Source organism: Lissotriton vulgaris, chromosome 5 (assembly GCF_964263255.1).
Source record: "Lissotriton vulgaris chromosome 5, aLisVul1.2, whole genome shotgun sequence".
NCBI lineage: Eukaryota > Metazoa > Chordata > Amphibia > Caudata > Salamandridae > Lissotriton > Lissotriton vulgaris.
The window spans coordinates 292,304,289-292,376,377 of record NC_141693.1 but is presented as its reverse complement, the minus strand read 5'-3'; the positions used below and the strand labels follow the sequence as shown (position 1 = coordinate 292,376,377).

Sequence of the window (72,089 nt, the reverse complement as noted above, 5' to 3'; positions counted from 1 at the left end):
AAAGATTATTGATATGGATTGTCCCTAAAGCTAGGCATCCCACAGGACTAATTAGTCACACAGAATGTTTGCTGTATCTTTAGCAGTGCGTCCCTGGAGTGGGATGTAGTGGAGAGTAAGAGGCGCAGGCCGCACACAGATCTGAACATTAGCATGCTTAGCCTCGCTCAGGGGCTGTCAGACTCGAGTGCAGACCCCGAGGTGTCAGGCGGATTTAGGAGCACACACGCTTCCTAATCCTAAAAGGGACATTTGGCATCAGCTTCTGTTTGTTTTGTTTCATGTTGTGTGACTCTGTGATGCTGTCTCTTTAATATTTTGTGTTCATTTTGTTGGTGGGCATGTGCTCAAAACTTGAAAGTAAAAAAGAACAAGCACTGGCATAGCCAATAAGTCTCACCTGTTGCTTTGTCATTGTGTTTTAGCCATGTTGTACTTTGCGAATGTATAATCCCACAATTCAAATGGCTCTGCTAATGGTGCAGAAAACATTGTAGGGAATTGGTGAACCCCTGGGACCCTTTATTCCCAGGTAATATTCATGTGTTAGACCTAACCAGTTAATGACACAAGATCACACAGTGAGATCAATTGTAGCAAAGCTCACTGCCCAAAAAAGATGCAGACTGTCAATAATGATTGTGAGAGAGGCAGGTAGCGGAGAGCCTTGGATAGGGCATGGAGTGCTACAGTACAGAAGCAATAGAAGCAAGCCAAGGGGGTAGAGTAAATGGGGTGGGCTATGTGGATAATATGTGAATAGGACAAGGACTTGAGAGAAGGGCATGGGAGAGGGGAATGGGGCAGAGCAAAATAGGAAGGAGAAGCAAATCAAACACATGCAGGGGCAGTGATGTATACAAAACCCCAGTTGAAATGTAATGTTGTAAAGAGGCTTTTTTAACGGGAACCAATAGCCAGGAATAAGAATACATTTTAAAGGGAAAGGGTGCCTCAAGGTACGCACAGTGTTGTCTTTAAAGCAGCAGAACACTGAATGACCTCTTCCACTCTCCTCTCCCAGAATTCTGTGAACAGGGCACAAAAGAGAGCTAATTTTCTAACAGTCAGAGCATATTTCATACACTTCAAACAGCACTAAAACTCCAGTTAGCTGAAGCACTCCAATAATACACACACGAGCATTGGCAAAGCCAATTGGTCTTGGTAGTCCCAGAGGTATTGAAATAGACATTGTCTTTGTCAATGTTATTTAAACATGTTTAGCTTGCACAGAAACTGGGAGAATATGCGCAATAAGTGCTAAAGTGACTTAAAAAATAATGATGCAGATAGGTGGATAGATGATAGATATATAAAAGCTAGATAGATAGACAGACAACAGACAGATAAAATAGAGATAGATAAGAGAGCTAGAAAGGTTTGTAGGCAGATAGATAAAAGATAGATAGGTAAGATGAATAGAAAGGTAGATAGATAACATCTCTAGGATGGGCTCTTTTTTAAGGAAAGGGACTCTAAAGGCCCGTTATAACGGTCACCTTATGATCGCAGGAGATTTTAATATTCACGTATGTGGGAATCTAACGGCAGGAATTTTATCTGACATAGGATGCCAGCGTATGTCTGGCATGCATACAGAACATGCCTTGCAGGGAGACACTCTTAATTCCCTAATTGATGAGTTTGATCCAAATTGGACCATGAATATGTTGATCCAAGGTATGAAACCCATCAATCTAACCTTCACAGGGAGGCCGAGTGCAACGTTCATAGATTTCATCTTTGTTTCCAGCCCCTTCTACCAATTTTTCCTGGACTTTTCCATTGAAGATAGCATCTTTAGTAATCACAACCCGCTGTGTACCTAGACTAGAAGGCCCCAACTTGGGAAATCTCAAATGACAGTAGCTAGGGGGACACTGAGGGTAACAGATCAGGGGAGAAGGCTAATGTGGGTACAGATAACCCCAGATACTTTATATGAGTCCCTTCTAGCTAAGTGTAAGAGGGAAATTGATATCTGTACAACTGGGCGGGAAGAGGTGGGGGCTGTCCTATAGGCATTTTCAGCCGTTTTATGTACAATTGAACATCAACTTAAGGTGCTGCCCACGTATCCGATGGATCGAGTCATGAGATGGTTTGATTGTGACTGTTCCCAGGCGGCCAGGAATTTGAGGGGGCATTAGGCGCCAAACCGAGGGACTGTTCTTTGGTAAAGGAATGTAGAGGGATATACAATGCAGAACTAGCAAGGCACAAGGCCGAGCTAAGGGAGGAGGTATGGAGTAAGCTCATTGAAGCCTGTACCTTGAAAAATAGTAACCAGTTTTGGAGTATTGTCAACTGTCCTTTTCTGACAGGAGAAAACATACAGGTTCTGGACACACATATTACAGAAGAGGAATGGGTTAGTCATTTTGAGGAAATGTTCTGAAGCTTACTAGATGCCAATATAGCCATTGGCAGTGGTGGAGGGAAGTTGGCCCTTGTTATCACAGCCGATGAAGTCAGTAAGGTTATCTAGGACCCAACAGTATTCCCCCAGACCTTTATATATCTAGCTCACAGCTGTGGGTGCCAATCCTCACTACCGTTATTAATGTAGCAATAAGAGAGGACCAGCCTAGTACCTGGTCCATATCCACTATTATCCCAGTTTTTAAAAAAAGGAAATAGATAAAGAACCCTCTGCTACAGACCCATATCCCTATTGGACTTATCTGTCAAAGTGGTGGGATGTATCCCGTTGGATAGGTTGTCCACATAGGCAGGCGATAATAACATTTTAGCTGACATCCAATATGGTTTTCGTCCAGGAAGGTCGACAGTCGATCAGTGTTTGAATTTGTATATGATTGTCAAGGGAAACACCCTTTACAACGCAACTTTTACAACGCAGTACCATTACAACCCAACTTTTACAACGCAAGTGCTTTTACAACGCATGACTTTACAACGCATGCCATTACAACGCAGATGTCATTACAACGCAAGTCTTTACAATGTAAGTATGTATTATGGTATATTATTTAATTTTAATTTAAATTGTGGTAATTATTAAATTTAAAATATTACATTGTATTTTATAATTAATATACTCTTTATAAAGTATAAATGATACTTACATTTAATTTGATTAATGGTTTTTTAATTATTATCTGGATTAATTTTATAATTTATTTTATTAATAAAATTAATACTCAAGTAACACTGATAAAAATGAATTATGGGTAAATTTATTTAACAAAAATATTCATGTATTAAAAAATAGAAGGTTTATTAACATTAATACTCAAGTAACATTTTTATAAGATGAAAAGATTAATTAGATTATTTAATTGTTGGTTTGAAAAAATAATTTGATTAATTTTTCAATAAAATTAAAATGCAATTAATACTGGAGTATTGTTTAAAATTAATTAAACATGACTAATTTTTTTAAAAGATTAATTCATGTAAAAAAAATTAAAAAACGTATCATTAAAATTATTACATTTAAAATATTAATTTTTATTGTATAATTAATATAATTTTAATAAAGGATACATAATGCTTAAATTTAATTTATTAATTGAAGGTTTTTTAATGAATATCTGGATTAATTTTATTATTTATTTTATTATTAAAATTGATACTCAAGTAACACTTTGAAAGAAATGAATTATGAGTAAATTTATTTAATAAAAATACTCATGTATTTAAAAAAATAGAAGGTATATTAAAATTAATACTCAAGTAATATTTTTATAAGATGAAAAGATTAATTAGATTAATAATTGTAGGTTTTTAAAAAAAAAATTGATTAATTGTTCAATGAAATTAAAATGCAATTAATACTTGAGTATTATTTACAATTAGTTAAATATGACTAATTTTTATTTAAAAAAGTATTCATTTATGTATATTTTTTTACAAAAGTAGCTAAGTATTTAATAAAAGGTTTATTTTAATTAATTTGATTAGATTTGTTTTTTTAATTACATTATTTTAAGAAAAATTAAACAAGTAACTTTTAAAAAAATGACATTATGAGTAAAGTTATTATATTATTTTAAAATTAAAATATAAAATAATAAACCTGAGAAGTATTAACAAATAAATGATTAATTATTAATCACTAAATTATTAAATGAATTAAAAATTATAAATTACATTATTTTTATTTTTTATTTTATTTCACATTGTATTTTGAAAAGTACTGGAATGTTTGTATCAAATTTAATTTAAGGATTTTTAAAATATATTTCTTTAAACAACTTACATTTATAATATTGATTAAATATATTATTTACAAAACATTATTGAAATGTATCATCTAAATTAACATTAAAACTATTTGAAAAAAGATTAACACTTTGAAGATTTATCTACAAATGAAATAAAATACATAAATATTGTCTAAAATGTAAACATTATTTTAAATATTTGTTTTAACATTGAAGATAACGTTTTCCCACGTTTTTCAATTGAATTCAATAGAGAGTTTTGTCCTTCATTTATTTCTATAGTTGCAGATATGAATCCCGCGGTACTACTTTGCAAGCTGCTAAAAAGGTACATTTGAGAAGTTTTGGATGGAAATGGCATAAGAATAGAGGTAAGTAATATTTAACATAATTTTCTTACATATTACATATTAAAATAATTAACATTTAGATTAATTACATTAATAAAAACTGAGACACCATAGTTTTCATTTATTAATTTTTATTAAAAAAATTAGCATAAATTTAAAATATTTTATTAATTTATATATCATTTTTTTAAATTTTTTATTTGAAAGAAACATTATTAAATAAATGATGTTATACATTAAATAAAATAATATAAATAGTCCTTTTTTCATCTTTGTAGCTCCAGGTGTCGACACGTAAACGTGTATGCAAGCGGCCATTTTGAACAGCGGCGAAGGAGGAAGCAGCTGGAAGCAGATCTGCGCTTAGGTAGGAAACTCTTTAAACTTTATTTATAAACATAACTCTGTTAATTAGGATATATATATTGTAAAGAAAGGATAAGGAGACGTTGCATATGTTAATGTAATGTTTACGATGTAATTTCAGCATGTCGCCGATCATGATACTATAGTATGCCTTTGTCGGGTCGCTGTAAATAATAGGTTATTGTTAATTATAGATTAATTTTGTTTTAAAAAGTTGAATGTAAATGTTATTTTTGAACGTCAGACTTTTTATTGCATTAAAAAAGTTATAATGTCAAATGCATTGAAATTACTAATCTGAAAGTTCATGAAATACATGTCATCGTAAATAAAATGTACATCGTGTTTGACAGATAGCTGGTTTTTGGATTTTGGATTAATTTGGTGATGTAGTTGCTATACAGTTTGTTTACTGGAATTGTGTTTTGTTTAGCGTTTTCAAATTTTTTACATATTGCCATTCGGAAAGTTATAAAACCTTGAATGGTGAACATAGTTAAAATTAGGATTTCTAGTAATTAGTATTATTTTTAGGATAGAGTTAGAATGTTTTTGGATATTGTCCACGTTGTTTTACTTTCAGGACGCATCTGGAATTAGAAAAAGTTTCCAGATTGTTTTGGATTGAATGTGGATTTCGTGGACTTTAGAATACTATCAAGATGCACATGGACACTTAGGGCTCCATTAGTATGGCGGGCGGGCTTTGCCCGCCCGCCACCCTATTGGTAAACAGGACCGCCCGCCTTAAGGGCGGGGGTCCCGACGCCAGCATTAGGATGTGCCCGCCACAGTGGCGGGCACATCCTGCATTTCTAGCATGTGCTGGGCGGTGCTCTCAGCACCGCCCGCCACAATGCTAGAAATGCATTCCTGCATTTGCATTAACAAAGTGGCAGGCACCGCACGGTGCCTGCCGCTTTGTTAATGCAAATGAAGGGGGGTACCACAGTTACCCCCCATGTGCAATACCCCCCTCCTTCACTCTAGGGGCATGCAGGGGCCCGCCCAGAGTGAAGACCGCATGCCTTTTTTGTGTGATGGCATCGCCGCCACGAAAAGGCATCACCCTCAGCCCATCATAATATGGCTGGCAGTGTCTGCTTGACACCGCCACCATATTAATCATTTTCCGCCCCGGCCGCAATGCGACCGGGGCGGAAAAGTGGCGGGCGGTGTTTTGCTCCGCCGTGGTCCCCCCGCCATTCTAATATGGAGGGGGGGATACAGGGAAGGATGGCGGGCGGATTGCCCCCGCCAGGCTGGCAGTGGCTACTGCCAGCCTGGCGGGGGCAATCCGCCCGCCATCCTAATGGACCCCTTAAAGTCTTTAGAGTCGGATTTTGCGTAAAAATTGATTTTGTAATTTTTATTTCAGTTTTTGGATGTATTTCGACTTTGGAAAGCCTTTCAAATGGATAAAGAAAAAAAAGGATTTCGTGGACTTTGAATTCTTTTCAGGAGGGAGTTGGGAAGAACATGGATTTCTAGGACTTTGGATTACTTTCAGGATGCACTTCGATGATAGATGAATTCACAGATCGACTTGGGGAACAAAAGGATGTCTTGGAATTTTGATGATTTTCTGGATGTAAATTGACTTTGGGAACCTTACCAAATGGAATTGGAATGGACATGTATTTCGTGGAATTTGAATTGTTTTCATGATGGAGTTTGAAAAATCATGGATTTCGTGGACTTTGGATTACTATTAGGATGCACATGGACGTTAAAAACCTTTCGAGATGGATTTGGTAAAAAAAAGGATTTCGGGATTATGGATGACTTCCAGCATGTCTATGGACTTTGGAAACCTTACTAAATGGATTTGGAAAGAACATGGATTTCGTGGAGTTTGGATTACTATCAGGATGCACATGGACGTTACAAATCTTACCAGATGGACTTTGGAAAAACATGGATTTTGTGAATTATGGATGACTTTCAGGATGCACATGGACGTTCGAAACATTTGAAGATGGACTTGGGAAAAACAGGGATTTTGTGGAGTATGGATGACTTTCAGCATGTATATGGACTTTGGAAACCTTATCAAATAGATTTGGAAAGAACGAGTATTTCGTTGACTTTGCATTAGTTTATGGATGGAGTTTCAAAGAATATGGATTTCATGCACTTTGGATTTTTATCAGGATGCACATGGACGTTTAATACTTTTCCAGATTGACTTTCAAAAAATAAGGATTTCGTGGAATTTGGATGATTTCCTTTGATTGTTTGGGTTATTGGTGTTTGCCTCCAAATGGATTACTTTTTGAGAAGTAGATGTTGAAAATAAAAAAAAATAACAACTAAAGGTAAGCTGACCCGACGTTAAATTTAAAAAAAATAATTTAGAAAAATGTGAATGCCAATTGAATTGAAATGTTTTCAAAATTTAGGTAAAAGCAGGAAAGTAAGGTGTAAATTAAATTTAGAAATGTAGTATGTTAGCAACATTATCAAGGTAGTCTAAAGCCACACACAACGAAAACGGTTATAGAATAGCCAATAGTCTCTTAGACATTTCCTTTGATTTTCTGGAAATCCGTGGGTTTAGGCTACCAGTTAATGTTTGAGAAATTTTCATTTCTTGAAAACTTTGCTCCTTCTTCAAAGTTTCCAAAAATGAATAGAAATTATGGTGTGGTTTGCCAATTGTATGATTGAAGGAGTTATGCCATCCCTCTATGGCATTGTTTGTTTTGCCTTCTCCTTCTAAGCAGCTCATGTAGCAGTTCCACCACTCCACATGGAAACGTGGCTTCCTCCTGCAACCCGATCTGCTTAGATGTCCAATCCATGTGTCCTCAAAATAACTTAGTGAGGGTGCCAATTTTTCTTCATTTTCGTTATAGAAATCTGATTCGGTAATTGCAGTGTAGTACTCGTCTACACTTTCAGGAGGGACAAAACAAAGAGCTGTAAGTTTTTTAAATTCAAATTGTAGTTTGCTGTCAGTTGAGTACTCTGCAACCAGGGATGTTTTTTGTAGTTTACGCCAAAATGCCTGGGAAAAATGGAAAAAACATCCCTGAATTTGGGTATCCGTGTACGTTTTAGTGATCACATTGATCATAGCCAATTCAAAATCAACAATTCTTTTCCTAGGACTTTTATTGGATGTTTTGCTTTTAATCACTGATAAAAGTTCAATGTAGGTTGCAGATTGCTTATCAGGTAGCAAACTATATACTAAGGGAATTACATTGTGGTTAATCTTTGCGTGAATAGTGTAAATTTGGGTGAAAGGATGGGGTGTACTTTTAAACGTCCCATCCATCATCCAAATTTCACTGTTCTCTAACTTAACAAGGTTGCGGGGTGTACTAAAGATAAGAATACGTTTTTGAGGGTCTTGGTTGTCGTGCAGGAGGAAAGGTTCATTAGAAAAAGAAATTGATGGTTCATTAGGAATTTGAATGTCAGAAAAAGTATGAGGAGTAGAACTTTGAGTATTACTTGCCTGCTTTTGTCTTTGTATAATTCTTCTCAAATTGGATATAATAGGCATACTACTAGCAACATGACTGGGAACATGCTGTGCAACCTCTCTTAAAATAGATCCAGTAGTGTCATTGGAGGTGCATGCAATTTCTTTCATTTCGTTTATTGTTTCTCTTACTTCAGTCTCCATTGCAGAAGCAGAGTGGTTATGATCAGTTGTTTTAATAATGGTTTCACCAAGGATAACCGCTCTGCCACTGCAATGGGATGAGTAATATTGCACACACCTCCAATGTCTACGTGGTTCACTTATTCTTTCTTTACAATATATATATATCCAGCGTGTTTCAATAAGCGGTTTCCTTTTTTTTTTATTTAATATAGGTTGCAGTTTCTAGAGATGACATGATCTGTAAGAAAAAGTATGAAAAAATATTATCATGTGAATTTTTACATGTTACTCTTACACTACAGTGTCACATATTTTCCCTACTATTGCACCTTCCTGGAGTAAGAATAGTACATTGCACCCCTATACTATTCCTCACTTTCCCTACTGCTGCACCTTCCTGGAGTTGGAATAGTAATGTGCACCCCTATACAATCCCTCACTTTCCCTACTGCTGCACCTTCCTGAAGTTAGAATAGTTAATTTCACACCTACACTACCCCTCACTTTCCCTACTGTTGCACCTTCCTGGAGTAGGAATAGTACATTGCACCCCTATACTATTCCTCACTTTCCCTACTGCTGCACCTTCCTGGAGTTAGAATAGTAAATTGCATACCTACACCATCCCTCACTTTCCCTACTGCTGCACCTTCCTGGAGTTGGAATAGTGCATTGCACCCCTATTCTATCCTTCACTTTCCCTACTGCTGCACCTTCCTGGAGTTGGAATAGTAATTTGCACCCCTATACTATCCCTCACTTTCCCTACTGCTGCACCTTCTTGGAGTTAGATTAGTAATTGGTACCTATACACTATCTCACACTTTCCCTACTGCTACACCTTCCTGGATTTAGAATAGTATGTTACATCTTTCTACTATTATTGAGGTTTCTTACTGTTGCACCTAACAGGAATTTGAACGGTAAAATTCACTCTTACATTATCCCTTAATTTCTCTACTGTTGCACCTTCTTGGCGGTTGAATAGTAAATTAAACACATACACTATCCTTCATTTTCCCAGCTGCTGCGCCTTCTTGGACATTGAACAGTAAATTTCACTCCTCCATTATCCTTAAGTTACATTTTTTAATTATTGCTCTCTGTTCAGTTTTATATTATTGTATTTTGATTTGTTTTACCTTTTTTAGTCTGCTCTTCCTCTTCTCTGTAAAATGTGTGTTTGTTCTTTGCTTTGGTTTGCTTTTCTTTGTTTGGTAGTTGAGATTCTGTAAAGATTGAAAACAAAAATAATGTTATAGCATGTTTTAATTGTACAAAAAAGTAAAGATGACTGTATTCCTGTGTTCTATCTATCTTTTTGTCTACTGCTGCTTTATGTTTGATTAAGATTCAGAATTTACACCCCTTCACTATACCTCACTTTTTCTATTGCCGCACCTTCCTGGAGTAATAATACTAAAATATTGCATTTTCATTACGTTTAAATTGTTCAATTTTGAGCTGTTTTACCTTTTTAGTTTCGGGTATTGCCTTCTGTTGGAAACTGTTTTCTGTGTATTGTGTTGGCTTCGGTTTTCTCAGGAAGGTAGTTGTGAGTCTGTAAGGATTGAAAAGAAAGATAATGTTTTTGGATGTTCTATTTTTTTTAAATAGTTTACATGACTGTATTTCTCTGTACTATCCTTCACTTTCTCTACTGCTGCACCTTCCTGGAGTTATAATAGTAAATTGCACACCTATACTATCCCTCACTTTTCCTACTGCTGCACCTTCCTGGAGTAGGACTAGTAATTTGCACACCTATACTATCCCTCACTTTCCCCACTGCTGCACCTTCCTGGAGTTAGAATAGTAATTGGCACCCCTATACTATCCCTCACTTTCTCTACTGCTGCACCTTCCTGGAGTAGGAATAGTAATTTGCACCCCTACTTTATCGCTCACTACCCCTAGTGCAAAACCTTCATGGAGTTATAATACTAAAAATGTGCTTTTTGTTTACTTTAACATTGATGCATTTTGTTCTGTTTTACCTTTTTAGTTTTGGTTGTTGTGTTCTGCTGGAAACTGTTTTCTTGGTATTCGCTTGGATTGGCTATTCTCTGGAATGTAGTTGTGAATCTGTAAAAAATGAAAAGAAAGATTATGTTATTTGATGTTTGGATTTAAAAACAAAACACCTATACTATCCCTCACTGTTCCTACTGCTGCACCTTCCTGGAGTTAAAATAGTACTTTCCAAACCTATACTATCCCTCACTTTCCCTACTGCAGCACCTTCCTGGAGTAGGAATAGTAATTTGGACACCAATACTATCCCTCACTTTTCCTACTGCTGCACCTTCCTGGAGTTAAACTAGTAATTTCTACCCCTATACTATCCCTCACTTTCCCTACTGCTTCACCTTCCTGAAGTTGGAATAGTAATTTGCACCCTTACTCTATCGCTCACTATCCCTAGTGCTAAACCTTCATGGAGGTATATTACTACAATTTTGCTGTTTGTTGATTTTTACATTAATGCATTTTGATCTGTTTTACCTTTTCAGTTTTGGGTGTTGTATTCTGCTGGAAAATGTTTTCTTGGGATTAGCTTTGATTGGCTATTCTCTTGAATGTAGTTGTGAATCTGTAAAAAATGAAAAGAAAGATTATGTTATTTGATGCTTTGATTTAAATTAAAAATTATTTGTGCTTTCTTCTGTGCTATCTATAACTTTCAATACACCTATACTATCCCTCACTTTCCCTACTGCTGCACCTTCCTGGAGTTACAATAGTAAATTGCACCCCTATACTATCCCTCACTTTCCCTACTGCTACACATTCCTGGAGTTAGAATAGTAATTTGCACCTCTATACTATCCCTCACTTTCCCTACTGCTGCACCTTCCTGGAGTTGGAATAGTACATTGCACCCCTATACTATCCTTCACTTTCCATACTGCTGCACCCTCATGGAGTTGGAATAGTAATTTGCACCCCTATACTATCCCTCACTTTCCCTACTGCTGCACCTTCCTGGAGTTAGAATAGTACATTGCACCTCTATACTAGCCCTCACTTTTCCTATTGCTGCATCTTCCTGGAGTTGGAATAGTAATTTGCACCCCTATACTAGCCCTCACTTTCCCTACTGTTGCACCTTCCTGGAGTTAGAATAGTAATTTGCACCCCTATACTATCCCTCACTTTCCCTACTGCTGCACCTTCCTGGAGTTGGAATAGTAATTTGAACCCCTATACTATCCCTCACTTTCCCTACTGCTGCACCTTCCTAGAGTTAGAATAGTAATTTGCACTCCTATACTATCCCTCATTTTCCCTTCTGCTACACTTTCCTGGAGTAGGAATAGTATTTTGCACCTTTACTCTATCTCTCACTATACGTAGTGCTAAACCTTCATGGAGTTATAATACGAAAATGTTTGTTTACTTTTACATTGATGCATTTTGATCTGTTTTACCTTTTTAGTTTTGGGTGTTGTGTTCTGCTGGAAAATGTTTTCTTTGGATTAGCTTGGATTGCCTATTTTCTGGAATGTAGTTGTGAATCTGTAAAAAATGAAAAGAACGATTATGTGATTTGATGTTTGGATTTAATTTTTATTTTATTTATGATTGTATTCTTCTGTGCTATCTATTACTTTTAATACACCTATAGTATCCCTCACTTTCCCTACTGCTGCACCTTCCTGGAGTTAGAATAGTACATTGCACCCCTATACTATCCCTCACTTTCCCTACTGCTTCACCTTCCTGGAATAGTAATTTGCACCCCTGTACTATCCCTCAGTTTCCCTACTTCTGCCCCTATTTGGAGTTAAATTAGTAAATTGCACCTCTACACTATCAGTCACTTTCTGTACTCATACACTTTCCTGGAGTTTATATAGTAAAGTACTTCACTACATCAATAAAGGGTATTTACATTTCACTAATTTTTAATTATTTTTTAAATGTTTGTAAATTAGTACCTTTTTAGATACTGTTGATAGGGATTTTGGTACCTTTGTGAAAACTCTTTTTTTTTTGTGTCTTTTATGGCTTTCGCAAATTTAATTATTTGGCTGTTTGAAATTAAATTTGGAAATTTGCTTATTTTCATATGAAAGTTAATCGATTATTTATTATCAATTTTTAAAAGCATTTCTAAAACTCAGACACATGTTTAATAAGCATGGGCGGAAAATCCGTTTCGCTCGCGGATTTTGCGGATTTTCGGTAAATTCGCAATCCGCGAGATTCGCGAATCTCCCGCAAAATCCGCAAATCCGCGAGCAGCGGATTTTGCTCGCACTGTTCGCACTGTTCGCGTGAGTTCGCGGCTTCCCAGTACAACTTCGCGCCCCGCGAATAAGTGCAAAATTGCAGAAATACGATCTTAGCAAAACTGAAACTACTTACCAGGTTCAAAAGTTCAGGCTCATCATTAGTAGCCATTTCCTGTAGTGCTTCCTGAGGGGCCCCTCCAGAGTTCAGTTGCCAGTTGCAACTATTATGTGACCCTGCTCTGAACCTAAGAATAGTTACACATATGCCACAAAGGTCCTGAATTACAGCTAAGGGAGACAAGCAGGAGCCAGGCTGGAAGTTCAAATCCATTAATCAGCCCCTAATTCATTATTGTCAGTTGGGGCAGGGCAGGTGTTGTAACTAATTTTGCAACAATGAAAGCACTTAGCAAGTGCAAAAGATCACTAATCAGGAAGCACTAAGGAAGCAGGTGCCAGCTAAAAAAATATTCTGTGACACATTAATCAGCCCCAAATTAATTCAGGTCACTTGAGGCAGGGAAGGTGTGCTTGCGTTGCCACAATAATCTACACTGACTGGACAACCAGAGGGTGCTGTGATGAAACAGAGGGTGGCATGGGTGGGCCAGAGGGTGGCATGAGTAGTCAGAGAGTGGCAGTGGTGACAGAGAGTGGCAGTGATGAAGAAGAGTGTCCCAAACAGGCTGGACACGTAGAAACAACAAGTTCGCGAAACTTGCGACCCGACAGGTAAGTTCGCAATTTGCGACATTGTACAAAACCCTCGCGAACTGGCAGAAACCCGCGCAAACACACAAAAAAAAAAATCCGCAAATTCGCGAGAATTCGCGGATTTTGCGGATTGCGAGTTCGCAAATCCGCAAAATTCGCGAACGCGAGATTCGCAAAATTCGCCCATGCTTAATGTTTAACACTGTGTCTTCACATTTACTGATCTTGTTTTTATTAATGTAATTTAATATACATTCTGGCTTTTAATCTGTTTTTATAAATGTTACCATTTTAAATAAATCGACTTATTCTGCTACTTTACTTCATTTCTATATGTTTCATACATATTTATTGGTACTTACATTTATGTCTAAATACGCTGTATTTTCGTCAAATTGTGTTTTCGACTCAGCAAATTATTGAAAATCTGTGATTTAATTAATATTACTTTAATATTTTTCGTTTGTAATTATTGTTTAATTTTTGTTATACTCATTTAGCTTTTTAAACTTACTTGTATGTGTCAAAATATCGATTTCTCTATAACTCCGGTCCGTCGCTGTGTATAAAGGGTCAGTTTTTGGCGTCTGCTCTCTCTGGTAGTTGATAATCAACTGTTTTCAAAATGGTGTCTTGCTCGTATTTATAGGTTTGTGTTAGTGTTTTCTTAATTTTTGAGAAAGGTTGCGTTCTAAAAAGCTTTTTAAAATCATTTTATTTGGTGTGTAAACATATAATTTAAAACATCGTTTTACAAAGTGTTGTTTTAAGTACCTAATTCCTTTTTGGCATCCATTTTGTTTTCAGTGTGTTGCTGTGACATTCATGAAAAGTGTTGTAGGACAAATTTTTTAATGTTCACCAACTAAAATGGCTCTTATGTGTTTGTTGTTTGTTGGTTGTTTCAGATAGTAAATTTCATTTATCGATTTTTTTAGATTGAAATGATATTTCAAATTTGTGTGTATTTACTATAATAAATACATGTAAGATTAGTTTAGTACTTTTTAAATACTCGAGTATTAATTTTAATACTAGAGTATTGATTTTTTTTTCATTTCTATGCATTTCTTAATATTTACGTGCAGTTTTTTCCAACATTTTAATACACTTCCCCACCCAGAACCCCTTTTTCCCTGCATCCCGTGCCAGGTTTTATTTTACAAAAAAAATATATATATATTAATTTTCATATTTTCTGCGTTATAACGGTATGCGTTATATGTGTTTTTGTTGTAATGGTACTTTTCCATTCATTTTACTATTTCGTGTTGTAATGGTATGCGTTGTAAAGTAATGCGTTGTAAAGGTACTTGCCTTGTAAAAATTGCGTTGTAAAAGCATGCGTTGTAATAGTATGCGTTGTAACGTCAATCATCCGATTGTCAACAAATATACCATCACCCGACCTGGCAGCATAAATCTGACCTTCATGGACTTGTCTTCTGCCTTTGATCGTGTGAACAGAAATAAGTTATTGGATACCTTATAGTACATGGGTGTGGACAGAAACATCATCCTATGCTTACGCAAGCTTCATAGGGATACCAAAGCGGAGGTACGATACACGAACAACTGTAAGGTCACCTGACAGTTCCCAATTCGGAGAGGGGTCCGACAGGGTTGTATACTGGTCCCTTTTTATGTTAAAGGAAAATGGGATGCATTTAAAAAAGAAAAATTAAACTTTTCAGTTACATTTTTTATGGCAGGAAGTGGTCCCTGGGACCACTGCCTGCTCTTAAAAAATATTTTCACAACCATTCACAAAGTGGAAGGGTTCCCCCATGGGACCCCTTCCCATTTGTGAATGGTTTACCACTTACTTGAAGTAGGTAGTAAACTGTGGGTTTTTGCACCTGCAAATGCAGTTGCAAAACAATGGTACATACCATTTGGACTCGCTATTAGGAAGGGACGTCCTTGGAATGCCCCTTCCTAACAGCGAGTCGCAAATGCTATTTTGCAAAACAGCTTTGGTACATACCAACACTGTTTTTTGCGGTCGCAAAATGGTTGAATACCCTGTTGCGCCCGCGAAAAATGGTCATACATCTGGCCCTGAGTTCCATGAGTAGAGTAGGCTTGAATGTGAGACCACTTTGCCCTGTTATAACTTGTTATACTTGTATTTTGTATGTTCATTTTAACATGTTTTAATTATAATGAATGGAAATTGACGATTGATGATAGAATGGATGGGAGTTTCTTGTTTTGTTGTAACCCTTACTTTTATGGTTTTTATTACAAAAGCTGAATACAGTATTATTGATTGATTGATTGATTGGTTGGTTGATAGAAAGATAGATAGATAAAAGACAGAAATGCAGGTAGATAGATCGAATGCTAAAAGACAGAGACAAAGGATAGATAGATAGATAGATAGATAGATAGATAGATAGATAGACCCTTCTCTGTACATCGTGATACAAGCGGGCTAAAGGACCCTCTGTCTTCTACTGACCTGCTCTGCCCCGCATCTTGAACACCAGTAACTGTTCGCGGGTCCCGCTTCACAAGGGCAGTCAGCAGGGGCTGCGGCGGCTCAACGGGGCTGCGAGCGTGACGGCAGGGACTCCATTGACCAGGAGTCCCTACGAGGCCAATAGCTGACACCAGGTCCGCTCTCCCTGGAAGCCATGCCCACAGCGCACCGGACTCAAGAAAACCAGCCCTTCTTTCACCAACCGGTGGGACCCTTCTCTGTACATCGTGATACAAGTGGACTAAAGGACCCTCTGTCATATACTGACCTGCTCTGCCCCGCATCTTGAACACCAGTAAATGTTCGCCGGACCCGCTTCGCGGGTCCTGCTTCACAAGGGCAGTCAGCAGGGGCTGCGGCGGCTCAACGGAGCTGCGAGCGTGACGGCAGGGACTCCATTGACCAGGAGTCCCTGCAAGGCCAATTGCTGACACCTGGCCCGCTCTCCCTGGAAGCCACACCCGCAGTGTATACGTATATAGCCTGAACTATATCCGTGCACGCGGGACGCGCGCGGAACGAAGCGCGGAGCGAAGCCCGGGCAAAGGGCGGGCCGTTTGAGGCCCTTTGAGGATGGGAGAGACCGGGACCAGGCCATTCCCCCTGGTCGGACAACTCTATCTCCCCAATCCATAGTAGGAACGGATTACTCAGACCTCGAAATGTGTACCAGGGAAACAAGGAGTAAATCTTCGCTGGCTGCGGCAGGAGCTGCTAAAGGTACCATTGATAACTATTTTGTCAAAGCAGGATCACTCTTGATAGAGGACATTGCTGTACTTGAGAGACGTATCTCTCAGGAAATTGACTGGGTAAGAAGATCATCAATGGGCCCAATGGCTCTAGCCAAGACTCCTGATGGAAGGCTAGAAGCCAGCAATTCTGGATATGGGGCCTCGGGGGTTAATCAATCACCCACCAATCCAGACTTTACAATGGAGGCCTCAAGTGATCTTGAGGACATGAGCCTAATGACCCTACCTACAAGCCAAATACCACAAACCCCACTTCAAACCGCGCTTCCAACCCCTGATCTCCACGCAGCCATAGCCACCACTAGTGTGAATGTTTCTGATATCACAAGGGGAGCCAGGGAAGGAGATATTCAAAAAAGGAAGAAAGGGGGGGAAAACAAGGGAGGGAGAAAGCCAAAAACCCCTAACCCCAACCCTGCAAGGGACGATGTCACTGTTGGCGATACCAACTCTTCCCACCCACACAAGGACAGTGTAGTGGCCCCACCTTCAGTCATTGCACTTACGGACACACCATCTCGCCCTAACAATATTTCCATGGAATCCCCTAGCGATGATATCACATTGGCAGACATAGGTACACTCTTTAGGTCTCTTTTAAGCCCTCTCGAGCCCGCCTGATAAAGATTGAAGCTAGGCTGGTTAACATTGAAAAATCCGCAGTTCAGCTAGCTGACTCCCTGAAACTAGATACCAAGGGAGCTAAAGGGGGCCCGGATGCAAAGACTAAAAAGGGCACTGAGCAAACAACAATGATGAAGAAAAATGGCCCAGTCACTTCTCAACACACATAACCCAAACTAAATCAAAATAAGACCCCTCAACCGCTGGCCAATGCTAATACAAACATCCCTCCAACAAAAACCCAGGCTGTACTGCTTCCACCCTCAAACACAACCACACATCCTAAAGATATTGCCATACTCCCGGACAAACCACAGACCGAATTAAAACCCCCAGACAACATACAAAATATTGCCCGAAAAACCAAACCTGCGAACCTACCACCAGAGGCATCCCCCCTATACAGTAATTTTAGCGGGGGTGCCCGAGTTAAAAAACCCATGGCTATAGAATCGACCGCCTCTCTTAAAAGCAAAGTCATCAGCTGGCTGTCTATATACAGACCTCTCCCACAAGGCACAACTAGCGATGTTCTCATGGTAAGACGGGCTACCTGGGTGGGATACATGAGAAAAACAATCAGAGGCGACTGTGTCTTGGTCACCTTTAGAGAACCGAGTACAGCCTCCTACATCTGCAGTTGGGCCCCTAATGATCAAGGGAGTAACATCCAGTCCCTCCCTCTCATTTTTCTACCCATCGAGCATATACACATCAGAAGATCAGAGATGGGGGTACCACCAGGAAATGTTGGGAGAATGGGAGAGTAACCGCAGGGAGAGGAGGGAACCACACCATTACAGGAGTACGGTCCCCGAATATTTACCTCCATACGGGGATGAGTAAGGATGGGAGACTAGCACTAGGAGGAGGGGCGGATGGGGGGGAGGAATGAGAGGAGTCCCTGGGCCACACAGAATCCACTACCCAGCCTACCTTCCTACCCACAATAGATACAGTAGCCTTGAAATGGTTGACTGACAGCTCGAGTTTCAAGGGAGGGATCAGCACCATCCCCATCCAGCAGATGATAGTGACGATAGAACTTCCCCACTTGAACAAGCCCCGGTTTCATGGGAACAGATAGATCTTCCCACTGAATCTGTACATTGTCGAGATTCCGGCTATTCCAAAGGGGATACATCCGGCACTGACAGTAATTTGTGGTTAGGTCAGGGGGAATTCTTACTACATCCAATGGTAAATTGTGGTATAAATGAGAATAACTACTCCGACACAGGGCCACCACCTACAAGACCCCAAACACTGATTCTGATCTCATGGAACGTAGCCGGGCTGGGCAATAAATTGGATTGTCAGGAATGGGTTTCTTTCATCAATTCAAAAAGTGTCTGCCTCTTCCAGGAAACCTGGGCGCGAGAGGAGTTTACATGCCAGGGGTTTGCAGTATTTTCAAAACCAGCCAAATGGGGGGGCCGGGGACGACCGTCTGGAGGGCTGGCAATTTGGGTAGCACCCCATTTGGGCTGTCAGGCCAGCTGCCTAACTGTAGATTCAGATGACATACTAGCTGTCCTCTTCGAATGGCCAAATTCCTCTAAATTGGCAATAATAAACGTCTATTCAAGACCTGTAGCCACACCACGAGAATCAAATTGAGGAACTCTCCACCTTTCTGAGTGAAATCTCAGGGGAACTCCACTACGTGGTTGGAGGGGACTTAAACTCGCACTATGAGCCACTGCCAGGCCTTCTTGATGGACCCTCCCTAGAGGAGGATTCAAGATGGCTGATACCCACCACGGTGGCACCACCACCAAGAGCTTGGACTCCCCTCGCTCTTCAGATAACCGCCCTTACTATAAATCAAGGCCTAAGGGCCTGCAATGGGCGCACTAAATCAGACATGCCAAGTAAATGCACCTTTAACAAAGTTGGAAGCGAATCGAGATTAGATTATATCCTTGTCCAACTGTCATCCTGGTCACGAATCATCGACTTCAAGGTAATTGATAGATGGGATAGTGACCACAACGTCCTGGAACTCGAATACGCCCTACCAGGCTTCGAGGATATGGGACGGGGTAAACAAAGCCCAAAGTCAGGGCTACTCCTGGAGAACAACCGAAGGAGAGTAAGATGGGGGAAATTGTCCACAAGTGGCGTTAAGTTACCTAAACTCTGCCAGAATCACCCCAGTGCTGGAAAAGGCATTCGCTATAGGTGAGGATCTTGGTGTTGGGAAAAATAGAGACCTGCTAGGGCGGCTCCATTAAGATCTAATAGACACCATGGAGTCAAATCTCTTTGTAAAGGGAGCTAGTAGAACTAGCGGAACACATAAGAAGACCTGGTATAACGCTACATGCAGGGACTCCAAACGTGAACTTCTACTCGCAATAAAGGCATGCAGAAGCAGTGAGGAGATACAATCTAGGAGACGGGCATACAAGAAACTGTTGGCAAATGCCAAGGCCGAATGGGACCAACAACACTGGGAGGAACTCTCCAGCGCACTAGCCATCTGAGACTCTAGTAAATTTTGGCGGGTAGTCAATAATGGAGCTTTAGATCTCCCCTCGGCAATTGAACCCAACATTGCCCCGAGTATATGGCAAAACCATTTCCAGTCACTATATGCAATAGAGGACGAGGCCTCGAGTACCCCCCAATGCACGCTAGTGAATGACCCCGAGGGTGAACCCTTCACAGAAAAAGAAGTTTGAGTAGCTATTGCAAGGTTGTCAACAGGGAAAGCCCCGGGGCTCAATGGGGTGCCGGGAGATCTATTCAAGCAGGAACCAGGGGTATGGGCCCCCTATCTCCTGCTGATATTCAATGCGGTCCTCAAGGGAATGGAGGTCCTGGATACTTGGCTGGTGCAGAGGTGGTTCCAATATTCAAAAAGGGATCCCCTCCGCTTCCAGCCAACTATCGCCCAATAAGCCTCATTGATGTATCAAAGAAGCTTTTTGGTGGGCTAATTCTGGACCGGCTGCAGAACTGGCTGGAGGAGACAGATACCCTGACCCCATACCAGGCAGGGTTTAGGAGGGGGGTGTCCACAATTGACCAGATTTTTAGGTTAAATCTCATATATTGGAGGACAGCATTGATTGAGGGCGGCACTCTGTACACGGTCTTTGTGGACTTACGTGCCGCCTTCGACTTAGTGCCAAGACCAAAATTGTGGAAGGTAATGGAGGAGCTGGGCGTCCTGAAAGACATCTTGGCAATCCTGATGAGATTACATCATAATAACTTCGCACGTGTGAGGTGCGGGAGAAGTGGCAACCTAACTGAAAGATTCCCCGTTCGCAGAGGGGTGAGACAGGGTTGTGTGCTTGCACCGACCATGTTCTGCCTATTTGGGAACGGGGTTATTGCGCACCTGACAAGGATTGCCAACAACGACACCAGAAAACTGACCGGCAGCAGGGTGCCCGCAATTATGATTGCGGACGACACCCTGCTGCTGTCCAAACAAATCCCCGATGGGCATACAGCGGGTGCTGGATGGTTTTCTGGAGTTCTGCACAGAAAGGGGACTTGAAATCAATCCACAGAAAACCAAACTTATGATTCTTAACCCCATGCCCCTCAACCGCCCCAACCCCCTGCTTGGTACTGTACGTTTGGAAAGGGTCCACACAATAGGATATCTGGGGATAACCCTAAATCAAAATCTAACGTGGTCGGCACACCAGACAAAAGCAAATATGAAACTGGCACAGATGGCGGGTGGTATCATGAGAATTGCGAGCAAGTCACCATATCGCCCACTCAGCCCTGCAATCCAAATCTACAAAGCCCAGGCGCGGGGAGGAGTCACTTACGGGGGAGAGCTGTGGGGCCATATTCCATCGCCTAAATTGCTGACTACAGAAAAGAAATTCCTCAGGCAGCTGATAGCTCTTCCTCCAAGTACTCCACTCCTGCCCCTAAGGCTGGACCTGGGCCTGAGGCCCATCACGGAGGAATTAGGGCTTAAACCACTAACCTTCTGGCGCCACTCTGGAGCAGTCAGGACCTAGTTACCTACAGAACTGAGCTACAGGAATTTTTATCTCTGCCCAACGCCACTATGACGCCTTGGTTAAATTACATCAAGAGAACCTGCGAGATTCTTGGATTACCAGAACTATGGTCAGATCAGGAAAATACAAGCAATAAGATATCGAGGAAAGCGCTGTCCAGAGTGTATTATGACAAAATGCTCCTCCAAGCCCTGGATAGCACTCGTGAAGGATCTCTGACTCATCACTTTATAAAAACTAAAGATTCATACAAACTTGAAAGTGTCTTAGATGGCATGACTCCGGCGCTAACTAGAAAATTATTCCTGCATGGAGGTACGGGACCCTACCCCTGGGGTCTTTTACCGCAGCATGGTCCTGTCGGCCTCCTGCAGAGATGTGCCCTGCATGTGCCCACACAAAGGAGAATGATGTGCACGTGGTTTTTTTCTGTCGAGCCTATCAGAAAAGCAGGAAATACTGGCTTGTCCCCCTCCTTAAAAACATGGGATTCAGAACATTCTTACCCGCACACAGAGTTTTAAAGACTGATTTATCCCCAACAATTGTGTTTGCTTTGGCAAAATTTCTAACTGAAATGTGGTATGCCCAAACCCGATTGATAAAGAGGGCTGGAGACTCTTGACTGACTTTTTAATCTTTGATGTATCGGTACTCATTTGTTACTATTATTTGTTTTTTAATCTTCAAATGTATTTTATATTAATGATACCATGACATTTTCGATTTTTTTAAGTGATGTGATCATTTTGTACATCTTTTATGATCATGTGATCGAAATAAAGATTTGAAGAAGATAGATAGATATAGATAGACAGATAGCTAGGTAAAATAGAGTTAGATATGTAGATGGATAAAAGATAGATAGGTAAGATAGATAGATAAAAGATACATAGATAAAATAGATAAATACATACACAAACGATAGATAAAGATAGATAAACACTTAGATAAAAGACAGATATATGGATATATAAATATATAGATTGATAGATAGATAAAAGATATATGCTAGGTAAAAGAGATTGATAGATAATAGATATCTAAAAGAGAGATAGGTAGATAGATGAAAGATAGAGAGGTAAGCTAGATAGGTAGATAGATAAAAGATAGTTAAAGGCGAGATAGATAAAAGACAGGTAGTAAGATAAATAGACAGACAGACAGATAGCTAGATAGATAAAAATAGATAAATACATAGACAAAAGATAGATAAAAGATAGATAGATAGATAAAAGATAGATGATAGATAGATGGCTAGATAAAAGAGATTGATAGATAAAATAGAGATAACTAAAAGAGTGATAGGTAGATAGATGAAAGATAGAGAGGTAAGCTAGATAGGTAGATAGACAGACAAACTGATAGACAGACAGACAGACAGGCAGACAGACAGACAGACAGATAGAATACAGAAATGCAGGTAGATAGATCAAATGCTAAAAGACAAAGAGACAAAGGATAGATAGATAGATAGATAGATAGATAGATAGATAGATAAAGCTAAATATAGATAATCAGATAAATAGATAGATTGATAGATGGATAGATAGATAACAGTCAGATTAAAAGATAGATAGATAGATAGATAGATAGATGGATAGATAGATAGAAGAGAGCTAGATAAAGTAGAGTTAGATAGGTATATAGATAAAAGATAGATAGGTATGATAGATAGAAAGGTAGATAGAAAAAGGATAGCTAGATAGATACAAATAGATAAAAGAATGATAGATAAAATAGATAAATACATAGACAAAAGACAGATAAAGCTAGATAAACACATAGATAAAAGACCGATATATGGATATATAGATTGATAGATAGATAAAAGATAGCTGCTAGATAAAAGAGATTGACAGATAAAAGAGATATCTAAAAGAGAGATAGGTAGATAGATGAAAGACCGATAGTAAGATAAATAGATAGGTAGACAGACAGACAAACAGATAGCTAGATAGATGATAGATAGATGGCTAGATAAAAGAGAGATTGATAGATAAAAGAGAGATAGGTAGATAGATGAAAGAAAGAGAGGTAAGCTAGATAGGTAGATAGACAGACAGACAAACAGACAGACAGACAGATAGATAGACAAAAGATAGATAATCAGGTAGATGGATAGTTAGAAGGATAGATAGATAAATAAATAGATAGATAACAGACAGATTAAAAGATAGATAGATAATAGATAAACAGACAAAAAAAGAGCTAGATAAAAGAGTTAGATAGGTAGATAGATAAAAGATAGATAGATAAAAGATAGATAGATAGCTAGATAAATAATAGATAAAAGAATGATAGATAGGTAGATAGACAAAAGATAGATAATGATAGATAAATACATTGATAAAAGTTAGATAGATACAAGATAGATGATAGATAGACAGATGGCTAGATAAAAGAGAGATCGATAGATAAAACAGAGATATCTAAAAGAGAGATAGGTAGACAGATGAAAGTTAGCGAGGAAAGCTAGATAGGTAGATAGCTAGATTAAAGCAAGTTAAAGGCTAGACAGACAGATAGATAGATAGATAGATAGATAGATAGATAGATAGATAGATAGATAGATAAGCTAAATATAGATAATCAGATAAATAGATAGATTGATAGATGGATAGATAGATAACAGTCAGATTAAAAGATAGATAGATAGATAGATAGATAGATAGATAGATAGATAAGGATAGATAAATACATTGATAAAAGTTAGATAGATACAAGATAGATGATAGATAGACAGATGGCAAGATAAAAGAGCGATCGATAGATAAAAGATATCTAAAAGAGAGATAGGTAGACAGATGAATGATAGAGAGGAAAGCTCGATAGGTAGATAGCTATACAAAAGCAAGTTAAAGGCTAGACAGACAGATAGATAGATAGATAGATAGATAGATAGATAGATAGATAGATAGATAGATAGATAGATAGATAGATAGATAGATATAGGATAGACAAAAGATAGATAAGGATAGATAAATACATTGATAAAAGTTAGATAGATACAAGATAGATGATAGATAGACAGATGGCTAGATAAAAGAGAGATCGATAGATAAAAGAGAGATATCTAAAAGAGAGATAGGTAGACAGATGAACGATAGAGAGGAAAGCTAGATCGGTAGATAGCTAGATAAAAGCAAGTTAAAGGCTAGACAGACAGACAGACAGACAGACAGACAGACAGACAGACAGACAGACAGACAGACAGATAGACAGATAGATAGATAGATAGATAGATAGATAGATAGATAGATAGATAGATAGATAGATAGATAGATAGATAGATAAATAGATACATAGATAGACACAAATGTCTTTTAGATACAGCACATGCCCGATCTAAAGCTGAGACCTAAAAATAAGGTAAAGTTCCTGGTTTACTGCTACCTACTAATAAGTTCCTGCTAAAATGGTTTACGAGAGGAAACAGAAGACCATGAAGAGATGCTGATAAAATCTAAGGCAACTGCATACATTTGGTACTGGGACTCAAATAGAACATCCTGCGCCTGTTTTAATGATTTAGCGTAACTTTTTGTTTTGTTTCATTTTGTTGAATTGAAATTACACCATATCGTTTCTTGAACAAAGACTGTAATAATAATGAAATCCTGTTCCGACCGCTGGCATTAATAAGAGCCTGGTCAGTCCTGGACACGGATTCATGGTGCGGCTCGCAATTTATTCTCCTTTTTATGGCACTCAGACCAGTCCAGCCTATTGTTTTTGTTCGGGAGCATGATCATTTTTTGACACCCCTTCCCTGACGAAGGGGGATTTGAAAAGGGGATACCACCCACCCAGACGGAATGTCATGTATGCAATTAGGGGCAAACTCCCAGCTAAACGAGTAGGATTCAAAGGCAGTGGAGAGAAGCAGAAACTCTCCACCTCCCACAGACCAGAAATCCATTTAAAGCATGGAGGCCACCAATGCTTATCAATGATGCTAAACATTCGCCAGTGGTGAAACTAAACTTGAGGGGGCCTTCCTGCTAAAAACTTGGAGGGGCCTGCTCCGCGTTTAATCAGCAGCTATCGGGCCAGAGTACAGATCTGAGGGGGCCCCCTACAGCTTGGGCCTCACCGCACCGCGGGGGATGCAGGAGCCAGTGTTACGCCACTGGCAGTCTCAGTTGGCATCTATGGGGAGTGGTGGGGAGGGCAAATGGGTGGTGGGTAAGAAAAAAATTAAATACTTTCAACACAGCCGCCTCCTCGCTGCATGTCCTCCTCCCGCTGCTGCTGTCCGATGTTCAGCGCGTGCCCCAGCCATCTACCTTAACCAGTCTTGGCGCTGCTCTCATGCTGTTAACCGGCATGAGAGAAATGCCAGGATTGGAGGAAGCGGCCTCTCTCAGCACTCCCGAGGTCACTGAAGACCTGCACTTGTTCTAACCGTGATGTCTTAAAACAGCTGGGTTAGAGCTTTCAAAGTGTCCAATATCTGTCTGGCCGTTGCAAGTTGGCCAGCCAAAGGGACATGCGCACCTTAATGAACTTTATCACCATTTAATTTTTTTATCTCTCGGGCATTTGAGGGCATTTTAGGTGCTGGGTAACATTACCCTGTTCTCACGGAAGAGCCCCCCCCTCCGCTGCTGGGGCTCATTAACTGTTTCAGTGCCTGGAACAGAGCAGGCAATGCACCCTCTTTTTGTAGCGGGTGAACCTGGAAGGATCAATTAAATAAACTGCACATTTGCTCTCCCACCGATGGCATAAACATGGTTTTCAGCACAAATTACACATCTATCTCACACATAAACAGGTTCACTTGGTAACTATGCAGTGTCCTGTCCGTGCTAAAGAACTTCAACGGCGTGCTTCCCACTTAAGAGACAAATCATTCACAATGAGTTGCAGAATTCTCATAGATAAAGGTCAAATCTCACCCAACTCTACTGAGCTAGTTGCGATTTTGACTGCAAATACTTATCACATGTGTTTTTGCACCTTTATTCAAGGATTTATTTTTTCAAAATGTTGTATTCAATGTAATTTCTGTACAACACCTAGGTCTTCAAATAATGTAAAAAATGCCTTTAAAATGCAAGATAGATTAACAAACTGCAGAGCTCATGAGCTCGGGTAACTGCCAGCCCACAGAGGACTTTTGGTGAGCATTCTTTCCAAAACGTGAGCACTGCCATCAGGCAGAAATGGAGGGAACATTTGGACGACATTCTGCGCTCCAATAAATGAATGGGAGGAAGATGGTGTGTTTGTAATTAGAGAAATAGTGGTAAGATACGAATAATTTATAAATAAAGTATGCATAAAGCAACACATGCTCTCACTGGCAGCCTCTATATAATGTGTATTCCACCCAAAAAAGCTGTGTACATTTTCTTTTTTTTTTTTACAATCGCCCAAGGCAATGCTCCTTCAGTTCCCAAAATCAACTCAGATACAAGGCCATCTAAAAAAATTGAAAACATCTGTCCTGTGTTTCCTGCCCACAAACCAGAAAGTGTAAAAGCAGGCACAATGTTAATCTCTCTCTGTAGCACCACTCCCAGTTCTTTCCCCACCCTCTCCTGCACCAGGGTGAGGTCACAGGTGAAGAGCGTGGAAAGAAAATAAAGAGCGCTTGCAGGTCTGGAGTGATAGCACTTGCTGGCCACCCTAGGGCAAATGTTATGAGAAAAGAACAATATTTACAGGACTCTTTACGGAGGAAGTCTGGAGCAGTGATCTGGATGCTGAATTCCGCAGTATGTAGACTGCAATTTGAGATGAAGAGAACTCAAATGCAAACAGTAACACCGCAGGAATCTAAGAAATAAATAGTCCCACAAAACAACAGATAAACACCCAAAGCATAAAGATACAGTACTTGGTCCCTACTCCGTGGAAGAAAAAAAAACTAAAAGGAGGAACAAGGAGGCAGGACTAACCACTAGCAAACAAGCATTTTAAATGGAAACTGAGACATGCAAATGAGATCTGGGGGGCAGGCTTTCAGCCCACACAGAGGTCTCGAAAGTTTGACCTAAAAAGCATATTGGAAAAAGGGTAAGGAGGCCCTGACAGTTAAGGGATGGGACCCCCATATGTACCTAATCGATCTTTTAATTCACTGTGCATGAAAGGTATTTCCTTCAGGGTGTACCGTGATGTTATTAACATCTGTGTGTGTGATCGGCGGCGTAGGAAACACCCAGGTCATTTGCTTGTTTAACTTGATTTGGAGTACAAAGCAACTGGTAATTTAAAAGTAAACAGGATTGATCTGCTTGACTGAACCTACTGAGGGTGCAGCGCAGGAATATCAATGTAGAAATATCGAGGGACATAAATATTGCCACAAAAATACTGTGGTGAAGAAAAATCGACAACAAAAATATTGTGGACAAGAATATCGACTAACAGGTAAGTAACTTGATTTAAAAAACATCGATGTCTTAAATATTGTTTAAAAAAATATAGTTGACAAAAATATCGAATTATTAATATTGTTATGTATTTTAGTGTTTTTAATGAGAATTGTTTGTCATTTTATTATATGTTTTAAAATTCTACTAGTTATTAATTTATTTTCAGTTAAATTTTTTGTTTTTAGTTCCGTAGCGGGTTGTGGGTTTATAGGGAAATAGGGTGTGAAGTAATTTAATTATATAGATGTAAATAATAATATATAGTAGTTAATATATATATATTTTTATTTTACGTCATCAGTTTCGTAGCGGGTTGTAGGCTTATAGGGGACTAGGGTGGGAAGTAATTTAATTATATAAAATGTATTGGGTAAATAATGTGTTAATTGATTAATTAAATGTTTAATAATTAATTGTTAATTAATTTCAATTATTCAATTAATAAATTAATAAATAATTATGTTAATTGTTTAATTAATTTTTGGGTGTGTGGTGTTTATATGTGTACATGGTGTGAAGGATGGTAAGTAATTAATTTATCAATTAATTATTAAATATTTTTTAATTAATTTCCATTAATTAATTAGTAATTATCAATTGTAATTGTGTACTTAATTTTAGGTGTGTGTTGTGGTGTTTATATGTGTAAATAGTGTGAAGGGTGGTAAGTAATTACATTTTCTATTGATTAATTATTCAATAATTTTAAATTCATTTCCATTAATGAATTATTTAGTAATTATTAATTGTAATTATGTAACTAATCTTAGGTGTGTGTTATAGATATTATACAGTTAATTATTGTGTAATTAATATTTTTTTCTTATCTTTATTATTAATAATATATTTAAATTTAAATTTTAATTATGTTAATATTGGAAATAACATTTAATAAAAATGTTGATGTTTTAGTTTTTTATTGTTGTGGGATCCAGCGCTTTCCCTACTGTTGTACTCACTGGAGTGCGAATAGTAATTTTTACCCTTCCGCTTTCCAGCGCTTTCCCTACTGTTGCACTCACTGGAGTTGGAATAGTAATTTTTATCCCTTCGCTATCCAGTGCTTTTCCTACTGTTGCACTCACAGGAGTGGGAATAGTAATTCTTACCCCTCCGCTATCTAACACTTTCCCTACTATTGCACTCACTGGAGTGGGAATAGTAATTTTTACCCCTACGTTATCCAGAACTTTCCCTACTTTTACACTCACTGAAGTGGAAAAAGTAATTGTTACCCCTCCGCTATCCAATGCTTTCCCTACTGTTGCCCTCACTGGAGTGGGAATAGTAATTTTTAGCCCGCCGCAATCCATCGCTTACCCTACTGTTGCATTCACTGGAGTTGGAATAGTAATTTGTATCCCTCCGCTATCCAGCGCTTTCCCTACTGTTGCACTCACTGGAGTGGGAATAGTAATTTTTACCCCGCCACTATTCAGCGCTTTCCCTACTGTTGCATTCACTGGAGTGGGAATAGTAATTTTTACCCCTACGCTATCCAACGCTTTCCCTAGTGTTGCACTCACTGGAGTGGGAATAGTAATTTTTACCTCTCTGCTATCCAGTGCTTTCCCTACTGTTGCACTCACTGAAGTGAGAATAGTAAGTTTTAACCCTCCGCTGTCCAACTCTTTCCCTACTGTTGCACTCACTGGTGTGGGAATAGTAATTTTTACCCCTACGACATCCAGCACTTTCCTTACGGTTGCACTCACTGGAGTGGCAATAGTAAATGTTAACCCTCCGCTATCCAACACTTTCCCTACTGTTTCACTCACTAGAGTGGGAATAGTCATTTTTAACCCTCCCCTATCCAGCGCTTTCCCTACTGTTGCAATCACTGGAGTGGGAAAAGTAATTTTTACCCCTACACTATCTAACGCTTTCCCTACTGTTGCACTCATTGGGATGGGAATAGTAATTTTTTCCCCTCCGCTATCCAGCGCTTTCCTTACTGTTGCACTCACTGGAGTGGGGATAGTAATTTTTACCTCTTTGCTATCCAGCGCTTTCTTTACTGTTGCACTCACTGGAGTGAGAATAGAAATGTTTACCCCCTCGCTATGCAATCTTTTCACTCCTATTGTGTTTATTTTGTTAATAAATGTATGTTTTATTCTCTCTAATAGTTTAATGTGTTAATTAAATATAGAATATTTTATTTAATTTTAAATTATTTATATATGTGTATATTTTATTTTTATATAATTTAAAAAGTTTATAAATTAAATAAAGTTAATAGTTAATAAAATGTATGTAAGTAAATATATGTATATGTACACTTTTTTGTTTTTATATGTATTAAATTAAGTTTATCTATACTACTATAATAAAGGAAGAACTTTGAGGCTTTGAGGCGGGTAAACTCGGGAACCACAGCGCCAATCCACACACCTGATACACCGTTGTAATCGTCAGGGTGTGCAGATGGTTATAGGCTATATAAATAAAGTAAAAAAACCTTATTTAATAAATGTACATTAAAAAAAAAGTAGTCCCTCCGAAGTAGCGCCGGCCGCGACGTGCGTGCTTACGTCAGGAGCGTGGGGAGGAGCGGCATCCAGGAGCGCAACGAGTAGCGGCGGACATGGTGCGGGGGAGGAGCGGTGACGTGAGGAGCAGCGGACAGGCCGGAGGAGCGATGACCAGCGGCGGTGAGGTGACAAGCAGCGGACAGGCGGGAATAGCGGCGAGGTGACGAGCAGCGGAAAGGCGGGAGGAGTGGTGACCAGCGGCGGTGAGGAGCGAGGAGCGGCGGACCGGTAAACTGAGGAGCGCGGGGGAGGAGCGGCGGCTGAGGTAAGGGGACCCACGAACAATGTTGGGACAGGCGGGGGTCGGGGCAGGCGGGGAACGGGCTGGGCGGGGGCCCGGGCTTCTGGACAATGTCAGGGCGGGCAGGGGCGGGGAAGCCTGATTGCTCCCGGACAAGGTCGGGACGGGCTGCTAGTTTGTTATAAATTAGTTAAAATATATATTACATTTAATTTATTTTGTTAATATTAATATAATTGAATTAATTTTATTTAAGTTATGTAATATTTTTAAGTCCATATTTTTTCCTTCTATATTCTTTACATCGATATTTTTGTGTCAATTTTATTGTACTTACCTGTTCATGTATAGGGAGTCGATAATTTTTGTTATCAATATTTTTTCATTGATATTTTTTTCATTGATATTTTTAATATCAATATTTTAACATGGAACCCTTACTGAGGATGCAGGAGGGCTGGACTTTCCCTCGCACAATTGTCAGTCTGTCAGAGAAGGGAGGGGCACCCACAAAAGGTGGGGTAATGCCAAATACCCAGCTTTTGAGTCACCAGCAAAATGACTCACTGTCTGCATTGTTTGTGTCAGAGTCAAACTGGCCTCTAGGGAAATTTGGCAGTGACATAAGGGCTGCTCTGACAGGTTTGTATGCAGGCTAGTTTTTTGCCTTTTTGATGGGCATGTTTTAGGGTCTGATGAGCCAGGTATTACTATTAATTTCACTGGTATTTCGATAAACATTGCCTGTAGCAAGCACAAGTGCATGCTTTCTCTCTCGTACCTTGCAAAACACCTATGGAGCGCCTCTTTACAAGTTCAAAACAATCCTGATTTGCCGAACGGGGGTCACTTTTGTAGGTATCTGATGCACTAATGGGGGCTACTGAGAGAGCGCAAATCAAGTAAAATGTAGAAGTGCACCATATTTACAAGCACGTTGCACAAGTCTAGTTAAAGGAACATATAAGAGTGTTGAATTTATAGGGTGTATACATATAAGAGTGTTTAATTAATACAGAGTGCATATATCAGTGTGAAAAGCTAATGTAGTAATGTTTAGAGATGTTAGAATGATATTAAATTCCATGTGATGTGACTGTTGCAGAGGAGAATGTAATGCTGCAAAACGTAGAAATGTGTAGGCCTCATGGCAGTTCACTGAGAAAGAAAACGTGCCTTTACAATTTCACATGAGATGGATTACTGTTGTTATAATTCAAAGTATTATTGATCATAGACTGAAAATATATGTTTTATAGAAGTGTTTCCTATAACCAGTGTGTGTAATAAGTTAGAATACAGTTTAGGCTGAGAAATAAAGGTTCATAGAGTGCACAGGCCTGTTTCATGTAATTCTAGCAGGCCTGGAGAGATAAGGTTGTTTCTTTTGATCTGCATGTGCTAGTTAAAATCAGGTCGTGTTAAGCATAAATTGTGGACCATGCTCGAAGGTTTACGACTTGTGAGATAAGCTGGAGGCCGGAATTTGGGGCCCACTTCATGGGTGTCTGTTTGCAGGTGCGAGGGGGTTCCAATCAAGAGAGTGATGAATAGAGCTCTGTTCTGGGAGACAGGCACAGGCCTGGAGGAGGCTTCAGGAATTTCCTGGGGGGTACCATCTTGCCGGAGAAAAGCCTGAGAAGCAAGGTCAACGCCAACAAGGAGCACAGAGGAGTATCAGCATGGAAAAAGCCAGAACCGACACCACGTGAGGGGTGTACGTGAGGGGCGTCTCTGAGAGGCGTTTCAACTGTAATTGTGATTTTGTATTAGGGACAGCACCCCTGGGTGGAGTTAGAGCAGATGGCCTGAGGAACCTTAGAGAGCGGATGGGTAGGCAGAGAGGGCATAACTGCGATGCACAGATTTACAACAAAGACTAAGGGAAAGTGAGTGATCTTCTTTGGAAGTCACCACGGCTGACACCTTTTTAGGTTAAGATCCTGCTAAGTAGGGATGTCACTTAGTCTAGTGTAGGGATAGTCTAATCTGGATTTTTCTTCCTTTTGTAAATGACGCTCAAGTTACAACTTGTGTATATTCTTGCAAACTTGTTGATCTTTGAATTAGTCTTGGTGATATTCTTCTGTCGCCTAAGAGCATTTAGAGAATTCATGTTTGTATTGATGCCAGTGTATCTTTTGAACCTTATATTGAGATGTTTGTATCTCCAGTTATCTTTGGCTTTATAATAAAACTTTAAAACTTATTCGTGGTAAGTGGTTCTTCAGAGTCGTGTAAAGTCTTGAACTTATTAGCCTAGTAGTGGATTGCTTTTTACTCTATGACAGGTAATAAAGGTTCAGTCGACCTGAGTGGGATTTAGATCTATAGTGATCTGATAAGAGATCAAAAATCCCGCCGTAACAGTTGGTAGCAGAGTAGGATGGTTACCTTCTAGAGGAAGGTGATCTAGACTAGGTTAAGATTACCCCGAGGCCCCTAGAGATCGAGAGATGGGCAGCAGAAGAATCGCCTGCCGAAGAAGGTGCTGGCGGTGCGAGAGAAAAGCAGCAGAGTCGGACGAGAGTAAGTATAATAAGGGTCATGCGTTGCCAGATTGCGGTGTTTTGTGTTGTATTTGTATTGTAATGTCATGCGGAGTTGAATGTCCGTAGTGTGATTGAGGGAGGTTGTGAGCGCGCGCACCCTGGTGAAAATCTTAAGTTCAGAGAAGAGCTTAAGTGGTTCAGGTGTATCGGACATCCAGAGTAATTGTCGACCATTGTAAAGGGGGTCATGAGGTACCATTGATCGCCCGCAGGACCGTGATAGGGGGAACGCAAGAGTGAGTGTATGGGTAACGGACGCTGGTCGGAAGTTACCGGGTGTAAGTAACCTATCAGTCAAGGCGATTGTCTGGACGTACACGGAAAGACATTTCGTCAGTGAAGGTGACAATTACAGTTAGACTGTGGGCGTACAGTCAAGGAAAGTGATCGCTTGGTCGGAAGTAATCATTTTTCAGGGTATGAATGGGACGCATGCATGACCGGGAGACGAGCTGAGAGAGGAGGGGAACTGCTGCAAAGGGGAGACAAGTGATGTCAGAGAGAGCCGCGCTGTGATAGGCCGGTTGACGTGAAGCCGCGCTGTGATAGGCCGGTTGACGCGAACTGCGCTGTGATAGGCCGGTTGGTGTGAAGCCGCGCTGGGATAGGCCGGTTAGCAAGAGCCGCGCAGGGATTGGTGGATTGTCATCAGGAAGTAAACGAACGCAGGGAAATAGGGAAAAATTGTAGATTTTGAACATGAAGTGTTTTAAATGCCTGAGAGCGATCTTTAAGAGAAAAAGAAGAGAATCTTATTACGGGGAAGAGGCCCCGCCAGAGGGTACACCAGCTCATTATATGGCTACGAATGTTGGGTTGCATACTATACTGTGGCTTGATACTTGGAGTAAGATTACAGAAGGGAACGAGGAACTGACCTTTCCGAAATACGGAACGTTTAGATTAGAAGTGTTGCACCAGCTAAAAGCAGTTATGTCTTCATTGAGACCTTTGCCTAGACCAACACAGTTTGAGGCCCTTAATGCGTGGATTAGGGCGGCACACGACAGGAATCAGAACAGACATCAAGAAAGGGTGAGACGATCGGTAAGAGCAGTACAAGATGCCAAATGGGATGCGGAAAGCAAGAAATGGAGGGTACAGACTATTGAAGTGGATAAGTTGTACCCAGTGATAGAGGTTACAGGAGAAAAGAGAACGCCAGAGGAGGATGACGAGAGCGAGACAGAGGATAGCCTAATAAATAGGTTGTTGGTAGATAGACCGCCTCCGTACAATAGGGAGATGGAAGGTATCGAGCTCCCAAGGGGAGATAGGGTTGGCATAGAGGAGAATAGATCGCTCCCTATAGCGGACCGGGTACCTACCAGAGGTGAGGAAACACCACAACTTAGTCCAGTACAGAGGGTAGTCGGAAGGTTTGTGGTGCAGAAGGTGCCAGCAACGGAGTGTGTTGAGTCTCATGGATTGCCAGATGCTCTTCAAGTACCCGTTACCATAGGTCCTATAGTGTCAGCTTATAACCCAGAGAAAGTGCGAGAGGAGGAACAGGTACGGTTAGACAGAGAAAGAGCAGAAATGGAAAGAAGGAACAACATGACAAATGCCTGGAGACAATTGCCAGGACCGACAAAATGGAGCACCCCATTGGATTCAGCAGTGGATCCCATAACAGATCAGGGGGGTCAAAGAGGACCGATGGATCTGAGAGGACCACGGCCGAAGTCCTTTAAGGAGTTGAGGGCTGACTTGAGGGAATGGGATGCTGCCACAGAAACACAGAGTAACAGGTCAAGAGCGGAAGCTGAATGGGGAAGTCGAGGCGATGGAATATTGTCTCACTGTGGGGCTAGCGAAAGCGGTCAGGAGTGGGACGGTAAGAGTCAGGAGAGTAGAGGAGCTACCCGTCATATCCACGGTGGAAGTAGGCAGGAGCAAGAAGGTAGAAGTACAGATTGTGGAGGGGTGTCTCGTCTCATTCACAGTGAGGGAGACCGAAGGACGCAAGAGTACAGGGATAGCTTTAAGTGCACCCACCATGCACCTGGTGATAACATACAGCATTGGAATCGCGGGAACATGGGAAGCCACGAGATGTCTCACCATGCGTCAAGCGATCGTGGACAGGAGCGGGATCGCAGGAACATGGGGAGCTGTGAAGGGCCTTGCCATGGGTCGAGCGATCATGGACAGCAGAGGAATTGTGAAAGCATGGGGAGTAATGGAGTGTCTTACCATGCACCTAGAGACACCAGGCAGAATGGGAGATGTGGGATTATGGGGAATCGAACAGTGTTTCACCATACACCAAGAGAGGATGGAACTGCATGGGACCTGGAGAGATGGGAGCATGGGAGGACTCCCCATAACATGCCTGAGCCCAGACGTAGGACTCAGAGCTGTGATGGGAGAGACGTAAATGGGCCCTCTAGAGACACCACACTGAAAGCTGTGATAGAGGCAAAAAGGCTCGATGTGACCAGTTTAAAATCGGACCTGGACGAGATAATAGATGGTACGTTACCTTTAGAAAGGATCGACATGTACGAGCAAGATGAGGTGCTGTTTATAGCAAAGGATATTACTCGGAAGGCAAGAGCAATTCACGAGAAATTGTCTGAACTGGCAAACAAATATATGGTAGACTTGTCGAGAACAAAGGCATTACAGGGTAACCATAGGTTGCATTATTCAGATCAGGATCTGGACGAGAGGAGAACAATTGGATTAAAAACACACATAAGGGAACTGATCACAGGAATAAGGGCATGGAGAGATCTGGATAAATGGGAAGAAAGGTGGTCCAAGAAAGGGACTGTCAGGCGGAGCGCGATTGTGATGTCCCCGGAGGGAGGGCCACTGCGGATGGAGGCATTCCCTTTGCAAGAAATAGCGAATGGGAGTTATGTACATGTGCCCTGGAGTAGGGGAGATTTGGCTGCGTTTACCAATTCATTTCCAAAGTTAAGAGAGAATCCTGTACAATGGTACAAACAGGTAGAGAGGTTTGTGAAGATCTCGAAAGTACTGTGGATAGATTTAAACACCTTATTTGATATTGTGGTCCCAGGAGACTTGTGGACAGCATGCAAAGTTAGTGTCGAATGGCCCACAGCAGAACCAGAAAGAAATGCTCGCACTAATGGACCGTCCGAAAGAGTAATGGAAAAATATGAAAGGGTGATGACATGGCTGAAAGATAAGGTGCCACCGCAAGATATAGATTGGGTGAAAATAGACCGAACTAGACAGGAACCCAAGGAGACAGTCCATGAATTTTATGAGAGATTGCTGAAAACGTTCAAACAATACAGTGGATTAGATGTAATGGATCCCAAAGACATAGGACAGTTTGTATCGAAGTTCGTTTTGGGGTTGAGACCTGATCTTTGTTTGATGATTCAGCAACACTTAATTTGCTGGCAAAACAAACGATCGGATGAAATTATGAGATACGCAAGGTATTGCAGTGATGAAATAGATTCCAAAGCAAAGAAACTTAAGGAGAAGTTGATGATGGTTCAGATGCAGTCGGCTGGAAAGGGTGGACAACAGCAACAAGGAACAGGGACGATGGGAAGGAGATCAAATAATCAGAATAGGGACAACGAGGAAAATCCGAGAAATAGAATAGACTTTGCTACCTTGAAAAGGACGACAAAGTGTCACCAGTGTCACCAGGTGGGACATTGGAAACGCGAGTGTCCCTATAACCCTGAAAACGGAGAACTGGAAGTAGAGGAGGAAGAAGTTCAAACCGTTCCAGTACAAGGGATGACAGTACCTAAGAGTAAGGTGGCCAAAGGGGGGACTTCGGCTCCTCGAGCCCAGTTCCCGCAGCCACCAAAGATTAAGACAGGGGGCAAGATCTATAGACAAATGCCTCTTTTAGTAGAAGGAGAAGAGTGTTACTACGTTGATCCACTGACTGGACGGCGTGTGAGTAGAGAAGAGGACTGTACCCTCGGGCAGTTCTAGAAGTGGACCAAAGAGGACCGTTTGTTGAGGCTGAGGTGGCGGGGTGTCCTACGACATTCTTAGTAGATACCGGAGCTACCCGATCAACTTTGAGATCAGCCATGGTTCCGGACCTGCCAATGTCGGGGGAAACAATTCAAGTGGTAGGAGTCGCAAATAGGAGAATGACTAACCCATTGACAGAACCAGTGCTAGTGAGGATAGGAAACTACAGCGATGAACATCAGTTTGTAGTATGTGATTCTAGCCCTGTGTGTCTTTCTTTTCAATTCCATTAGATGAGGAGAGCCAGTTTCTTTTTGCATTTAAGCTGGAAAATCGCGTCTTAACATGGTGTCATATCCCACAGGGGTATACAGAAAGCCCATCGATTTTCAACCAGCTGCTGAAGAAAAATCTTGAAAGTCTAGTACTACCACAGAACTCGGTTCTAGTTCAGTATATAGACGACCTACTTGTTGCGTCAGAAACAGAGGAAGCTTGTAAGATAGACACCATCACCTTGCTGAACCATTTAGCTGAAAATGGACATAAGGTGTATCCGAGCAAATTACAGTACTGTCTGACAGAAGTACTGTACTTGGGTCACCAAATTGAAAAAGGAAAGCGGAAGGTGTCACCAGACAGGATAGAGGCGATCATGAAGATGAATTCGCCTACGACACAAAGAGAGGTCAGGATGTTCCTAGGAATGGTTGGTTATTGCCGACAGTGGATAGCTAACTTTTCCCTGAAAGCAAAACCCTTACAAAAACTGACGCACAAGGAGGTGAGTGATCCGGTACCATGGGACAAGGATTGTTTGATGTCGTTCCTACAGCTGAGAGAGGACTTGTGTTGTGCTCCAGCTTTGGGAATGCCTGATTACGAAAAACCATTTTTACTTTACTGTTTTGAAAGGGAAGGTTGTGCTTTGTCAGTCCTAGCACAAATTCATGGAAATGCCCGTAGACCAGTTGCATATTTTTCGGCTACTTTAGACCCTGTAGCCGCAGCGTTGCCCGGATGTCTCAAATCCATTGCTGCAACGGGTGTCAGCATTGAACGGTGTGAAAGTATTGTGATGGGACATCAATTAGTGGTGTATGTTCTGTAGAACTGTTAATGACCAGGACCAAGACACAGCACTTGACCAATAACAGGCTCACGCGCTACGAGCAAGTTATTCTTGCTGCGGAGAACGTGACCCTTAAGGAGGTGCTCTGTTTTGAATCCTGCCACTTTTATGCCACTCCCTAATGATATAGAAGACGAGGAATGTGAAGATCACGATTGCCTTGATGTGACTGAACTATGCACCAAGACAAGACCAGATATTGTGGATGAGCCGTTGACCGACCCTGATGAAATTTTCTTTGTTGATGGCTCATGTGTAAGAGACAATGCTGGTCAGTTGAGAGCAGCTTATGCTGTTTGCACCATTACTGGAGCTGTGGAAGCCGCTTGCCTGGAAGGAGTACACTCCGCTCAGGTAGCTGAAATCATTCCATTGACACGTGCCTGTTTAGCAGGTAGAAAAATTCAAGTCACCATTTACACGGATAGCCAATATGGTTTCGGTGTAGTTCATGACTTTGGGCAATTGTGGTCTCAGAGAGGTTACATGACCTCTTCAGGTTCACCTATCCGAAATGGGGAGTTTGTGAGACTATTGTTAGAAGCGTTACAAGGTCCGGCAGTAATTGTCGTTGTCAAATGCGTAGCATATACCAAAGGTACAGAATTTGTGTCCCAAGGAAATCGTTATGCCGAAGAGGTTGCTCGCTACTGTGCAGAGCAAGGATACTCTTTCACGGAAGTGGAAGTGGGTGGGACACAGGAAAAGACAGAGTTAAACATGATGCTAGAAACAGTTGATACGTGGGATGATTTAAAAGGCATGCAAGAGAACGCATCAGATTTTGAGAAAAAGACATGGGAAACTGCAGGTTGTGTAAAAAGTGAAATGGATTTGTGGATTTCAGCAGATGGAAGGGCAGTATTACCAAATGAATTAGTGAGTCCAATGGCAAGACAGATACATGGTCCAGTACATTTAGGAAGAGATGCCATGCTGCGGGTATTTAGGTAGACTTGGTATAATCCCAAGTTTAGAGTAGCTGCAGAAGCAGTGTGTCAGAGGTGTGTAACATGTCAGCAATTGAACGTGGGGAAAAGGACACCAGTTACATTGAGTCACATTGGGAGGTCTGGTGGGCCTTTCAACCGAATGCAATTAGACTTTATAGAAATGCCAAAATGCAACCGCCTCAGGTATGTTCTGGTGGTTGTATGCATATTTTCCAGATGGGTCGAGGCATACCCTACACGCAGATGCGATACACTCACAGTAGCAATATTGTTGCTTAGAGAGTTAATACCACGCTTCGGGGTGCCGACCTCTTTGGAATCAGATAGAGGGACACATTTCAACAGTGAAGTTGTGAAGATGATTTGCTCCGCATTAAATATTGATCAGAAGTTGCACTGTAGCTATCGACCAGAGGCTTCAGGGATTGTGGAGCAGATAAACGGAACTATAAAATCCCGAATGGCCAAAGTGTGTTCATCGACATCCTTAAGCTGGCCTGATGCCCTGCCATTGGTACTCATGAGTATGCCTAGCACACCAGACAGGAGAACAGGCCTCTCCCAACACAAGGTTTTAATGGGGAGGGCAATGAGACTTCCATCTGTCCCAACTGCAGCTTTGTTGAATATCACAGATGATCTGATCCTGGATTATTGCAAGGGACTTTCTGATGTCATTCATTCTGTGTCTCTTCAGGTGCAGGCTGCTGAAATTCCATCTTCCAGAGACCTATGTCACGACCTGTGCCCTGGTGACTGGGTGCTGGTGAAGAAGCACGTCCGGAAGAACTGCCTAGACGTGCGCTGGAAAGGACCCTACCAGATAATTCTGACAACGAACACTGCAGTAAAGTGTGGAGGGCTGCCAAATTGGATACACGCCTCCCACACTCGAAGAGTTCCAGCACCCCTGGAAGAAACAGCTCCTCTCACAGATGAAAATCCAGCTGTGGACGGCGAACCACTAGAGGGGATCAGTCAAGCTGTGGGGGTGTCGGAGGAAGCTGGGAGTGCTTCAGAAGAAATTTCGGAAGAAAGACAAGACGACAGTGAAACTGAAGTTGCCACAGAAGGAGAAAGTTGCTGTGAATACGGCTCAGACACTGATCAAGTCACAAGTGATCAAGAACCGAGTGTGAGGACAAGAAATAGGAGAACAAGGCGTGGAGAAGCTAGTTGGCCTGAGAGGAAGAAGAGGCTGAGCTTGAAACCAACTCCAGGAAGAACCCTTGCTCCTATATCCAAAGACTCAGATCTGGACGAAGGTGCACAGAATCAAGAACAGGAGGGTCCAAGAAGATCAAGGAGGGTGCGAGTGCCCTGCAGAAGATGCGCCACTCCTGAGTGGACCTACCTAGCAGCAGATGTCTAGTGCACGGAGATCTGGGAGGGTGAGGGAAGTGACAGTGACCAGTACTGACCCAATCATAACATTGGAAGTGGTGTTGTTGGTACCTGGACTTGAGATCGAAGGGTTGCTGACACTCACTGTTCCCAATCCTCCTTATCTGAGCAGAATAAGAGAACTGGTTTTAAACAGAGTAGAATTTCCGACTTTTGGTCCAACGATACCAGCACTCGAGGAGATCATTCTTCGCTTAGAAATTTTAGAATACGTGATTAGAGCTGCTGGAACACGCATGATTACAGACTGCTAAAGACTTTGTAAATAAACAAGATTGAGAAGATAACCTAGCGCCAAGTGGAAGAAGAAGAAATTTAGGGACTCTTCCATTTAGTGGACGGAGAAGGGCTAGGGTTATCTGTTGCTATAATTCAAAAGACTGATCTTGCAAGAGGGATTGTCAGCTTCCAGGTGTGGTTCGAAAAGACCGAATAAGCAAAGAAAACTGTTGAAGGAGCAAAGAAAAGAGACTTTGTGTCGTGGCAGAAAATTAGAACTACACTGTCTTGAGATCATGGAGGCCGGCAACCCGAACCGCAAAGCAAAATGCATCGTAGGCACACTTTTAGTGGGAGTAATTTTTCTTATAGTTCTAGTAGTTACTATATCATATATAGTGGGACATGAGAATGAAGAGAAGGCAACAAAAGAAGCAAAGGTTGTAGTAACATTGAAACCTACTACTGCCGGTAAAAAGGGGGACAATACAGAGAAAGATAAAGCTTTGCTAGCAGCAGAAGCTCGTAGGATGCACATAGATGAATCACAAGGAAATTTCAAATCAAATGCATATGCTAAATTGCTTTATGAATACATTGATGCTATGGATGCAAAGGACTGCTACGTCTGCATGCAATTGCCAGCCTCTGTAGACGAAGGTATTAGGTATCATCATCTTCCATTGACTTATGGAATTACATGTAGTTTGTTGCTTAGTATATTTTATGAACGCGATAGCTTTGAGTATTATTTTTCAAACTTTGACGCTGTTTTACCAGAGGTCCCGACCTACAAGCATATGAATAAGTGGGACTATTATAAGAGTGAGGATCTATTAAGGAATTTTTTCATTCCTTGGAGAACGCTAGATACTTCATATGCCCGAAGAAATAATTTGACCTGTAAAGTGTCAGAAATTGAGAAAAAGTTTATAGGGCAGGTGGATGATCGATATAGAAGGCAGAAGATCCTAAAGGCTTCGGGCCAATGGAAAACAGATTGGACCGAGAAGGAAAAGTCACACAAGAGGAAGGGTAGTAATGGTCCAATAGCTTTAGATCGAGTGCAAAGAGGGAAACTATGTATATACAGGGGTAAAACCTACTATGAGAATGTGTTTGTGGGAGAAGTAAGTTGTGAACATGCTTTCCAAATAGAATACTATACAAAGGATTTCTTGAAAGGAATGCAGGTGATCCCGAATGTATATTTTGTTTGTGGAAGAAATGCATACGTGAAACTACCGGATAATTGGTACGGATAATGTTATTTAGCAATTGTCTTCCCCAAAATATATCATGCTAAGGATCTAGAAATCATAGAGGGAAGAACTCAAGCTAGAGGGAGAAGGGATGTAAGCAATGATGAGGTAGTTGGAGACGTATTTGGTGCCATGTTCCCTCTTTTAGGGCTAATACTGAATTATGTCAAGATTAGGAGATTGGCAACAGTTGTAGATAGATTATCTGCCAGTACTGCTAGATCATTAATGCTGGTAGAGGGAGAGATGCAATCGATAAGGGCAATGGTTCTCCAGAACCGACTTGCTTTAGACGTTCTGTTAGCCAAAGAGGGCGGAGTCTGTAAGGCTTTGAAGGTCCAGGAATGTTGCACTTACATTCCAGACAATTCAAAACCTCTTGAGAAATATATACAGAATATCACTGAAATTCATCATGAGATTGAGGATCTGACAAAGGTAAATGTGTGGGAAAAAGTGGGTCATGGAATGGGTAAAGTTGGAGGTTGGTTTGCCAATCTAGGGAAGAGTTTCATTTGGTACATACTGAAACCTATCATCATAATAGTGATTTGCGTAATCACATTGTGGGGGTTGGTGAGGCTGTATCAATGGTATATATCAAATAGGTTGCAAAGATCCATGAGAGAGCAGGAGCAGAGGTTAGCTGCGATGCAGGATAACCAGTACAAGAGTCTGAGGGTTCTAGAGATGATGAAGCGAGGGAGCACTGCAACGAGTTCTGTTTGATTCAATTCATACCCTCAAGGATGGTGTTGTGATGGTGATGACCTCTAAAGGTCATCAAAGGGGGGAACTGAGAGAGCGCAAATCAGGTAAAATGTAGAAGTGCACCATATTTACAAGCACGTTGCACAAGTCTAGTTAAAGGAACATATAAGAGTGTCGAATTTATAGAGTGTATACATATAAGAGTGTTTAATTAATACAGAGTGCATATATCAGTGTGAAAAGCTAATGTAGTAATGTTTAGAGATGTTAGAATGATATTAAATTCCAAGTTATGTGACTGTTGCAGAGGAGAATGTAATGCTGCAAAACGTAGAAATGTGTAGGCCTCATGGCAGTTCACTGAGAAAGAAAACGTGCCTTTACAATTTCACATGAGATGGATTACTGTTGTTATAATTCAAAGTATTATTGATCATAGACTGAAAATATATGTTTTATAGAAGTGTTTCCTATAACCAGTGTGTGTAATAAGTAGGAATACTGTTTAGGCTGAGAAATAAAGGTTCATAGAGTGCACAGGCCTGTTTCATGTAATTCTAGTAGGCCTGGAGAGATAAGGTTGTTTCTTTTGATCTGCATGTGCTAGTTAAAATCAGGTCGTGTTAAGCATAAATTGTGGACCATGCTCGAAGGTTTACGACTTGTGAGATAAGCTGGAGGCCGGAATTTGGGGCCCACTTCATGGGTGTCTGTTTGCAGGTGCGAGGGGGTTCCAATCAAGAGAGTGATGAATAGAGCTCTGTTCTGGGAGACAGGCACAGGCCTGGAGGAGGCTTCAGGAATTTCCTGGGGGGTACCATCTTGCCGGAGAAAAGCCTGAGAAGCAAGGTCAACGCTAACAAGGAGCACAGAGGAGTATCAGCATGGAAAAAGCCAGAACCGACACCACGTGAGGGGCGTCTCTGGGAGGCGTTTCAACTGTAATTGTGATTTTGTATTAGGGACAGCACCCCTGGGTGGAGTTAGAGCAGATGGCCTGAGGAACCTTAGAGAGCGGATGGGTAGGCAGAGAGGGCATAACTGCGATGCACAGATTTACAACAAAGACTAAGGGAAAGTGAGTGATCTTCTTTGGAAGTCACCACGGCTGACACCTTTTTAGGTTAAGATCCTGCTAAGTAGGGATGTCACTTAGTCTACTGTAGGGACAGTCTAATCTGGATTTTTCTTCCTTTTGTAAATGACGCTCAAGTTACAACTTGTGTCTATTCTTGCAAACTTGTTGATCTTTGAATTAGTCTTGGTGATATTCTTCTGTCGCCTAAGAGCATTTAGAGAATTCATGTTTGTATTGATGCCAGTGTATCTTTTGAGCCTTATATTGAGATGTTTGTATCTCCAGTTATCTTTGGCTTTATAATAAAACTTTAAAACTTATTCGTGGTAAGTGGTTCTTCAGAGTCGTGTAAAGTCTTGAACTGATTAACCTAGTAGTGGATTGCTTTTTACTCTATGACAGGTAATAAAGGTTCAGTCGACCTGAGTGGGATTTAGATCTATAGTGATCTGATAAGAGATCAAAAATCCCGCCGTAACACTACTTTTATGGTGGTGCAAGAACCTATTTTCTGTCCCAGTCTGACCCTGGTTATCTTCCACATGCCTGTGAACCAACAGGTCACTGTGTGTGACATGGCCCGAATCAGTTTGGGGGTTTCCGGAGTACCATTGAATGGGAGGCCTGCAGCATGGTGACCCTCGCTGGCCTGTTTTCTCAAAATGGATACTGCAAACTGGGAGTTTTCTTACCTATGTTAAATGGCATAGCCAAGCGAGAGACACCCGGCTCGCTTTAAGAGGTTTGTTGCAAAACTTTTATCAACTCCTGAACTTTAAAATGCATGTATTAAACGCTGCAGATTGCAGAGAAACCTATATTTAAAACTTTGTAGAGCCCCACTACCAGAGTTTTCAAACATACATTCTAATAATCGTCACCTAACTGCAGCGAATGCGCAAGTGCAACTGCGCTCACCACGTTCGATCACATTGGATGAGTTGCATACATGCACACACATTGCTGTCAAGCGAATACATGTCAAATGGAACACTTTTGCCAGGCCTAGCTTTGCATCCAAAATGACAGTGCATTCTGGGTTTCAGCTTTTTCTTTATTTTTGTAAGAAAGGAATTCGAAATCAGAGTTTAGAGAAATCCTTTGGATAAAAAGACAGGAGTGGCTCAGAGTGTCAGAACTGACACTGTGCTGCTTGGCTGTGGGGCACAACTATACATTCACAGTTGCACATACATACTCTACTGTCGTTGAAGTAGACTTACATGTCTGCTAAAAATAATTGTGAGGACGGCTTGGTCAGTTGATGGCCGTGCTCAGCAGGTTTTGGGTGGGAGGTTTGCATTGCTACTTGCCTTCCCGCTGTGCTTGTTTAATGGGGCGTCAGCAGCCACTGTCCACGGTTTTTATGACTTTATGTGAAGGAGTCTTGCACAGTACATGGCCTCTATCTGTACCTGTGATGAGAGAAAGGCGTCCACTGCGGTGCCTATTCTGTGCAACAAAGGCGGGCTCAGCTCAGCTGCTCTCAGTGCTGGAAATTTTAGTTTTCGCAGCCGCTGGTCATTATGCCTTTTTCTGAATTAAGGATGCGTGTTGTGCCTGTTGTGTTGTGTCATGATGAACCTATTCTATTGACATGTTACTGTATAGGGCCGGCTGTACCTATTCTTTGTGTGAAGGATTCTTACATTCAGGTTGGAGAGCAAAGGACTCGCCGTGGTGTCGGAGAAAGAGAAAAACAGATCATTAAAGAAGTGAGAAAGAAGCAAAAGAAGAGACAAAGAGATTGCAAAATAGGTTAGAAATGATGAAATGGGGAAAAGAATAAAGGAGAAACGTGAGGCGCGTCTCCTCCGTTGAGGCATTCGGGTGTTGCCATTCGGCACCTCTACCACTGCCAGTCTCAGAACCTGAAGATGTATATCACAGCTTCCGACTTTTAGCCTGGCAGTGGAAAAGCATATACAAACTGTGCATTACAAGCTGGACACGTTCTCCTCACCGGCGGAGACATGCACATTTTGCACTGTATGATTTTCCACTGTCAGTGTGAGAGTCTGAATTCATACATTCTTATTGACCATGTGAAAAGCCTACACACAATGTGCTGTCTTGGCCGTCGAGGAGATCTTGTTCTGTGTTGTCATGTGCAGTGTGTATATTTAGTGCTCTTTTATAGCATACATCTCCTACATACAGACTTCACATGCGCTGTAATGGAGCCCTGCTTCTATGTGCTCTAACCAGTGGCAACGTCAAGATTCACACTTATAGTGTGATTGCAGCACAGGGCCAAATTAGGCCTTGTGTTGGCGCTCACACTTTGTGTGACTGTGGGTCTTACATTGATGAACTTGAAAGAGAGAGAGTTGTGTACCCAATTGACTCAGCTATGGGGTTAGAGGAGGACCAAGGGTGGCAGAAGGTAAATAAAATAAAAAAGAAAAACTGTCAAATGTGTGAAAGCGTGCATGTTTGAGAGAAAGGGTGTGTGTAGGTTTGAGAGTAAGAGAGAGGGAGTACAAAAGGGGTTGGTGATGGACGGAGCTTCTGAATCAATCAGACACTCACACCCAGTCAAGAGATCTGGGGTTAATCCATCACCATTCTTTAGCCCACTCTGCCACCCCAGTTCAAACATGGCTATATGCAAATCAGTCTGACCCTGTGCCTCATGGGAACAGTGCAGCCAGAACTGCCAAGCCATTTCTTCCCTGGGCCGGAAACAAGCTTCAGAGGACCGGTTTCTGGCATTCCAGCCTTCTTCAGCCCAGCTTGCTTGAATCCACTGGCAAAGTGAGCAAGGGACTCACGTCTGAGTATACCCTGCCACGCTTATGGCGGCCAAAAGCGGTTGGTGATGGACGGAGCTTCTGAATCAATCAGACACTCACACCCAGTCAAGAGATCTGGGTTTAATCCATCACCGTTCTTTAGCCCACTCTGCCACCCCAGTTCAAACATGGCTATATGCAAATCAGTCTGACCCTGTGCCTCATGGGAACAGTGCAGCCCGAACTGCCAAGCCATGTCTTCCCTGGACCAAAAACAAGCTTCCGAGGACCGGTTTCGGGCATTCCAGCCTTCTTCAGCCCGGCTTGCTTGAATCCAGTGGCAAAGTGAGCAAGGGACTCACGTCTGAGTATACCCTGCCACACTTATGGCAGCCAAAAGCGGTACAAAAGGGGTTGGTGATGGACGGAGCTTCTGAATCAATCAGACACTCACACACAGTCAAGAGATCTGGGTTTAATCCGTCACCGTTCTTTAGCCCACTCTTCCACCCCAGTTCAAACATGGCTATATGCAAATCAGTCTGACCCTGTGCCTCATGGGAACAGTTCAGCCCGAACTGCCAAGCCATGTCTTCCCTGGACCGGAAACAAGCTTTCGAGGACCGGTTTCTGGCATTCCAGCCTTCTTCAGCCCGGCTTGCTTGAATCCAGTGGCAAAGTGAGCAAGGGACTCACGTCTGAGTATATCCTGCCACACTTATGGCAGCCAAAAGCGGTACAAAAGGGGTTGGTGATGGACGGAGCTTCTGAATCAATCAGACACTCACACCCAGTCAAGAGATCTGGGTTTAATCCATCACCATTCTTTAGCCCACTCTGCCACCCCAGTTCAAACATGGCTATATGCAAATCAGTCTGACCCTGTGCCTCATGGGAACAGTGCAGCCCAAACTGCCAAGCCATGTCTTCCCTGGACCGGAAACAAGCTTCCAAGGACCGGTTTTTGGCATTCCAGCCTTCTTCAGCCCGGCTTGCTTGAATCCAGTGGCAAAGTGAGCAAGGGACTCACGTCTGAGTATACACTGCCACACTTATGGCGGCCAAAAGCGGTACAAAAGGGGTTGGTGATGGACGGAGCTTCTGAATCAATCAGACACTCACACCCAGTCAAGAGATCTGGGTTTAATCCATCACCGTTCTTTAGCCCACTCTGCCACCCCAGTTCAAACATGGCTATATGCAAATCAGTCTGACCCTGTGCCTCATGGGAACAGTGCAGCCCGAACTGCCAAGCCATGTCTTCCCTGGACCGGAAACAAGCTTCCGAGGACCGGTTTCTGGCATTCCAGCCTTCTTCAGCCAGGCTTGCTTGAATCCAGTGGCAAAGTGAGCAAGGGACTCACGTCTGAGTATACCCTGCCACACTTATGGTGGCCAAAAGCGGTACAAAGGGGGTTGGTGATGGACGGAGCTTCTGAATCAATCAGACACTCACACCCAGTCAAGAGATCTGGGTTTAATCCATCACCGTTCTTTAGCCCACTCTGCCACCCCAGTTCAAACTTGGCTATATGCAAATCAGTCTGACCCTGTGCCTCATGGGAACAGTGCAGCCCGAACTGCCAAGCCATGTCTTCCCTGGACCGGAAACAAGCTTCCGAGGACCGGTTTCTGGCATTCCAGCCTTCTTCAGCCCGGCTTGCTTGAATCCAGTGGCAAAGTGAGCAAGGGACTCACATCTGAGTATACCCTGCCACACTTACGGCGGCCAAAAGCGGTACAAAGGGGGTTGGTGATGGACGGAGCTTCTGAATCAATCAGACACTCACACCCAGTCAAGAGATCTGGGTTTAATCCATCACCGTTCTTTAGCCCACTCTGCCACCCCAGTTCAAACATGGCTATATGCAAATCAGTCTGACCCGGTGTATCATGTGAACAGTGCAGCCCGAACTGCCAAGCCATGTCTTCCCTGGACCGGAAACAAGCTTCCGAGGACCGTTTTCTGGCATTCCAGCCTTTTTCAGCCCGGCTTGCTTGAATCCAGTGGCAAAGTGAGCAAGGGACTCACGTCTGAGTATACCCTGCTCAGAGAGAGGGAGTGACAGAGTGAAGAAGAAAAAGGCTATGAAAGTCGCAGAGAGTAAGAGAGTGAATGGCGTGAAAGAGAGAATAAGTGAAAAAATTATTGAGAGGTTGAGTGAAGGAATATTTTAGTCAGTGAGTGAGAGGGTTCATGAGAGAAATAGTAAGTGAGAGAGAGTGTTATTGAGCGATAGATAGATAGAGGCTGAAATGGCACGCAAGATTACGAGAGAGTGAGAGTAAAAGAGTAAGAGAATGTGGGAGAATGAGAGAGAGCGAGAAAGAATGATCAAGAGAATGAGTGTAACAGTGACAGAGTGAGGGAGAGAGGAATGGTAAGAGTAAGAGGGGAAATGCAAGAGAATGAGTTACAGTCAGTAAGCAAGAGAATGAATGACTGGGAGAGAAAAAGTTAGATTGCTAGAGAAATTGAATCACATGAAATTCTCTCACCCACTTACAAACTGCATTGTTTTTTTAAAAAAAATTAAAAAATTAGATTCTTTTTATGTAAAGTAGAGCTCTGCATTTTGTGTTTTTGTGTACTTTCATGATTTTAATTAATCGAATAAAGTGTTTTTGACTGAGTGAGTGAGAGAGTGAGTGACAGAGAATAAAAGAGCATTAGAGTGAGTGAGAGAGCAAGGTAGCAGGAAAGTGAGTGGCAGAAAGTGATTGAAAGAGATAGTGTGAGTGAGAGTGAGTGAAAATGTGAGTGAGTAAGAGAGTGTGACAGACAGAGTGAGAAGAGTTAGAGTGAGTGAGAGAGAGAGAGAGTAACAGTGACTGCGTGAGAGAATAAAAGAAACAGTGATAGAAAGTGAGTTAAAAACAGTGGGCCCGATTCACAGAACTAACAAGACAAAATCCTAAACTTACTACTTTTAGCATTCACAGAATGCACTAACTACTTTTGGTATTCACAGAATGAACTTACTACTTTTGGTATTCACAGAATGAACTTACTACTTTTGGTATTCACAGAATGGATTTATGTCTACTAACTTTAAGTCCGCACTCGGGCGGGAATTTCCGCACCCAGAGCGGAATTTCAGCTTACGAGCCGGAATCTCCGCTTACGGCCCGGACAGTGGTGGTGCGTCCATTGGGGGCGTCGGGGCGTTGCCCCACTAACACAGCAAGGCCAAATTCTTCCTCATTGAAATCGTGCCGCTGGAGTAAGTCAGGACGCGTCGCAGAAGGGGGTGGGCGGGGCAGCACTGCAGGGTTGGGTTTGTGTTGTTGACTGAGTGACAGCAGCAGGGCAGGCCCAGTGCGCATGTTCGGGTTTGGGCTGATAATTTTTCTGTTCAGCTCGAACATGCGCACTGCTGTGCCCTGCATTAGGAGAGCGAGCGAGGGCGAGGGTTTCCAGTGGGCAGTCGTCGCTTCTATGGGCAGGGACAGTCCGTGCTCAAGCCAATCCTGGCGCTGCTGGAGCAGCCTGGTTTGGCTGAGAAAGGGGTTGCCAGTGCCACCACCAGCTACTCACGCAGAAGACGTCGAAGGCGCCAACCCGGACTCCGGCCCAGGAGCAGACAGCAGAGGCGGCGCAGACGCGGACCAGTTCAGGTAAGTTTTCCAAGTTTGTTTACTTTATTTTTAATCCCACTGACCCCCCGCACGTATTGCGAGCATAAACGTGAATGCCAGCTTCTTCTAATCGAGGTACCTGCCCGGCACGGTCCTGGAGGCCGGCGCTTATTCAATTCCCTCAATCGCAGCCTCGTGTTTCTCTCTCAGAGGCGGCCTGCTTTTATTGTTTCTGTGACAAGCCTTGGTGGCCCAGTTATTGGATGTCACAAGCAGCGCATTCACTCTGCGCTGTTTGCTTAAAGGCTGGCTGCCTCGAGTCGTGCTGTAGAAATTTCCTATGAATATAGACTCCTTGCACACTATTGAATCCTTGTACAGACAAAGAGTTCCCTCCTCTCAGAACAAAGCGTGGGCTGGTGTTACTGTGAATACAAGAGCATGGATTACCCTTGCTGGAATGTTCTTTGGTGCAGATTGTATTTCAGTTGCTCTGAGTACACTGCTCTGCGGCCTGCTGACTCGTTTCACCCCTTACACTTGGCACATAAGATATCTGCAGAAGTTGCTTTTGTCTTTGGTTCTGCAGTTATTCTCTATTCGTGTAAAGTTGAGGCTTGGTAAATATGCTAGTGTAGCAATTAGATTACAGTAATCACTGCTGATTACCTTCTCTGCATTGACTACTTTTTATCATCTAAGATTGTGTTTTGTCAGATTTAATAATTCGTGAAATGCTGGTCCTGCATCCAAACCCTTCCTCTGCTCAGGTCTTAGACCTTTCCACATCCCTTGACCCCTCCAACAGAGTCCGCAATGTCTGTGTGTGGTTTAGTAATCTGATATCCTGTGAGTCACAGCCTTGATGCTTGGTGGTGTTCCCATTTTGATCTAATTTCGCTAGCGTTGACGCTGAATTTTGGGCGCAGTTATTTATCCCAAAAGCTGAAGGATAAATTAATTATTTCTTCAGTTAACATTTTTGTACAAAATTTTTCAGGGAACAAATGTCTTGGCTCTGCAATTCACGTACACTTTAATCTCTTTGAACACATAAAAAAGGATGGTAATGAATGTGAGCAGCTAGGTTCCTAAGGGAAGAGATTTTCATAATGCCGACATGATCCCCAAAAGCTGTTGCTAGCTGCACATGAAACTAAGTTCAAGTTCAGGAATTTGTATAGCGCACTACTCACCCAGAGGGTCTCAAGGCGCTTGGGGGAAGGGGGTGCATTATTTATCGAATAGCCAGGTTTTAAGTTCCTTCCTGAAGGAAATGTGGTTCTGGGTGAGGCGGAGGTGTGTTGGGAGAGAATTCCAGGTCTTGGCCGCCAAGTAGGAGAAGGATCTTCCTCCCATGGTGGATCTGCGGATGCGTGGAACTGCAGCGAGGGCTTGGTTGGAGGATCTTAGCTGGCGGATGGGTGTGTAGAAGGACAGTCGGGTGTTGAGGCATTCGGGTCCTATTTTGTAGAGGGCCTTGTGAGCGTGGGTGAGGAGACGGAACGTTATTCTTTTGTTGACGGGAAGCCAGTGGAGGTCTTTCAGGTGGCCGGTAATGTGGGCTTGGCGAGGGATGTCCAATATGAGTCTGGCTGATGCATTTTGGATGCGTTGGAGTTTCTTCTGTAGTTTGGCTGTGGTTCCGGCATAGAGGGTGTTTCCATAGTCCAGTTGGCTGGTGACCAGTGCGTGGGTGACCGTCTTTCTTGTTTCGGTGAGGATCCAGCGGAAGATTTTTATGAGCATACGGAGTACGTTGAAGCAGGATGATGAGACTGCGTTAACTTGTCTGGTCATCGAGAGGGAATATTCTAGGATGAAGCCCAGGTTGCATGCGTGGTCTGTGGGTATGGGTGCTGTGCCCAGGGCCGATGGCCACCAAGAGTCGTCCCAGGCAGAGGGGGATGATCCTAAGATGAGGACTTCCGTTTTGTCTGAGTTGAGTTTTAGGCGGCTGTTTTTCATCCATTCGGCTACTTCTTTCATGCCTTCGTGAAGATTGGTTTTGGCGGTGTTAGGGTCTTTGGTGAGGGAGAGGATCAGCTGGGTGTCAGCGTAGGAGATGATGTTGGGGTTGTGTTGTCGAGCGATGGATGCTAGTGGGCTCATGTACACGTTGAATAGGGTGGGACTGAGTGAAGATCCTTGTGGGACTCCGCAGATGACTTCGGTGGCCTCTGATTTGAAAGGGGGGAGGCGGACTTTCTGGGTTCTCCCGGCGAGGAACGAGATGATCCAATCTAATGCTTTTCCTTGTATTCCGACTTTGCTGAGGCGTTGTATGAGGGTGCTATGACAGACTGTGTCGAAGGCGGCGGAGAGGTCGAGTAGGATGAGGGCAGCTGTTTCTCCGTTGTCCAGTAGCATTCGGATGCCATCTGTTGCTGCAATGAGGGCGGTTTCGGTGCTGTGTTTGGCTCGAAAGCCGGACTGTGAGGGGTCGAGGGAGTTGTTGGATTCAAGGAAGGCGGCGAGCTGGCTATTGACGGCTTTCTCAATGACTTTGGCTGGGAAAGGGAGGAGGGAAATGGGGCGGTAGTTCTTAAGTTCAGAGGGGTCAGCTGTGGGCTTCTTCAGAAGGGCAGTGAGTTCGGCGTGTTTCCAGCTTTCTGGGAAGGTAGCGGAGTTGAAGGAGCAGTTGATGACATCACAGAGATGGGGTGCGATGATGGAGTCTGCTTTGTTGAAGATGTGGTGGGGACAGGGGTCGGTTGGTGAACCTGAATGGATGGAGTTCATTAGGCGGATGGTGTCTTCAGTGGTGATTGGGTTCCAGGCATTAAGGTTGTTAGAGAGCGGTTTGGTTTTGGAAGTGGGTGAGGTGGACTGTTCTTTCGAAATGTTCTTAAAGCTGTTGTGTATGTTGGCGATTGTTGTAGAAGAAAGAGGATAATGAGTCGCAGAGGTCTTGGGAGGGAGTGATGTCGTTTGAGGCTGCGGTGGGGTTGGTAAATTCTTGACGATGTTGAATAGTTCCTTGCTGTTATGAGCGTTGTTGTTTAGTCGATCCTTGAATGCTGATTTCTTGGTGGCACGGATCAATTGGTGGTGTTTGCGGGTGGCTGCCTTGAAGGTGGTCAGGTTGTCAGTGGTTGGGTTTTTTCTCCTTGTTTTTTCGAGAGTACGACATAGTTTCTTGGAATTCTTAAGGTCATCGTTGAACCAGGGGGCCTTTTTGCTACCTTGTTTGATCTGGTGGTTTTTCAGAGGTGCTAATTCGTAAGCGCTGTGAGTGATCCATTGTTTGAGTTTGGTGGCAGCTTCGTTTGGGTCTGATGAGAGGGCGGGAGGGTTTTGGTTCAGCGATGTGAAGAGTTGGTCGGTGGTGATTTTGTTCCAGTTTCTTCGAGGAATAGGTTGTGGGGGGTTGTGGGTCGTGGTAGTTTTGGAGCTGAAGTGAACACAGCTGTGGTCCGTCCAATGGAGAGCTGTGGTATGATTGAAGGAGATGTGTTTGCTGGAGGTGAAGATAGGGTCGAGTGTGTGTCCGGCTAGGTGGGTGGGGGTGTCAACAAGTTGTTTGAGACCGAGATTTGGCCAGGTTGTCCAGAAGGGTGGTGGTGTTGCAGTCGTTTTTCTTTTCCAGGTGGAAGTTGAAGTTCCCCAGTAGAATGTAGTTCTCGGAGGGGAGGGCATGTGGGCTGATGAAGTCAGTGATGTCTTCGCAGAATTGTTTACGAGTTCCTGGTGGTCTGTAGATGAGGGTGCCTCTAAGTGTGGTCCTGGGGTCGGTGTGGATCTGGAAGTGGAGGTGTTCGGCGGTTGCAAGGTAGTCGTCGAAGCTGGTCGTGATTCTGATGGTGTTCTTATGAACGATGGCGATGCCGCCTCCTGTTTGGTTGGTGCGGTCTTTTCGGATAATCTTGTACACGGATGGCTATGGCGATGTCTGGTGCCGATGATGCGTTCATCCAGGTTTCTGTAAGGAAGGCGATGTCCGGTGACGTAGTGTCGAGTAGGTCCCAGAGTTCTGTGGCGTGTTTGTGGATCGAGCGGGTGTTTAGCAGGATGCATTTCAGGTGGTTAGAGTCGGAGCTGTGTTTGGAGGTCGTGGATTTGGTGTGGGTCTTGATGTAGGCAAACTTGCAGGAGTGGCAGGCGAAGGGACCTTGGGTCCTTCCTGGGGCAGCTTCATAGCATTGTGGTGTGCGGCCGGGGTTAAGGGCTAGGAGGGTGGCGGCGTCATATGTTATGAGGGTGGAGTGGGGTTTGTGGGGGCCAGGGGGTCTTGCGCTAGGCGCGGACGGGCGTAGACGGGCTTACCTTTGGCGCACCTTCGGCGCGCATGGGGCGCGACCGCTGCGCGTGAACGCTGCACGCGGGAGCATCTGTCATATATGGATGGTGGAGGGGGCGGGGGCGAGGCAGGGTCAGCTGGGAGGCGGGCGCGGGGTGGAGCTACGGTCTGGGAAGCACCACAAACCACAAAATGGCTGCAAATAATGAGAAATCGAAACTGGCCGAGCCTGGGGGATGAACAGAGACACAATCGGGCACAAAGTGAAGCACCACTCTGACAACAATGCGCAGACTTGGCAGTACAGCACAGAGATTGCAAAGCGCACAATGCACAAATTCAATATTACATGTAAAGACGAGCAATGCAGGCAGCGGCAGTAATGCGGGGGAAAAGGTCGCGCTGAGGATACGGTTGTAAGGCGCTACGATACCACGGTACAGCTTATAAGCGCTCTCTGGTCACGGAGTCACAAAGCCTTGGGAGGGTGGGGGAGCGACCTCTTCCGAACAAGTCAGGAGAGTCACGGCGCGGGGATGGTGATGCAGATCCACAACTATTTGTGGGAGGCAGGGTCAGCTGGGAGGCGGGCGCGGGGTGGAGCTACGGTCTGGGAAGCACCACAAACAACAAAATGGCTGCAAATAATGAGAAATCGAAACTGGCCAAGCCTGGGGGATGAACAGAGGCACAATCGGGCACAAAGTGAAGCATCACTCTGACAACAATGCGCAGACTCGGCAGTACAGCACAGAGATTGCAAAGCGCACAATGCACAAATTCAATATTACATGTAAAGACGAGCGATGCAGGCAGCGGCAGTAATGCGGGGGAAAAGGTCTCGCTGAGGATACAGTTGGAAGGCGCTACGATACCACGGTACAGCTTATAAGCGCTCTCTGGTCACGGAGTCACAAAGCCTTGGGAGGGTGGGGGAGCGACCTCTTCCGAACAAGTCAGGAGAGTCACTTTTACACCCTTAGCAAGTACGCATAACTCAGGTGAGCGCACATAGCGCCTTCAAGCGTTTGTTTTAGCGAGGTGAAGTGGTCTTACCTCGGGCCCTTTGATAGACATCCGGTGGGCAGTGAGGAGAGCACAGAGTGTGGCAGATCCAGACAGTCCCTCCGTGCGCCTATGTGGCTCCTGTGAGCACTGCACATGCTCCACTTAAACTTGCATTCTTAAGCATGGTTGGTTTTTCCAGGATGTAGTTTTAGTATTTTTTTTATTAACAGCATATAGCTTCAAAGTGTGTGTGATTTCTGGTTGTGTGTGAACCATGTTTGAGCCCTCTGACTGGAGTTGAAGCTGAAGGTACTGCACGTTTCTCACAGGGCAGTCAGTGGGTCATAAAAGTGCTCAGAACGCATGCTCATCTACACCTTGTGGTATTCTACCTATTCTTGCTCTGCCTATGATATCACGGAGGTTGCAACTCCTGTGTTGCGTCTATGCAGAAGTCTGTTTTGGAAGTACTTTAACACTAATTATATGTGTTCTCAAATTATGATTTGTCTTTTGAACTTTAGTTCTGTCCTTCAACTCTGGATGTCCCATTTTTAGAACTTGCTGTTCCATAGCTTCACGGCAAAACGGACAGTGCAGAGTCCCCGTTTGTCATTTGCATCTAATGACATGCTTATGTCGAACACTTAAAAAACATAATTATTGCTTGCTTATGTACTCATGATATTTTATATTTGGTTTAACTATAATGCATGGTTCTGTACCTTTAGAATGCTGTAGTTAGTGTATGTTCACCATAACTTAGCAGAAGATGTACTACGCATCAGATGACAACTTCATTTCATTTTTGCTTGTTGTGCATACTCTTTTTGTCGTTCCAGGAACCAAGAGCTGCTGTGTTCTAGTTAGTCTGAAATGTTATTGCTAAAAATTATATGTGAATGTTGTTGGCAGTCAGAGTAGAAAAGTCCTCCCTTTGTCTAATATCTCAGAAGGAGGTGGGATTGAAGCTTTTTGTTGCCTTAGACATGTGAAAGGGACTAACATCGAGTTTGTTGTGAATGTTTACTTTTGATTAGTTGATTTCACAGAGCAGGGTGAAAAGGATTATTTTATTGATATTCTGTTTACAGTGGTAGTGCTACAACCAGGACATTTTGGGCGGAGCTAGTTAGAGGAGGAAGTGTGAAAACATGAATTGCACAGGGCAAGTATCAAAGAGTTTTACGTTTCAATTTGGTACTTGTCTGGGGAGGGAGGAAGGGAGTAATATACAGTAGCTTTCATTTGAGACACCCATGACTCACTTGAAACCTAAAGCAAGCAGATAAAAACTCCAAAGCGAGTTTTCTTTTGACAGTAACGGTTATTAGTAAGCCCTTAGACATACAGCAATGCGAGAGACTTGAGAAGTCAGAACTGTTGGTAACAATATGTATTCGGACTTTAGATTTGGGATTCTAATTTCATGACAATCAGCCATTTAATTTATTTGGAGTGAACCTCAGGCCAGGAAAAGAAAATGTACACATGATTTATTACAACACGGTTGATCAGCGGGCAAGCCAATTAAGCTTTTGTGCATCTTTTTGTGTGAAAGTTCTGTTTTTAAGTTTGTGTGTGCATTGTACCGGAGTACTGACCTAGACATGATTGTATTGTTTTTTTGTGTTGTTTATGTTCAGTGAGGCTTGAAACAGGATGGTAGAATGGACCTTGGCGTGGGTGAGGCACAGGGTAGCACTGCTGCTAGTCTCATGACCGGCTGCAGAGTGCTTACCCTCCCTCTTCAGTGCTTCGCAAACCTGTGCTTCACCAGTGGAAACTTGCAAAGAAAAGCATGCACTGGTCCTTGTGAACAGGCCAATGAGTTAGCATAGCAATTCTCTGAATATACTGAATAAGCAGCTACCAGTGACATTATCATATGAAATATTTTTATTAATGTCATTATTCCTACAGTTTCACAATTGCTTTTTTTATTCTTCTTGCTTTCTCAAATTTGCTTGAAAATGAACCATTTACCCACTTGTTTTTCAAAAAAAGTTCTGAGGGAGAACCCCCAGAGTCCCTTGCTATGATACTCTGGCTCACTCACTATGCTAGCTCACCACAGGGCACTCATCATGAACTTTTACGCCTCACCACTTTCATGTCACCAGCTGCCCCTGGGCCCGGAATCTCCGATTTCGGGCCGTAATACATGCACTGTGGCCGTTGATCATTTTCCTTGAGTAAACACCTGTCCAAGTGCCGACCACCCCCCAGCATGCATCAGCTGACACACTGCGGCCAATCCCAGCCCTGCAGCATGTAAAAATGCAGAGCAGACACACACAAACCCTTTCAACATGTCGCTTAATGTTTTGCTGCTCTACCCCTTGCCATTCGGCAAAACTACTTGAGGAGGAGAAGGAGTGCAGAGAGGATCTTCAGACAGAGGATCTACCTATTTGGAATGTCCAGCCAAGATGTAAGGGCCAGGTACCGCTTCCCTCCAAAAGTCATCTTGGATATGGTATGTGAGTGGGAGCAGGAACTTGACTCTGTGACCTGCTGCTCCCATGCAATACCAGCCTATCTCAAGATACTTTCTGCTCTTGATTTCCTTGCCACTGGGTCTTCCCAAAGGGTCTCCAGTGGCCATGTGGGCATTTCCCAGACAAACCAGTCACGGTGCCTGCATCAGGTACTGAGATGCATCACTGTTAGTGCCCACAACCACATACAAATGCCCCATACACTGGCCAGGAGACAAAGGACAGCACAAGATTTATACCTTATTGCACACTTCCCACGTTTGCTGGGTGCAATTGATTATACCCATGTGGCCCTTCGGCAACCATGCCGCATTGCACACATCTTCTGCAACAGACACAGATGGTATTCTATCAATGTGCAAGCTGTCTGTGATGCCAGTGGGAGGTTCATTGGTGTGCATGTAGTGTTCCCGGGAAGCACCCATAACAGCTTCGTATTCTGCATGTCACCTTTTGCCCGGTGGATGGCTGTGGGAGAATTTGGCAACATGTGGCTACTGGGTAAGTACCAAGCATTAAAAATGAGGGATATGTGTTATTGAAATGTCTGAATGCCACACAACATTACCCATTGCACAATAAGAATCATATAGCTCAGGCGACGCTGGGTATGCACTCTCCCCACATCTCCTTACACGTGTGCAAACACTGTACCTCAGCGTAGATACAATAGGGCACACCTACGGACTAGAGCCATCATAGAGAGCACTTTTGGTCTGTTGAAGTCGCGATTGAGATGTCTTGACCGTACAGGGGGTGTGCTGCTTTACACCCCTGAAGTTGTGTGCAAGATCTTATTAGCCTGTTGTGTTTTGCACATCATTGCTTTAACGCATGGCTTACTCCTACCTCTGGAACCTCGGCTAGCTCTGAATTTGGGAAACCAGGCTATTGCACATAACCAAGGTCAGGGTATGCAAGTCCGTGATCAGCTCGTTGCTACATTTTCACATGAGCAACCTTTAGTGTCAAGGACAACATGTGGTTTGTTGTCTGTTGTCAATGATGAAACTTGGATAGATACGACTCTGTCAATAAATTCCTTCATGAGACTACTTTGCAAGCCACACTAACTGCATGTAAATCACGGCTGTTGAACAGTAGTCAAAAGGTTGAGCTTGCCTCAGGTCATGTGCCCACGTCAGCGATCAGGGTAGTGGATGTCCCTAAACAATCTACTCACGCAGATAAAAAACGATACATGCTCTGAGAGACCTACCCGGTCCTTATAAGGATGGGTCACTTACCCACAAAAGGCCATAACCATTTATTATTATTTATTTATTATTGACATTTGTTGAGCGCACGGCTACCCCCAACGGGGGTGTCCCAGCGCTAAGGATTGCGAATGAACAGGAGGGAGGAATTAGCAGCCAGAGAATAGAAAGGTCTTTAGTTTGCCCCTGAATTGGGATTCAGTGTCAACAAGATGGAGACTGATGGGTAGGGAGTTCCATATTTTTGATACAACTACTGCAAATGCTCTGCCACCCCTCCTAGCAACGATTCAGAAAAGGGGGTGGTGATGAACAGAGTGTCTGAATTAAGCAGACCCCTCCTAGCAAGGCGGAATCTGGGGGGGGAGTAGGAGCCGGAGATGGTTTGATCTGAGGTTGAGGGACGAATGAACCAGTTTTAGTCGCTCTCTCAGATATAAAGGGCCTTTGCCATTCAGGGCCCTAAAGACTAGTATGAGGGTCTTGAATCTGACGCGAGCAGAGATTGGAAGCCAATGCAACTTCCTAAGATGGGGTGCAATGGAGTGGCGGTAAGGGACTCTACAGATCAGCCTAGCTACCGGGGAGGGTGGTGGATTGAGTTCTACTGGCCACCATGAGGTGGGTGGCATGGGGTTTGCTTGATTAAAAAACAGGACCTCTGTTTTATCCATGTTGAGTTTTAGCGTGTTCAAAGTCATCCACGCTACAATGTTCGAGAGACAGGTTTTAAGATTTATAAAACCAAGGGGTGAGTGGTCTCTGATGGAAAAGATGAGCTGAGTATCATCAGCATATGAGATCACTCTAACCCCACATGTCTCAATCACCTTTGCTAGGGGTGCCACTGCAGTCTCTGGCCTGTGCCCTCAACAGATTTGACCTATCCACAAATGATGGGCCCAGAACGTGAATGATGATGTCATGGGTGAATCAGGTACCATACGTCTGTGATATACAGCACTGTTCCACCCCAATGTTACTTAACACATCACACAACTCTTGTAATGAGCACTCAATCTAGACAACATGTACCATAATGCAAAGTAGGAGAAAACGAAACTGGGGTTTGATTTTGTGTCAGCCCCCCCCCGTCCATGCAGAAATGTCATTAAATGGTCTGTTCCCCCTTTTGTTACATGTCCATGATTCTCACCTGCACTGTCATTCTAGGTTTTTACACAACAGAACAGCAGGATGGCAGTGGATTTGATTAGTGATCGTGGATGGATCAGGATGAATACAAAACGGCTGGTAATAATTTCCTGTGATGTATTTCCTGTCTCCCACTTCCTGTATAACATTTCCTGTATGAAATAATGTGTTCTGGGTCAATTTCCGGTTTTGGACCGTAACACGCGGATGCGGAACCGCCTCTCCAGAACCAGAAACTATGATTTCGGGCCGTAATCTCTAAAAATTAACCAGAACACATTATTCCATACAGGAAATGATATACAGGAAGTAGGAGACAGGAAAAAATACATCACAGGAAGTTGTTTACAGCCATTTTGTGTTAATTCTGAGTCATCCTCTATCACAGATCAGATTCTCTGCCATCCTGCTGCTCTTATTAAACTTATTTGCCCCCAAATGGCTGAGGGTTATGAAGAGAAAGCACCCACTTTCACAGAAAGGGAATTAGACATCTTGGTAGAGGGGTTGCTGTCCAAACATTCTCAGCTATATGGGGACCCTGAATACCAGCTGAGCACTGCAGCCTGGGCCAGGCTATGGGCCAACATCGGTGAGCGCTGCAGTGCAGTGGGACTCAACACCAGGAGTGCTAGGGCATGTCGCAAGCGCTGGGAGGACCTAAAACACTAATCCCGGCACAAGGCTGAGGATCTGGTGGGCCAGTCTTCCCAGCACCATGTCCATCATCATTGCCTCTTCCCGCTGTACAGGAGAGTCCATGCTCAGCTGGAGGAGCATGAGCAGCAGAGACCTGGTAAGTGCATCCTATGCATAATGTCTCTGGGAGTATGATGTGAGTGAAGACAGTGCTGTACCATTGTGTGTTCCATGCCTCCATTCACCTATTCTGTGTCCTTATCGCAGTCATCAAGAATAAAAAGTCACACTGCGGCATATGGCCTGTACAGGGCAGAGTGCATTTTGGGATTTGTAGTTTCTTCATGACAACTGGGCAAATAAGCCACACTTGTGGATTTGTGTTGTTATTTGCTCTGCCAGCACCACTACCAGTGAACCAAGGGAATCATAACCGATGTGTGCATTGGATGAGCAATGGTACCGACACTGCCCAGTGTGTGTATGGCAGGCCAAACGGTATTGGATGTTCTGACTTGCATTGCGTTTGCTGTGTTTGGGTTCTAATTGAGACAGATCATCATGTGCCATGGAGTCAAGACAGACCTTGAGATCCTTGCCTCACTCCTAAGTGTTTCTAAATTTGCAAAGTGTGTCCACTGACACACGTCTTACCCTTAGTGGCTTGTAAGCCATTGCACATGTACATGCAGCTGTCACAACGACCCACCACTGGTCACCGGTGTACTGCACTACCTTATCAGTCACCAAAGTCAATATGTGGCACTGGATTTTCAGATTTTGTGAGGGGACATCAAAAGGCTGGACTCACAAAGTAGCAAAACAAATAGCCCAGACCCATGTGGTTGTGTGACCCACATTCGGAATTAGTCTTGTCCCATACAATGCTATACAGCAGATGACATTTGTCCAGACGTCAAAGAGCTGCGACTATATATCACTGGCCAATTTTGATTAAATCTGGACTCTCTCTGTTCTCCTTTGGTTGTCTGGTGTTGGAACCTGCACATGTAGCAGTAACAGGACACACAAATCACAAGAATGCCAAAGTTGAGGGTAGGCCAATATAGTTGAGCAAGGCACAAATATTCATGTGAGATGTCCATGTCAAACTCATTTCAGAAGATGACAGTGAACATACACGTAATGTAAGCTCATAAACATGGACAACTGTACAGTGTGATCAGAGGAAAACAAAGTCGGACCTTGACTCATCTATGTATGTGTCCCGTCCTGAATAAAACAACCACTACATCATGATTTTGCTTACATTTCAGCGGGCACAGCTGGCCAAATGGCCGAACAGCAGGATCAGGACCGGAGCGGAAGGCCATCAGTGTGCAGGTGGCTACGACCTCTTTCGACAAGTGAGGAAGAAGAGGATGACGAAGGACCCTCAACATCTGGAGGTAAGGGGATTGCGCCCACCTGGACTGACAAGGAACACAGATCTGGTGCTCCAGCCCAGGTGGAGGCTGTGGATATTGAAGTGAGGGGAGACCCCAATACCTCTGGCCATGGAGTGATACTCTTCCCCAGACTATTCACCTGTGGGTTCGTCGAGGTGTCCTCGGGCCAGGCCAATACATAACTTGGGCCTGCCATCAGTCCCTTCCTACCTCCAGAAGCCCCCATTCCATTGTGGACTCCAGTTGCATCCCCTGCAACCAGTCCCCCTCATCGTAGCTGCCTGGTCAACCACAATATCGGCTCTGGACCTGAGGCACCACATCCTCCTACTCCCACCACGGCCACTCCCTGAGTTGTTCCTTCTGTGGATTTTCCAGAGGACTTGAGGTGGATGTGTGAGGGCCAGCCAGACATGTCCACTCGCATCATGCTGCAGGTGTGTCTGGAGATACGCATGATGCAAGTGGAGCTTGTCGGACCTCTGGCCACCCTCATCACCAGTGTCAATTCCCTGGCCACAGTCATGTCTGTTGTTTCCCAACTCCCTTCCCATACCACCATCAATGTTTCACCCTGTCCGTTGGCTCACACTGTTTTCCCCCATACCCCTTGTGTGTCCCGAACCAATGTGGTGCCTGTTCCTGCACCGACCAGCCGTGTGCCTGCATCAGACTCGGAGGATCTGGACATTATGGTAGTAGAGGATGACCAGAAGACACTTGACTTTTTGACTGACACAGCGTGGGGTAACCCGGGCCAGCCCCTCCTCTCCTGCTGAAGTGTTTGTGAGACGAGTCCCACAACCACCAGTAACACTCCCTGTACGTCCAGTTAATGAGGTATTTCCAGAGTGTGTCCTATAATGGATAATGGGTTCCACAATAGTCTGCCTTATGGCATGGAAAGCACTGTATGATGAGCTGGTTCTGCAATGTAAATCAGTCAGCAGTATTCTTATTTCAATTATTTTTGCTTAAAAAATGTAAAGATATCTTGTTGAGCCCCAGCTCAGTGACTAATTCGACGAGGGCTGCCGGTCAACCAGATCCATCACAGACCAGGAATCTAGGGTAGGTCATTTAGACCCTGGGATGTGGGATGACTGTCATTGTGACCTGGTGGCTCCCGGGTCAGATGTTTCATCTGGTGGATCCAGAGATGGGTCCCGGGGAGAAAACACAGTGCTTCCATTCTAAGTAGATCATGGAATTGAGAGTTTTGTGGGGCAGGAGTCAGTGCTGCGTTAATGATTTACAGCGTGCTCTAAATGGTTCCGTAGATGCGGTCACAGAAATGTTTAAAGCAATTTGCTTTCTCAGTCATAGCCAGAGCCACTGAAATGAGGCCGCAATTATGGGGCCGAGGAATGTGATTGGAGTCATTAAGGTATGTACCAAGGAAAATGAAAACTATACCGCAAACCCGTGATTATTTTAAATGATGTGACACATTAGATGAGGTAAGTATTTACCTGCTGAGGCATTTGACCAGCTGGAATATTGATACACGTCAGAGCCAACGTATTAGCATGAAAATTGTCAACATTCAACATATACAGGTCGAAAGGTTATTCTCCAAAAATTCACGATTTTCACTTGCATGGAACACACAATTCTCTATATTTTACGTATAATCCCCTCTATATCTCAAACAATTAAATAGATTGGGTGAAAAAAATACAGCCTTTCACTCAGCAGTAGTCTCAAGATATTTACTGTAATGACAAGTGTGTCGCTTTTTCCACACGCTTCGTGTAACTGTGTCAGTTTGTTTTTTCATCAATGATCAGCTTGCACAATGCATATTTATTATGTAGGGAGCTCATTAGAAACACTTTAAGATTCAAGCTATGAGATTTTACAAAGAGATGCAAAACGTTTGGCATTCTTCTGAATTCTGACTGCTCCCCTTTCATGGATGATGTGTTGAAGACATGGTTATGTAGATGCAAATAGTCTTCATTAGACCTCAAAATATTTAAATGACAAAAAAGATAACTCATTCCATTCTGTGTGAAATGTATGGCTATTGCGGCGCAATACAAGTTCCCTAAAACCATCCGAAAGTTATGTCCCTCAGCAGTGGCGTCTGGTGACATTTGAAAGTGGTGAAGCTGTAAACGTTGGGCATGACTTTCATATAGTGAGCGATGTGAACAAGTTCAATGGACAAATCGGGGGTCCAGGTTGAGTTCCTTTCACGAAAAAAAGATTGCCAAATGGTGCATTTTAGAGTAAATTAATGTAGGGATAAAGCAAGGCTTATAAAGCAGTGGGAAAGTATAGTCCTGAAATATTAAACACATTAAAAACTACCCCTTATCTTCCTGCATTAATATGTTCAACAGTTACGTTACAGTAATGTGTAAAGTGTACAGCATGATAACTGTAGCCTTTTAAAATGTGTGCTTGCCCAGTGTCTCTGCACTGCATGCAGCATTAACTTTGGAAAAATATGCTCTGACCAGACTTCGAGAAGCACCCACAGCTGCTGGCTGCAACCAGTCATATAGAAATATGTGCAGACAGGGCTTTAAGTGGAATGAAAAAAGTGGGAACTCTCTATGAAGCATAGGTACTCATAGTACAGCCCGTGGGCCGCCAGCGGCCCAGCAAGCCTTCCCTGGCGGCCCGCGGACCTTCCAGACGTCTACAAGTGTGACTCGTAGACTCTGCTGCTCTGTGGGGGCCAGCCATAGTCAGAGTGGAGCTGCGGCGCTAAAAGTGAAATACAACACAGCCTTATTAACATGCAATGTTCTGTTAAAGACCTGTGAAGTGCTCAGGTGTGGCTCTGTGTGTGTGTGCCAGGAAGCGGTCTCAGCCCGGGCACACACAGGTAGGGTGAGATGCTGGAGAGGGAGGGAGGCAAAGGGAGGGAGACAGAGGGAGAGGGAGGGAGGGAAAGGGAGGAAGAGAGAGGGGGAGGGAGGGAAAGGGAGACAGAGGGAGAGGGAGGGAGCGAAAGGGAGACAGAGGGAGGGAAAGGGAAGGAGAGAGAGGGAGAAGGAGGGAAAGGGAGGCAGAGTGAGGGAGGGAAAGGGAGACAGAGGGAGAGTGAGGGGGGAAAGGGAGACAGAGACAGAGTGAGGGTGAGTGAGGGAGAGAGGGAAAGGGAGACAGAGTGAGGGAGGGAAAGAGAGACAGAGGCAGAGTAAGGGAGGGAAAGGGAGACAGAGGGAGAGTGAGGGGGGAAAGGGAGACAGAGACAGAGTGAAGGTGAGTGAGGGAGAGAGGGAAAGGGAGACAGAGTGAGGGAGGGAAAGAGAGACAGAGGGAGAGTGAGGGAGGGAAAGGGAGTGAGAGGGAGGGAAAGGGAGGGAGGGAAAGGAAGGCAGGGCAGAGTGAGGGATGGAAAGGGAGAGAAAGGGAGACAGAGAGAGAGTGAGGGAGGGAAAGGAAGACAGAGAGAGTGAGGGAGGGAAAGGGAGACAGAGGGAGAGTGAGGGAGGGAAAGTGAGACAGAGGGAGAGAGGGAGGGAGGGAAAGTGAGGGAGGGAAATGGAGGAAGAGGGGGAGGGAGACAGAGGGAGAGGGAGGGACAGAAAGGGAGGCAGATTGGGGGAGGGAAAGGGAGGCAGAGTGGGGGATGGAAAGGGAGACAGAGGGAGAATGAGGGAGGGAGAGGGAGGGAAGGAAAGGGAGCGAGGGAGAGGAGTGAAGGAAGGAAAGGGAGACAAAGGTAGAGAGGGGGAGGGAAAGGAGACAGAGGGAGAGGGAGGGGGGAAAGGGAGACAGATGGAGAGTGAGGGAGGGACCGGGAGACAGAGGGAGAGTGAGGAAGGGAAAGGGAGAGGGAGGGAGAGTGAGGGAGGAAAAGGGAGACAGATAATGAGTGAGGGAGGGAAAGAGGCAGAGTGGGGGAGGGAAAGGGAGACAGAGGGAGAGTGAGGGAGGGAAGGAAAGGAAAGGGAGGGAGAGGAGTGAGGGAGGGAAAGGGAGACAAAGGGAGAGTAAGGGAGGGAAAGGGAGACAGATGGAGAGTGAGGGAGGGAAAGGGAGAGGGAGGGAGAGTGATGGAGGGAAAGGGAGACAGAGGGAGAGTGATGGAGGGAAAGGGAGACAGAGGGAGAGTGTGAGAGGGAAAGGGAGACAGAGGGAAAGTAAGGGAGGGAAAGGGAGGCAGAGTGGGGGAGGGAAAGGGAGACAAAGAGAGAGTGAGGGAGGGAAAGGGAGACAGAGGGAGAGTGAGGGAGGGAAAGGGAGACAGAGGGAGAGTGAGGGAGGGAAAGAGAGGGAAAGGGAGGGAGAGGGAGAGGGAGGGAAAGGGAGAGAGAGTGAGGGAGGGAAAGGGAGGTAGAGAGTGAGGAAGGGAAAGGGAGAGTGAGGGAGAGAAAGGGAGACAGAAGGAGAGCGAGTGAGGGAAAGGGAGACAGGGGTAGAGTGAGGGAGGGAGAGTGAGAGAGGGAAAGGGAGAGGGAAGGACAGTGAGGGAGATAAAGGGAGACAGAGGGAGAGTGAGGGAGGGAAAGGGAGACAGAGGGAGGGAGGGAAAGGGAGACAGGGAGAGAGAGGGAGGGTGGGAAGGAGAGGGAGAGGGAGAGGGAGAGTGAGGGAGGGAAAGGGAGGGAGAGGGAGAGGGAGGGAGGGATAGGGCGACTGAGGGAGAGAGGGAGGGAAAGGGAGACAGATGGAGGGTGAGGGAGGGAAAGGGAGAGGGAGGGAGAGTGAATTAGGGAAAGGGAGACAGAGGGAGAGTGAGGGAGGGAAAGGGAGGCAGAGGGAGAGTGAGGGAGGGAAAGGGAGAGAGAGGGAGAGTGAGGGAGGGAAAGGGAGAGAGAGGGCGGGAAGGAAAGGGAGGGAGCGAAAGGGAGGCAGAGTGAAGGAGGGAAAGGGAGAGAAAGGGAGACAGAGGGAGAGGGATGGAGGGAAAGGGAGAGAAAGGGAGACAGAGGGAGAGGGATGGAGGGAAAGGGAGGGAGGGGAGGGAGACAGAGGGGGAGGGGGAAAGGGAGGGAGAGAGAGTGAGGGAGGGAGAGGGAGAGGGAGGCAATGGGAGAGTGAGGGAGGGAAAGGGAGACAGAGGTAGAGTGAGGGAGGGAAAGGGAGACAGATGGAGTATGGGAGGGAAAGGGAGAGAGAGTGAGGGAGGGAAAGGAAGACAGAGGGAGAGTGAGGGAAGGAAAGGGAGACAGGGAGGGTGAGGGAGGGAAAGGGAGACAGAGGGAGGGTGAGGGAGGGAAAGGGAGACAGAGGTAGAGTGAGGGAGGGGCCGGCAGAGGGAGAGTGAGGGAGGGAAAGGGAGACAGAGGGAGAGTGAGGGAGGGAAAGGAGACAATGGGAGAGTGAGGGAGGGAAAGGGAGACATAGGGAGAGTGAGGGAGGGAAAGGGAGATGGATGGAGAGTGAGGGAGGGAAGGGGAGAGGGAGGGAAAGTGAGGGAAGGAAAGGGAGACAGTGGAGAGTGAGGGAGGGAGAGTGAGGGAGGGAAAGGAAGACAGAGAGAGTGAGGGAGAGTGAGGGGGGAAGGAAAGGGAGGGAGAGGGAGACGAGGGAAAGGGAGACAGATGGAGAGGGAGGGAAAGGAAGAGTGATGGAGGGAGAGTGAGGGAGGGAAAGGGAGACAGAGGGAGAGTGAGGGAGGGAAAGGGATACAGAGGGAGAGTAAGGGAGGGAAAGGGAGACAGAGGGAGAGTAAGGGAGAGTGATGGAGAGAGAGTGAGGGGGGAAAGGGAGGGAGAGTGAAGGAGGGAAAGGGAGACAGAGAGAGAGTGAGGGAGGGAAAGGGAGACAGAGGGAGAGTAAAGGAGGGAAAGGGAGGCAGAGTGGGGGAGGGTAAGGGAGACAAAGGGAGAGTCAGGGAGGGAGAGGGAGGGAAGGAAAGGGAGACAGAGGGAGAGTGAAGGAGGGAAAGGTAGATAGAGGGAGAGTGAGGGAGGGAGGGAAAGGGAGGGAGAGTGAGAGTGAGGGAGGGAAAGGAAGACAGAGAGTGAGGGAGTGAGAGGGAGGGAAGGAAAGGGAGGGAGAGGGAGAGGAGTGAGGGAGGGAGGGAAAGGGAGACAGAGGGAGAGTGAGGGAGGGAAAGGAAGATAGAGGGAGAGTGAGGGAGGGAACGGGAGAGGGAGGGAGGGAGGGAAAGGGAGAGAGAGGGAGGGAGAGAGAGGGAGGGAGAGAAAGGGAGAGAGAGGGAGGGAAGGAAAGGGAGGGAGAGAGAGGGAAAGGGAGGGACGCACTAGAGATCAGCTGGCAGCACGGACACTGCTGAATGCACCGAGAGTTAAGTTTCTCTTTTAAAAATTAGTAAGATAGATCATTTTTGTTTTGATTAGTATTGCATAGACAGAAGAACATTTTTCCTGTGTTTTAAATTGTGAGCACGAACCCTGACACTTACTGCCTTTCCCCAGTGCACCGCGGGAGAATCCCGTTTGTTGTGGAGGGAACTGGGCTACTTCCGGTTTCGAGGGAGGTGGGTGTTTGAGCGGCCCCTGCCTCCTCGATAAAACTGGATGAGACACAAGACGCGCAGCGGACGCGCGCAGCGGGCGCAATGGCGTCGTGCCGAAGGCGCGCCAAAGGCAAGCCCGTCTGCGCCCGTCCGCACTAGACTGGGCCCAGGGCCCTGGCATCAGGAAATTTTGGAAGGCCAGAGGAAGAAAGCTTACTCAAGGGAAGACCTAATGATACTGAGTAAGCCTATCTTACATAATTGTAAAAATAATATAAATGATGATGGAAAATTCCTAAAATGCCAACACTGCAACTTCAACCCCACGTACAAGAGTCATACTCACAAGCCGGTCAGAAAGTGGTCATTAATGTTACTAAACTGGCGGTCTATGTCAAAGCATAAATATGAAATCCATGACATCTTAAAAGAAGGAAATCCAGACATACTATTCCTCACAGAAACTTGGTTAAATGATAGCTCAGACCTGGACATCATAGATACACTCCCGAAGGGTTATGAGATCCAAAGGCTAGACAGGGAACTTAGAGGAGGGGGAATCGTTATAATACATAAAGCCTCCCTGAAGTGCAGTATAACAGAGGTAAAGATAAAGGACTGTGAATCACTTCTATTTAAACTCGCTGCAGCTGATTATGTCACAATAGCGGGCTTTTTAATATACCGTCCACCAGGTCCAGCAACACAGTTTATAGAAAGCCTAGGGGAACAAACAATGCAACCAGCCTTACGCTATGAGAAGTTTTTGATACTTGGTGATCTAAACTTACATTTTGATAAGAAAGACAACAAAGAAGTTCAATCTTTATGTAATGATCTTGGGGCAATGAATTTACCTCACCAGGTGAAGAGCCCAACTCACCAGGGGGGCCACACTCTTGATCCCATATTTACCAACCAAGAGGGTATAGAAGTAGAAACACCCCTGCCGATCCCTTGGACAGACCACTATCTAATCCCTTTCTCAATAGCTGTGCATGGAGCAATGACAGAGGGATCCAGTATTAAGACGACACATAGAAAATGGGCAAGCTTTAACCCTAGCACCTTTTCACCAGCACTGGGGAAAAACAAACCAGTTTTAGGGAAAGATATAAACATGGCCAATGCTCAGTTTTAAGAATGGATAACAGATGCTGTCAATGAGATAGCACCATGGAGTACCAAGAATCCAAAGAGAGAGAAGCCATCTGCACCATGGTTTAATGAGACCCTTGCTAAGGCAAAAAAAATTGCAAGAAGCTAGAGCGAAAGTGGCGTGAAAACTTCTGCAACATGGCCAAGGTCTGTTACAAAAAAGAACTAAAAAAGGATCATGCACTAATTAGGGAAGCAAAGTGCAAATTCTACACAGCAAAGATAGAAAGCACGAGTAGCTCCTCAAAGGAAATGTTTTCCATTCTAAAATCTCTGAAAATCCATGAAAACCACAAGAAGGAGGTAACTTCCTCAGTGGAAAACTGCAATATAGTTGCTGAATACTTTGAAGGAAAGATGGCCAAAATATATAGCAGTTTTCCAAATGAAGCACGAAAGGGGACTAATGTAGGACCTATGAAGGAGTTCTCAGGAGAAAGACTCAAGGAATTTAAAATGGCTGAACTTAATGAACTTAAAGTAATTGTTAAAAAATTAAATCAGGGTCTCCATTAGATCCGGCTCGCCCAGATAAATTATTGATGGGAGCAGATCCTATTTTACCATATATCTCAGAACTAATCACCACCTCCTTTCAGAATGGTGAAGTCCCTAACAAATGGAAGCAAGCAATAGTACGTCCCCTGAAAAAGAAACCATCTATTGACATAGCAGTCCTAGAGAACTTGAGACCTATATCGCTGCTGCCGTATGTCGCAAAAATTGCGGAGAAACTAGTCAACAAACAGCTAGCAACACATATACAGGAAAATGGCTTACTACACCAATCTCAATCTGGTTTTAGAGCTGCCCACTCCACAGAGTCAGCTTTGCTACTGGCTACAGATACAATGAGACAATAGGTGGATGAGGGGCAGACAGCTGCAATAATCTTACTGGACCTAAGTGCGTCCTTCGATACCGTCTCACATAAGCTGCTTTTGCACAGACTGGAAGAGAGCGGTGTAGAAGGCCTTGCTTTACGATGGCTGACTTCATTTTTATCATCGCGAAGTTTCCAAGTATTGCAACAATCGAAAACATCAAAAAGTGTGTCACTATCCCAGGGAGTCCCACAGGGGTCAATCTTGAGCCCCACGCTCTTCAACCTTTATGTGGGACCTCTAGCTGAACTAGTAGAAAAGCATCAGGTAAACATCGTATCATATGCTGATGATACCCAGCTGATGGTAACATTCTCCGGAAACAACAATCAGAAAGCGCTCAACTTCTCAAGATGCTTGGAGGATGCGGCAACATGGATGTCCAATCATTGCCTGAAGTTGAATGGAACTAAAACAGAGGTGATGATAGTGGGTAAAAAACCCTAACATATGGTCCTCTGCGTGGTCCCCAAAAGTACTAGGTCCCGTACCCACTCCAAAAACAGAGGTAAAAAATGTGGGTGTCTGGCTAGACACTAAACAATTTTTTGATGCCCAGAGTGAAGTAGTGTGGCTCACTGGTTAGAGGCGGCAGACCCGAGAGCAGAGGACGGCCCGGGACCAGGGTTCGATTCCCGGCGCGGCAGGTTTCTGGACCAGGGTCAGCGGACTCGATAATTCTCTCGCCTCGGTGCCCACTCTGATCAGCGATCACACTCGGCAACTCTGGGCATTAGCTTGCCTCATCTTCACTAAAGGCCCCACCAGACCGCCGGGGATGCCTGGTCTCACCCTGGAGATACCCATTAAGGGACCATCTCTCAGGGAAGCCAGGAAGGGTTTCGCAGCGGTCGAAGCGCCTTGGGACCCTACGGGTAAGTAGTGCGCTATATAAATGCCAATACATTTACATTTACATACAGAAGGTAGTGGGAAAATGCTTTGGTACCCTAAAACGTTGAGGAAAATATTAGACTTACTTCCATCTAGCACTAGGAAAACCATAATGCACACCCTGGTAACATCCCAATTAGATTATGGGAATGTATTATACCTGGGATCGTCAAAAAAGGGTCTAACCAAGCTACAGGTAGTACAAAATGCCGCAGCTCGGCTGGTACTGAATCTCCCCAAAAGAGCATCTGCAAAAAAAGCGTTGAAGGACTTACATTGGCTGCCGGTAGGAAAAAGAATACAATTTAAGGCACTGTGTCACTGCCATAAAATTCTTGCGAAAAAAGGACCACAATACCTGCACCCTTTAGTAGTACATTACATCCCAGGCCGCAAGCTGTGATCAGAAGGAAGGGCGGTGGTAAAAATCCCTAGAATACGGATCACCAGAATGGGGTCAAGATCCTTTAGATACATGGCGGCAAAATTGTGGAATAAGCTCCCTGAAACTCTAAGAGTTGAGCAATGTGAAACCACATTT

General features: G+C 43.8%; 1 protein-coding gene across 1 annotated transcript; it reads left to right on the top strand.

Annotated features, from left to right (window-relative positions):
• The first annotated feature begins 35,230 nt into the window (after positions 1–35,230).
• LOC147710744 (uncharacterized) lies at positions 35,231–63,003 on the top strand. The gene is made up of 4 exons (XM_086919385.1): positions 35,231–36,480; positions 60,929–60,972; positions 62,093–62,224; positions 62,603–63,003. Exons 1-4 carry the CDS (start codon positions 35,231–35,233, stop codon positions 63,001–63,003), a joined length of 1,827 nt encoding a protein of 608 aa, XP_086775511.1.
• The last annotated feature ends 9,086 nt before the right edge of the window (positions 63,004–72,089 follow it).

What these genes read in the sequence shown, in the direction of transcription:
- LOC147710744 (XM_086919385.1), top strand. Translation starts at nt 35,231, where the DNA reads ATGGGGAGTAATGGAGTGTCTTACCATGCACCTAGAGACACCAGGCAG. An exon ending in GCATGAGCAGCAGAGACCTG is followed by an intron (nt 60,973 to 62,092) that starts GTAAGTGCATCC and finishes CTTACATTTCAG; the next exon opens with CGGGCACAGCTGGCCAAATG. An exon ending in AGGACCCTCAACATCTGGAG is followed by an intron (nt 62,225 to 62,602) that starts GTAAGGGGATTG and finishes TGGATTTTCCAG; the next exon opens with AGGACTTGAGGTGGATGTGT.